Source organism: Bufo gargarizans, chromosome 2, assembly GCF_014858855.1.
Source record: "Bufo gargarizans isolate SCDJY-AF-19 chromosome 2, ASM1485885v1, whole genome shotgun sequence".
NCBI classification, from domain to species: Eukaryota; Metazoa; Chordata; class Amphibia; order Anura; family Bufonidae; genus Bufo; species Bufo gargarizans.
In genome coordinates, this window is record NC_058081.1 from 681,638,227 (window position 1) to 681,710,315 (window position 72,089).

A 72,089-nucleotide genomic window follows, 5' to 3' on the forward strand; every position below is an offset into this window, starting at 1 on the left:
CCAATTGTTCTTTTTGTATTTTCATTGGCGTATTCCAAGACACATTTTTTTATTTCAGATGATGTAGCTGTATGAGGGCTGGTTTTTGTCTGTCGAGTTGTAGCTTTCAGAGACAACATTTTGTAGTCCATGTAATTTATTGTTCAGCTTTTATCAAATGTTATTTTTGGAAGGAAAGTAAAAGACCCAGCAATTCCGCTGTTGTTCTTTGTGGGTATTTGTGCTGCTTACCCCACAGTAAAAACAACAGATTAACTTTATTCTATGGGATGATAACAAAGCAGTAATATCAAATATGTAGAATATTTGTCATATTTTAGTACTTTTGTACAATAAATCATAACTTAAAAAAATAATTTCAGTGTTGTTGCACTCCAAGACCCAGAACTTTTTTCATTTTCCATCATGTACATGTATGAGGGCTTATTTTTGTGGGATGACTAGTTGTTTTTTTATACCATTTAGGTTTAAATTTCATACTTCAAGAGGTTGCAGCCTGGTAATTCCCCAGACATTAAAGGGTGCAGACCACGGAAGCTGGTAACGATCCTAGGAGAATATATCTGTAAAGAATAAATCAAGGCAACTGGACGTACTGTAGATTTTTTTTAAACGTTTCACTCGTTCTTCCAACGAGCTTTCTCAATTCTGAGTGATTGTACAAGAATTCTCTGGGAATAAATATGTTACTGAATCCACATCTGGTAATTATACCCAGCATGGGGTCAGAGGTCATTATACCCAGCATGGGGTCAAAGGTGTTTATTCCATTATCCTAATTGGAGTCAGTAGGTGATAAAGACTTCCCAGAAAAAGGTGTCAAGACAGCATTGTATGTGGCAGACAATAGATGTCTAACCCCCCCACCTCTATTCAAGCTTGGCTTCTCCATTTTTACGTAGATGGCCTCCTTCACGCCTCGTTTGTACCAATCGGCCTCCTTATCCAAAACACGTACTTGACTGTCTTCAAAGGTGTGACCTGTTCCTTTTAGATGTAAGTACACGGCTGAATCTTGACCAGAGGTTTTGGCTCTTCTATGCTGCGCCATACGCTGATGTAGTTGTTGTTTTGTTTCGCCGATATACAGTTCCGATATACACCCCACCACTTCAGGAGGAGAGAGCATAAAGGTGAGTAATGGCAGCACCATGCTGGATTAAACTATGAGCCCAAAAAAATAATGAGACTGTAGAAGAGTGGGGTAAGTAGAAATGACTGGGCCCCACAGGAAAAAATTTTTATCGGGTCCTCTTCTCCAGCAACTTCTTCACATCCTCCTCTTCCGGTGCAGCCTCCACTCCTGCAGCTAGTCAAGATCACTCAGACCGGGCCCGGCAGCCGCTCCGTCCATTTCCTACAACTATATACTGTAAGTCATGTCACTGTCTATAATGTCACTGTATAATACTATTGAGGAAGCCCAGCTAACAATAAAATCTTTTAGTCCTCTTCCTGAGTGGGCCCCATAGCAGCCGCTTCCCATATAGCTACACCCCTGCTGTAAAACCTTCCTCCCAAAACAGCATCAGAATCAAGCAGGAGCCTATAATACTTACAAAGTGTGGGGGTGCTCCAGTTGCTGCTCTGCAAATCTGGGAGAGAGTAGCGCAGGAGGTGGCCACCACCCTAGTGGAGCGAGAACCAAACCCGTCAGGGGGGTTAAGAATGAATAACTATCTAGACCCGTTCAGCAATGGAGCCCGATCTGACAAACCTCTCTTAGTCAGAATTACCATCTTAATATCCATGATGAAAGAAGAAGATGAGAAGGTCTGGGTGCAGCAGAGTTACATGATACAGAAGATGTCCTCTCAGAGGGGATGGAGGTTCTACCACTAGCACCTGAATCAATGTGGATCAACATCTCTTTGGCCACTATGGGGCAATCAGTAGGACTGAAGACATAGTCGAATTCCAGACACCTATTCGGAGTGCAATATATACCGCTAGGGGTTGGGCCTCAGGATCTAACAGAGAAAATCTCTGCCTTTCTGTTGTTGCATTAAGTTCTATGTTGGGAGCCCCCACCTTTCTACAATCTTCTGAAACACACTGTCGTTCAGCCACCACTCCCCCTGACCGAGTAATGATCTGCTGAGGAAGTCGGCCATCTTGTTGTCCTTCCCCCTTAGATAAAAATCTCCATGACTTGCTTCTAAAGTGAAGGAATTCTTGTTCCCCCAGGATGGTTTACATAAGACACTGCTGTGATAAATAAAAATAAATCACGCGTCTCAGAAATGTGGGCCAGATGCCTCCAGCTTCATGGCCTTCAGCTCCTTTAATTTGGAAGAGAAAGAGGGAAGTGCAAAAAATAGGGAAACTCCGGGCGCTGCACTGGTGTCTTGTAAAATGATATTAGTAAAATCCATTAAAATACAAAATGAAAACAGTCTCTGGGTAAACAACGGTAAGGAGCTTCATGTACTGGGGACCGATATATTGTTGAAGGAGTTACATGGGGGGAGCGCCCCCACTTCTCTATATCTTGTGTATTTAGAGGAGACCTGACAAGATCTCAAGTTCCAATGAACTTGCCAAATATTTGAGCTGGAATGTGGAGATGGAAGAGGCTGTCTAAAGAATTTGGGGAGCCGTCCCCATTGGACAGAATTTTCAACTAAAGGGGTATTGATTGCATCTGGGATATGAGACTGCTAGAATTGCTGAGGACCAAGACAGGGACAGAATCTGAAGTCACTTTCTCCATTCATGATTCCATACCTGTGGTGACATCTCCTGGAATGTCCTCCTCCACCTCACTCTTACACGGGGGATCGCCCATCAGCCACTCTTCTTCATCCTCCACTTTAATATCAGTCACATCTTCTCCCTGATTTGTCATCTGTAACAATTCAGGACAATACAGCAGACAGGTGGGAAATCTAACAGATCCCCAGAAGAGACCCCCACCATCTATGACCCCTCTATGACTGCAGGACCCCCCTATATAGATGTGTATAGGGCTCAGCTCCATCTACCTGAGGGAACTCTGGGAGCTTCTCCTCTGGACAGTCCTGGGAATACAGAGGACGGGGACATCTCTTTGGTGGATTTCTCCTCCTGGATCCATCTGTGCAGAAGGAAGGACACAGTGACTGAACACATGGCCTCCATGACATGTCACTGCACACACGTGTCTACACTGCACATGACGGGTCTTACCCTGTGATATAAGAGGCTGGTGCTCCTCCATCATGGCCTCTTTGTACAGGACCTTGTGTCCTTCTATATACTCCCACTCCTCCATGGAGAAATAGACAGTGACGTCCTGACACCTTATAGGAACCTGACAACACAATGACACCATCATCACCCAGACCCCTCCAGTGCCGTTACTGGAGAATTTCCCAGCATTCCCAGCAGTGTCACCTCTCCAGTCAGCAGCTCCATCATGTTGTGGGTGAGTTCTAGGATCTTCTGCTCATGCATCAGGGGGTGAGGGGGAGGCTCTGTGATGGGGTGAGGGGTCCTGCTCCGCCCTCCTGACTCCTGGAGATGGACGATGGGAGTCACACAGTCCCCCGAAGTCTTCTTCACTATTGTGTACTCCTGTGGATGGAGAGAGACACTTAGGGAATAAACCCTTCAGGGGCCATGTGCTCTCATCCGGCCCTCTCCTCCTGGTACAACGTGCCTACTTACCTCCTCATGGCTCCTACAACATGACTATTGGTCACTGGTCACATGACAGATCACTCACCATATTGAGGGCTGATCTTCAGTTTCTCCATCACTTGGAAGGTCTGGAGGCCTTTCTCCAGGACCCTGGACTCTTCCTATCACTTCCTATGATGGATTCTCCTTCCCGATGTCTGACTTGTTACAGAATACAATACAGAGGAGAGAAATCTAGAAAAGTTTACCTCTCTGCTCAGCAGGGAGATGATCTCCAAGGTGAGGTCTAATATTCTTCTGCTGATCTCCTTCCTGTCCATCCTTGGTGGTCATTCAGAAGAGGAGAGAACTGGAGGAGCTGGAGGCTTCTAGTACTGCAGGCGCCTTTATGAGAAGAGGAGAGGAAATCATCCAGGGGACAAGACCAGATGTCACCTCCAGAACCGCACTTCCTGAGCCTGGAGGGGCCCCGCTTCTCAGAGCCCCCACCACATGGATCCCAGGGGCCCCAACATGGAGATCTCTGGTGGCTCCACAGGAGATAAATGTCTGATAGATGCAGGTCCCACCTCTGGGCTGTGCTCAGCTGTGTCCAGAACTCCTAGAGAAGAGACTGGAGAGAGCTGAGCTCAGGCCGGGCCCCGCTCCATTCATTCTCCTCCTGGAGGCAGGGGCCCCTCACCAGGACAATCAGGGGCCAGCGAAATATGACAATCCCCACTATCCTCACTACTCCTCCCCATCATACTAAGCTGAGGAGCAGAGAAGGATTCCTTGTGTGTAATGGAGGAGAATCTCCAGAGGTGACATGTCTGAGCTCTCCTCACAGATCATCTTACCTGCAGGCTGAAGGAATGGCTGATACCAGAGAGAACAAGAGCCCTGACTACCGACCAGGACCTGCCCAGTGTCTGCTGCACTGCCAGAGCTGAAGGACCTGCGGTGACGTCACCGTCATGTGATCAGTGCAGGGGGCGGGGCTCAGCAGCGGGGAGAGGAGGTGGTGAAGGACCTGGGTGACGTCACCGTCATGTGATCAATACAGGGGCGGAGCTCGGGAAAAGAGAGGAGGGGTGAAAGACCTGGGGTGACGTCACTGTCATGTGATCAGTGCAGGGGGCGGGGCTCAGCAGTGGAGAGGATAAAAGTTGAAGGACCTGAGGTGATGTCACCGTGATGTGAACAGGGGGCGGGGCTCAGCAGTGGAGAGGAAAAGAGGTGGGGTGAAGGACCTGTGATGTGATCAGTGGTAAACTCCTAAGCAGAGCTCTGCCTTGTACACTAATCACATGACAATGACATCAATGCCAGGTCCTTCACCACTTTTTCTATCCATTGCTAAGCCCCCGATCACATGATGCTGACATCATCAAAGGTCCTAAAGCTAGCATAATCGCAACTGCCAAGCTCCGCCCCCTGCCCTGATCACATGACTAGCGCCACAGGTCCTTCACCACCTTTTATCTTCTCCACTGCTGAGCCCCGCCCCCTGCACTGATCACATGACGGTGACGTCACCTCAGGTCCTTCACCACCTCTTCTCTTCTCCTGAGCCCCGCCTCCTGCACTGATCACATGACGGTGACGTCACACCAGGTCCTTCAGCTCTGGCAGTGCAGCAGACACTGGGCAGGTCCTGGTCGGTAGTCAGGGCTCTTGTACTCTCTGGTATCAGCCATTCCTTCAGCCTGCAGGTAAGATGAGCTGTGAGGAGACAGTGTGGTGGAGAGCTCAGACATGTCACCTCTGGAGATTCTCCTCCATTACACACAAGGAATCCTTCTCCGCTCCTCAGCTTAGTATGATGGGGGAGGAGTAGTGGGGATAGTGGGGGTTGTCATCATTCGCTGGCCCCTGACTGTCCTGGTGAGGGGCCCCTGCCTCCAGGAGGAGAATGAATGGAGCGGGGCCCGGCCTGAGCTCATCTCTCTCTAGTCTCTTCTCTAGGAGTTCTGGACACAGCTGAGCACAGCCCAGAGGTGGGACCTGCATCTATCAGACATTCATCTCCTGTGGAGCCACCAGAGATCTCCATGTTGGGGCCCCTGGAATCCATGTGGTGGGGGCTCTGAGAAGCGGGGCCCCTCCAGGCTCAGGAAGTGCGGTTCTGGAGGTGACATCTGGTCTTGTCACCTGGATGATTTCCTCTCCTTTTCTCATAAAGGCGCCTGCAGTACTAGAAGCCTCCAGCTCCTCCAGTTCTCTCCTCTTCTCCTGAATGACCACCAAGGATGGACAGGAAGGAGATCAGCAGAAGAATATTAGACCTCACCTTGGAGATCATCTCCCTGCTGAGCGGAGAGGTAAACTTTTCTAGATTTCTCTCCTCTTTATTGTATTCTGTAACAAGTCAGACATCGGGAAGGAGAATCCATCATAGGAAGTGATAGGAAGAGTCCAGGGTCCTGGAGAACGGCCTCCAGACCTTCCAAGTGACAGAGAACCTGAAGATCAGCCCCCAATATGGTGAGTGATGTGTCATGTGACCAGTGACCAATAGTCATGTTGTAGGAGCCATGAGAAGGTAAGTAGGCACGTTGTACCAGGAGGAGAGGGCCGGAGGAGAGCACATGGCCCCTGAAGGGTTTATTCCCTAAGTGTCTCTCTCCATCTACAGGAGTACACAATAGTGAAGAAGACATCAGGGGACTGTGTGACTCCCATCATCCATCTCCAGGAGTCAGGAGGGCGGAGCAGGACCCCTCCCCCCATGACAGAGCCTCCCCCTCACCCCCTGATACATGAGCAGAAGATCCTAGAACTCACCCACAAGATGATGGAGCTGCTGACTGGAGAGGTGACACTGCTGGGAATGCTGGGAAATTCTCCAGTAACGGCACTGAAGGGGTCTGGGTGATGACGGTGTCATTGTGTTGTCAGGTTCCTATAAGGTGTCAGGACGTCACTGTCTATTTCTCCATGGAGGAGTGGGAGTATATAGAAGGACACAAGGACCTGTACAAGGAGGCCATGATGGAGGAGCACCAGCCTCTTATATCACAGGGTAAGAGCCGTCATGTGCAGTGTATATACGTGTGTGCAGTGACATGTAATGGAGGAGCACCAGCCTCTTATATCACAAGGTAAGACCCATCATGTGCAGTGTATACACGTGTGTGCAGTGACATGTAATTGAAGAGCACCAGCCTCTTATATCACAGGGTAAGAGCCGTCATGTGCAGTGTATACACGTGTGTGCAGTGACATGTAATGGAGGAGCACCAGCCTCTTATATCACAAGGTAAGAGCCGTCATGTGCAGTGTATACACGTGTGTGCAGTGACATGTAATGGAGGAGCACCAGCTTCTTATATCACAAGGTAAGAGCCGTCATGTGCAGTGTATACACGTGTGTGCAGTGACATGTAATGGAGGAGCACCAGCCTCTTATATCACAAGGTAAGAGCCGTCATGTGCATTGTATACACGTGTGTGCAGTGACATGTAATGGAGGAGCACCAGCCACTTATATCACAAGGTAAGACCCGTCATGTGCAGTGTATACATGTGTGTGCAGTGACATGTAATGGAGGAGCACCAGCCTCTTATATCACAAGGTAAGACCCGTCATGTGCAGTGTATACACGTGTGTGCAGTGACATGTTATGGAGGAGCACCAGCCTCTTATATCACAAGGTAAGACCCGTCATGTGCAGTGTATACACGTGTGTGCAGTGACATGTTATGGAGGAGCACCAGCCTCTTATATCACAGGGTAAGAGCCGTCATGTGCAGTGTATACACGTGTGTGCAGGGACATGTAATGGAGGAGCACCGGCCTCTTATATCACAAGGTAAGAGCCGTCATGTGCAGTGTATACACGTGTGTGCAGTGACATGTAATGGAGGAGCACCAGCCTCCCTATATCACAAGGTAAGAGCCGTCATGTGCAGTGTATACACGTGTGTGCAGTGACATGTAATGGAGGAGCAACAGCCTCTTATATCACAGGGTAAGAGCCGTCATGTGCAGTGTATACACGTGTGTGCAGTGACATGTAATGGAGGAGCACCAGCCTCCCTATATCACAAGGTAAAAGCCGTCATGTGCAGTGTATACACGTGTGTGCAGTGACATGTAATGGAGGAGCACCAGCCTCTTATATCACAAGGTAAGAGCCGTCATGTGCAGTGTGTGCAGTGACATGTAATGGAGGAGCACCAACCTCTTATATCACAAGGTAAGATCCGTCATGTGCAGTGTATACACGTTTGTGCAGTGACATGTAATGGAGGAGCACCAGCCTCTTATATCACAAGGTAAGAACCGTCATGTGCAGTGTATACACGTGTATGCAGTGACATGTAATGGAGGAGCACCAACCTCTTATATCACAAGGTAAGAGCCGTCATGTGCAGTGTATACACGTGTGTGCAGTGACATATTACGGAGGAGCACCAGCTTTTTATATAACAAGGTAAGAGCCGTCATGTGCAGTGTATACACGTGTGTGCAGTGACATGTAATGGAGGAGCACCAGCCCCTTTATCACAAGGGTAGAGCCGTCATGTGCAGTGTATACACGTGTGTGCAGTGACATATAGCGGAGAAGCACCAGCCTCTTATATCACAGGGTAAGACCCATTATGTGCAGTCTATACACTTGTGTGCAGTGACATGTAATAGAGGAGCACCAGCCTCTTATATCACAAGGTAAGACCCGTCATGTGCATTGTATACACGTGTGTGCAGTGACATGTAATGGAGGAGCACCAGCCTCTTATATCACAAGGTAAGAACCGTCATGTGCAGTGTATACACGTGTGTGCAGTGACATGTAATGGCGGAGCACCAGCCTCTTATATCACAAGGTAAGAACCGTCATGTGCAGTGTATACACGTGTGTGCAGTGAGATTTAATGGAGGAGCACCAGCCTCTTATATCACAAGGTAAGACCCGTCATGTGCAGTGTATACACGTGTGTGCAGTGACATGTAATGGAGGAGCACCAGCCTCTTATATCACAAGGTAAGAGCCGTCATGTGCAGTGTATACACGTGTGTGCAGTGACATGTAATGGAGAAGCACCAGCCTCTTATATCACAAGGTAAGAATCGTCATGTGCAGTGTATACACGTGTGTGCAGTGAGATGTAATGGAGAAGCACCAGCCTCTTATATCACAAGGTAAGAGCCGTCATGTGCAGTGTATACACGTGTGTGCAGTGAGATGTAATGGAGGAGCACCAGTCTCTTATATCACAAGGTAAGAACCGTCATGTGCAGTGTATACACGTGTGTGCAGTGAGATTTAATGGAGGAGCACCAGCCTCTTATATCACAAGGTAAGACCCGTCATGTGCAGTGTATACACGTGTGTGCAGTGACATGTAATGGAGGAGCACCAGCGTCTTATATCACAAGGTAAGAGCCGTCATGTGCAGTGTATACACGTGTGTGCAGTGACATGTAATGGAGAAGCACCAGCCTCTTATATCACAAGGTAAGAGCCGTCATGTGCAGTGTATACACGTGTGTGCAGTGAGATGTAATGGAGAAGCACCAGCCTCTTATATCACAAGGTAAGACCCGTCATGTGCAGTGTGTGCAGTGACATGTAATGGAGGAGCACCAGCGTCTTATATCACAAGGTAAGAGCCGTCATGTGCAGTGTATACACGTGTGTGCAGTGACATGTAATGGAGAAGCACCAGCCTCTTATATCACAAGGTAAGAGCCGTCATGTGCAGTGTATACACGTGTGTGCAGTGACATGTAATGGAGGAGCACCAGCCTCTTATATCACAGGGTAAGAGCCGTCATGTGCAGTGTATACACGTGTGTGCAGTGACATGTAATAGAGGAGCACCAGTCACTTATATCACAGGGTAAGAGCCGTCATGTGCAGTGTATACACGTGTGTGCAGTGACATGTAATGGAGGAGCACCAGCCTCTTATATCACAAGGTTAGAGCCGTCATGTGCAGTGTATACACGTGTGTGCAGTGATATGTAATGGAGGACCACCAGCTTCTTATATCACAAGGTAAGAGCCGTCATGTGCAGTGTATACACGTGTGTGTGCAGTGATATGTAATGGAGGACCACCAGCTTCTTATATCACAAGGTAAGACCCGTCATGTGCAGTGTATACACGTGTGTGCAGTGACATGTAATGGAGGAGCACCAGCCTCTTATATCACAAGGTAAGAGCCGTCATGTGCAGTGTGTGCAGTGACATGTAATGGAGGAGCACCAACCTCTTATATCACAAGGTAAGATCCGTCATGTGCAGTGTATACACGTGTGTGCAGTGACATGTAATGGAGGAGCACCAGCCTCTTATATCACAAGGTAAGAGCCGTCATGTGCAGTGTGTACACGTGTGTGCAGTGACATGTAATGGAGGAGCACCAGCCTCTTGTGCCATCAGCTCTCCCCCATTGTGCCGTCAGCTCCCCCCCCCCTTGTGCCTGTCAGCTATCACCCCCCCTTGTGCCTTCAGCTCTCCCCCCCCTTGTGCCGTCAGCTCTCCCCCCCTTGTGCCGTCAGCTCTCCCCCCCCTTGTGCAGTCAGCTCTACCCCCCTTTGTGCCGTCAGCTCCCCCCCTTGTGCCTTCAGCTCTCCCCCCCCTTGTGCCATCAGCTTTTCCCCCCTTGTGCCATCAGCCTTTCCCCCCTTGTGCCATCAGCTTTTCCCCCCTTGTGCCATAGTCTCTGCTGCCATGCTCCTCCTGACACCCGGATTGCACAGAGTCATTGGTTGCTATGATGCTGTGCACTCCGGGCGCCCGGCCTTAGTCGCGCCCAACTTACCTTTCCAGCGCCTGACGTCACACAGCGCGTCAGGTCACGGCGTGCGTACGCCAGGAGGTCAGTGCAGCGCGGGCGTGCTGTGCAGTGTCCGGAGGCCCCTGCTGGAAAGATGAGTATTCCAAGCACACCGGAAGACCACGGAGCGGGAGTAATAGCAAGCACTTCACTCCCGCTCCGTGGTCACATGATACAAAAGAATCTTCAATGCACAAAATTTGCATCGAGGATTTTTTTGTGTCAAATTACTCGATTTAATCGAGTAATCGTTTCAGCCCTAATCTAATCCTATCCTGTGTGATACAGCCTGCTGAGCGGTGTATCTAATCCCATCACTGACCGTCCACAGGCTCTTCCCTTACTATCTCCAGAGTGTGATAAACAGCTGGAATCAGCAAGCGTATCCAAACACATCTGTATCTAATCCCATCTTCTATGATACTGCCTGCTGAGCGGTGTATCTAATCCCATCTTCTATGATACTGCCTGCTGAGCAGTGTATCTAATCCCATCTTCTATGATACTGCCTGATGAGCGGTGTATCTAATCCCATCTTCTATGATACTGCCTGCTGAGCGGTGTATCTAATCCCATTTTGTACGATACAGCAAGCTGAGTGGTGTATCTATGCCTGTCTTGTATGATCCTGCCTGCTGAGCTAAACCTTTATGCACACGACCGTATCCATTGTGCGATCCACATTTTTTGCAGTCCCATTGAGTTCTATGGATTTGAGGTCCTCATTTTGAGGACCAGAATAGGACATGTTCTGTCTTTGCTGAAGCTGACATACGGCTGTAGAGACACTGCTGTCGTCCTGTGCTCTCCACATCCGTGTGTCAGTTCTGTGACAGATAGAACATGTCCCATTCTGGTTCTCATAATGCAGATCTAAAACCCATAGAACTCAATGGGACTGCAAAAAAATGTGAATTGCACACGGACAGTAACCTTATTTAGTGGATCCGCGACTTGCAGACTGCAAAACAGATACGGTTCTGTGCACGAGCCCTATCACTTATAATGCGCGCCCATAAGAGTGACGTCGACAGTGCCCCCATAGGAGTGACGTCGACAGTGCCCCCATAGGAGTGACGTCGACAGTGCCCCCATAGGAGTGACGTCGACAGTGCCCCCATAGGAGTGACGTCGACAGTGCCCCCATAGGAGTGACGTCGACAGTGCCCCCATAGGAGTGACGTCGACAGTGCCCCCATAGGAGTGACGTCGACAGTGCCCCCATAGGAGTGACGTCGACAGTGCCCCCATAGGAGTGACGTCGACAGTGCCCCCTATAACTGTGACGTCGACAGTGCCCCCTATAACTGTGACGTCGACAGTGCCCCCTATAACTGTGACGTCGACAGTGCCCCCTATAACTGTGACGTCGACAGTGCCCCCTATAACTGTGACGTCGACAGTGCCCCCTATAACTGTGACGTCGACAGTGCCCCCTATAACTGTGACGTCGACAGTGCCCCCTATAACTGTGACGTCGACAGTGCCCCCTATAACTGTGACGTCGACAGTGCCCCCTATAACTGACGTCGACAGTGCCCCACATAACTGTGACAGTGCCCCCCATAACTGTGACGTCGGCAGTGCCCCCCATTACTGTGACGTCGACAGTGCCCCCATAACTGTGACGTCGAACAGTGCCCCCCATAACTGTGACGTCGACAGTTGCCCCCCATAACTGTGACGTCGACAGTGCCCCCCTGTGACGTCGACAGTGCACCCCCATAACTGTGACGTCGACAGTGCCCCCCATAACTGTGACGTCGACAGTGCCCCCCCGAACGCTGTGACGTCGACAGTGCCCCCCGAAGCTAGTGAGTCGACAGTGCCCCCCCGAAGCTGTGACGTCGACAGTGCCCCCCATAGCTGTGACGTCGACAGTGCCCCCAATAGCTGTGACGTCGACAGTGCCCCCCATAGCTGTGACGTCGACAGTGCCCCCATAGCTGTGACGTCGACAGTGCCCCCCATAGCTGTGACGTCGACAGTGCCCCCCATAGCTGTGACGTCGACAGTGCCCCCCATAGCTGTGACGTCGACAGTGCCCCCCATAGCTGTGACGTCGACAGTGCCCCCCATAGCTGTGACGTCGACAGTGCCCCCCCATAGCTGTGACGTCGACAGTGCCCCCCATAGCTGTGACGTCGACAGTGCCCCCATAGCTGTGACGTCGACAGTGCCCCCCATAGCTGTGACGTCGACAAGTGCCCCCCATAGCTTGTGACTCGACAGTGCCCCCCATAACTGTGACGTCGACAGTGCCCCCATAACTGTGACGTCGACAGTGCCCCCCATAACTGTGACGTCGACAGTGCCCCCCCATAACTGTGACGTCGACAGTGCCCCCCATAACTGTGACGTCGACAGTGCCCCCCATAACTGTGACGTCGACAGTGCCCCCATAGGAGTGACGTCGACAGTGCCCCCATAACTGTGACGTCGACAGTGCCCCCCCATAACTGTGACGTCGACAGTGCCCCCATAGGAGTGACGTCGACAGTGCCCCCATAACTGTGACGTCGACAGTGCCCCCCATAACTGTGATGTCGACAGTGCCCCCCATAACTGTGACGTCGACAGTTGCCCCCCATAGGAGTGACGTCGACAGTGCCCCCATAGGAGTGACGTCGACAGTGCCCCCCATAACTGTGACGTCGACAGTGCCCCCATAACTGTGACGTCGACAGTGCCCCCATAACTGTGACGTCGACAGTGCCCCCATAACTGTGACGTCGACAGTGCCCCCCATAACTGTGACGTCGACAGTGCCCCCCATAACTGTGACGTCGACAGTGCCCCCCCATAACTGTGACGTCGACAGTGCCCCCCCATAACTGACGTCGACAGTGCCCCCCATAACTGTGACGTCGACAGTGCCCCCCCATAACTGTGACGTCGACAGTGCCCCCCATAACTGTGACGTCGACAGTGCCCCCCATAACTGTGACGTCGACAGTGCCCCCCATAACTGTGACGTCGACAGTGCCCCCCATAACTGTGACGTCGACAGTGCCCCCCCATAACTGTGACATCCACAGTGCCTCCATGTCACGGTAGGTAAGATAAGGGAAGGAAACAGAACACGACAAGGCAAACAAAACAACTGACTAGGCCCCAAATGCTAGGGAACAAAGGGGTAACCTCCTAGCAATCCCTAAAACACTTTCCCTAAGCTGCTATGCCCATGTGCATATCTCGATGGTAGATATGCACATGCCCACGTACCTAAGACTATGACGCACTGAACCAAACCCTCAGTTGTAGGGAAGAGGGAAAGAGACACCCAGCTCCTTCAACAACCGAAGGAGCTAGCGTCACCCTAGAGGCTTAGTAAAAACAGACACAGAAGGAAAAAAGGGAAAAGGACTTATCTAGAGATGTGTTGGAGAAGACTATCCACCAAACTTCCAAAGCTCACACGAGGCAGAACTATAACCCGCAAAGGCTATAGGGAGAGGGAGGAATAAATAGCCTCACCAATTACCTAAAGAACAACACCTGGGAGGAGGTGGGATTCAGTTCAAACCCACAACAAAACAAACTGTCAGATCGAGTCACGTGCAGCAACTCTGACAGATCTCCTCAGAACACCCACAGGGCAGGGCGTGACAGTACCCCCCCCCCCCCTCTATGGGTGACCCCTGGACACCCAGGTCCAACTTTATCCGGGTGTGCCCTGTGAAAGACATTGATAAGGCGGCTAGCATTAACATCAGTAGCCGGAACCCACATTCTCTACTCGGGACCGTATCCCCTCCAATGCACCAGGTACTGAAGGGAACCCGGAAGAACACTTGAGTTGAGAATTCAAGAGATCTGAAACTCCAGATTACCATCAATCAAAACAGGAGGAGGAGGCAAAGGAGATGGTTCCACATATTTTTTCAACAAGGACCTGTGAAACACATCATGAATCTTCCAGGCCTGCGGAAGTTCCAGACAAAACACCACCGGATTGACAATGGCTGAGATTTTATAAGGGCCAATAAATCTTGGACCCAATTTCCAAGAGGGTTATTTCAGCTTAATGTTTTTAGTAGACAACCATGCCAAATCACCCACACACAGGTCCGGACCAGTCATACGTCTCTTGTCAGCCACCCGTTTATATCTTTCACCCATTTTTTTCAAATTAACTTGAATCTTCCGCCAGATAGAGGACAAAGAGGAAGATAATCTCTCCTCTTCTGGTATCCCAGAAGATTTGGTCCCAGAAAAAGTACTAAACTGAGGGTGAAAACCATATGCGGCAAAAAATGGTGACTTATCAGTTTACTCCTGCCCACGGTTATTCAAGGCAAACCCAGCTAAAGACAAGAACGAGGACCACTCATCCTGATTCTCAGCAACAAAACACCTCAAGTAGCTCTCCAGGTTTTGGTTAGTGCGCTCAGTTTAACCATTCGACTGAGGATGAAAAGCCGAAGGGAAAGACAACTGAATACCCAGACGAGAACAAAACGCCGTCCAAAACCTGGAAACAAATCGGACACCACATCAGAGGGAATGCCGTGTAATTTCACAATGTTATCAATAAAAACCTGAGCGAGAGTTTTCGCATTGGGCAAACCTGATAATAGTACAAAATTAGCCATCTTGCGGTCCTTTACCATCAAAAAGTTTTCCCAGAGGAACTCGGCAAATCAGTAATGAAGTCCCAGGACAAATGCGTCCAAGGACGAGATGGTATGGACAAAGGAAGAAGAGATCTGCACAGGTTTTACAAGCTGCTACATAACCCTCAACGCTTTTACGCAACCCTGGCCACCAGAATCTCCGGGAAATAAGATCTACAGTGGATCTACTTCCAGGATGTCCCGCAAGGACAGTATCATGATGTTCCTTGAACACCTTGTATCGCAGTTCAGAAGGAACAAACAACTTGCCTGGAGGACAAGAATCAAGTGCCTCTTCCGTCTCCAGGTCGGGGTAAAGAGCGGAAACCACCACCCCATCAGCCAAAATTGGAGCAGGATCCTCCAAATCCCCCCTCCCCCTGGAAAGCTACGTGACAACGCATCCGTTTTGACGTTTTTAATCCCAGGGCGATAGGTTACCACAAAATTAAAACCTGGTAAAAAACAATGACCATCTAGCCTGCCCAGGATTTAAACGCTTTGCAGATTGCAGGTAGGCCAGATTCTTATGGTCAGTAAATACCGTAATCGGATGAGTAGCCCCTTCTAGCCAATGACGCCACTCTTCAAAGGCCAATTTGATGGCAAACAACTCTCTATTCCCAACATCATAATTTTTTTCGGCGGCCGAGAGTTTCTTGGAGAAAAAAGCACACGGGCGCCATTTGCTAGGAGAGGGACCCTGCGACAAGACTGCTCCGACTCCCACTTCTGACGCGTCAACCTCCACAATGAAGGGTTGAGACACATCAGGTTGCATCAGAATGGGAGCAGAAGCAAAACATTTCTTAATAGCAGGAAAAGCCTGTAATACCAGACAGAGACGTCAGCACCCTTCCTAGTCATATCTGTCAAAGGATTGACAATGGTGGAATAATTCAGGATGAATTTTCTGTAGTAATTAGTAAATCCTAAAAAACGCATCAGGGCTTTCTGATTCTCCGGCCGATCCCTATCCAGTACCGCACGCACCTTTTCGGGATCTATACGAAAAGGCAGGCAGAAAGCAAGTACCCCAAAAATGGCAGCTCCTGAACCGCAAACACACATTTTTCCAACTTATCATACAATTTATTCTCCCGAAGGATCAATAATACTTGTCTCAAATGATCCTGATGAGTCTTCATATCGGGTGAGTAAATTAGTATGTCATCGAGGTAAATAACAACGAACCTCCCCACCAAATGATGAAAAATTTCATTGTTAAAGCGCTGAAAGACTGCTGGAGCATTAGTTAAACCAAAGGGCATGACTAGGTTCTCAAAGTGACCCTCGGGGGTATTGAAGGCCATTTTCCATTCATCTCCTTCCCTGATTGTGATCGGATTATAAACTCCACTTAAGTCCAACTCAGAAAACACCTTGGCACAGTCTGATCAAATAGATCCGGAATCACGGGAAGGGGATAAGGATCACGGACAGTAATGAGATTCAGTTCCTGGAAATCTAGGCACGGTCTAAGGGATCAATCCTTCTTTACGAAAAAGAAGCCAGCGGCCATAGGAGACTTAGATGGTCTAATATGTCCCTTTGCCAAACTCTCGGCAATATACTCCCGCATAGCTACTCATTCGGGTTGAGAAAGATTATATAACCGAGATTTTGTCAATTTTGCTCCGGGGATAAGATTGACCGGACAATTATGCTCTCGGTGAGGGGGCAACTCCTGAACTCCACCCTCCGAGAATGTGTCTGAAAAATCGGAAAGAAACTGAGGCAACACCTTAGTGGACACCCCCGAAGTAGAGGCACTAAGACAGTTGTTCATACAAAATTCACTCCAATTACTGATTTGTCTTGTTTGCCAGTCAATGGTAGGGTTATGTTTTATCAACCATGGTAAACCCAGAACCATCGGTGCAGGTAAACCTTTCATAACAAAGTAAGAAATGAACTCAACATGAGACTCGCCCACCCTCAAATGAATATCCTGAACAATATGAGTTAGACATATTTGCGAGAGGGGGGCGGAATCTATAACAAACACTGGTATCGCTTTGCTTAATGCGCTAGTTTTAAAACCATGACTCTGAAGAAATTGAAAATCAATAAGATTAACACCTGCGCCACTGTCAACAAATACCTTTAACTCAAAATTTCCAGAGTCTAGCGCCACCATGGCAGGCAGGAGGAATTGGGTACTGCAGGTAGGATACGAATATGCCTGCTCTGACTCCGCATTCACACTACCAAGAGTAAGGGAGTTTTTTTTTCCTTTGGAGGAATCCCCTATTTGTTTTTCATTACCACTTTAATAAAAGGGCACACATTAACTAAATGACCTTCTTTACCACAGAAGTAACACAGTCTATTCAGCTTCCTAAAATTCCTATTACCAGAGCAAGAAGTAACCTGAACCAATTGCATAGGCTCCTCTCCAGCCTCTAATTCAAGTGTCATAGTGCCCCGAGGGACCGGAGGGACTGATTCCCCACCAGACAGCACCCCCTGTCCGAGGGGAACCTTGCACCTCTCCCTAAGATGTCTATTAATCCGTACGGCCAAAGACATGGACGCCTCCAAAGAATCAGGTTTTTCATGAAATGCAAGGGCATCTCTCAGATAGCCCCTGACACAACTGACTACGGAGTTCAGGATCATTCGATTCCGAGTCAGTCGTCCATCTTCTAAATTCAGCACAATACGACTCAGCAGTACGTTCTCCCTGGCACAAGCTGCGCAACTTAGTTTCAGCCATAGAGACCCATTCTGGGTCATCATAAATCAGGCCCAGGGCTCCGAAAAATTCATCCACCGACCGGAGGGACTGTGAACTGGTCGGCAGAGAAAAAGCCCTGAGCGTTACCTTTTAGCAGAGAAATAATAATCCCTATTCTTTGGTTTTTGTCTCCAGATGAAATCAGATGAAAATACAATTTACAGGACTCCCTGAACCGAACAAAGTTATCACTTCCCCTGGAAAACCTATCAGGGAGAGCGACCTTAGGTTCCAGGCAGACCTGGTTCCCCCGGCGGCGCCAGATGCCAAAGTATTCTGACACGGTGCAACTGAATTGCGGAGGTCAGCTACCTCCAAAGACAATCTCTGCATGCGATCAAAGAATCAATAGTTTCCATTTTGCAAACAGCAAGGGAAAAAATGATGGTACGGCGGGTTATAATGTCACGGTAGGTAAGATAAGGGAAGGAAACGGAACATGGCAAAGCAAACAAAATAACTGACTAGGCCCTAAATGCTAGGGAACAAAGGGGTCACTTCCTAGCAATCCCTAAAACACTTTCCCTAAACTGCTATGTCCATGTGCATAACTCGATGTTAAATATGCAGATGCCCACGTATCTAGGACTATAACACACTGAACCAAACCCTTAGCTGTAGAGAAGAAGGAAAGAGACACCTAGCTCCTTTAACAACCGAAGGAGCTAGCGTCACCCTAGAGGCCTAGTAAAAACAGACACAGAAGGAAAAAGCGGAAAAGGACTTATCTAGAGATGTGTTGGAGAAGATGATCCACCAAACTTCCAGAGCTCACACAAGGCAGAACTATAACCCGCAAAGGCTATAGGGAGAGGGAGGAATAAATAGCCTCACTAATTATCCACATTTCCCTAGTGACATCCAGTGCCATCCAAAGTGCCCCATGTTCTATTCACAGTGCCCAATGTTCTACCACAGTGCCCCAGTGAAATCCAGTGCCCCAAAGTGCCATCCTCATTGCCCCAAAGTGCCAGATCCACAGCATAGCAATCTATGCTGTCACTCCTGCACAGCGCTTACTTCGTGCTGTGCAGGACCTGTTGTCACGACGGGGCGTGGGGGAAACCCCCCGCCGTGCAATGGCAGCTAGCCAGGTAGCAGGGAACAGGGAGCAAGTCACCTCCTAATGCAACCCTAGTTTCTCCCTAGACTCCTAGCGCATGAGCCGCCTCAGATGGTAAGGGGGCTCATGCTCACCGACCTAGGACCCTGGAAATCCCTGCTGTGCCCTAATCCTGAAGACGGAGCAGAGACCACCCATTCATCCTTCATCACGGATGAATGGTGTCTCCTGAAGCCCAGCAACTGACCACCAACTAGACAGGGCCACAGCCGAACGACAGGTAAGTACATAAGACAAGTAAGTACATAAGGTAGCAGAGCTCCTACACAGACTGACAAAATCAAACTGACCACAGGCTCCAACACACCAACATGTAGGGAGGCCTGAGGTCACACCCACCACACCTAGCAAACACACCTTAACCCTGTGCAGACCAAAGCAGGGAAAAGGAAACATCCTTAAAGGGAAAGCGCACACACGTACATATCAACAAGTTGCCACAAGCAACCAGCATGCGCGGCAAAAGTGTCATGGCACACACCAAAGGCCGTGACACCTGTACACTGCAGAGAGCGGCTGGCAATCCTGTGCATGCGCACTAGCATTCAGCATAGTGCACTTGCGTGGTGAGTGAAGATGGGATCCCTGTATCCATCCAGGAGGACAGGGAGTCTGAAAGCCGGACTGTCCTGCCTAAAACCGGACCTCTAGCCACCCTAGGGGCAGGCTGCTGTGGAGATCACAGTTAAGGGGACTGTCCACTATGAGGTCAGTGTTAAGGGGCGAGGTGTTGTAGAGGTCACTGTTAAGGGGCCGGTTATTGTGGAAATCACTTAACGAGACGGATTACTGTAGAGGTCACTAATAAAGGGGCTGCCGCTGTGGAGGTCACTGTTAAAGGGGACGGGGTGCTGTGGAGGTCACTGTTATAGTGGATACTGTCGATATCTTTTAACGACACACACAAACATTAAATGAAATCAATAAAATATACCCTTGCGAAGCCGCATCCTGCTAGTAATAATAATATATCGCACTCCCTGATGGCACAAGTGGTGAGGAGCAGAACATTGATCACTAAACCTAGAAGTGAAGGAGCTGAGAGAAGAGTCTGATCTATAGACAGATCTACAGGAGGCCATGTGTTCAGTCACTGTGTGCTTGTGTCTCCACAGATGAATCCAGGAAGAGAAATCCAACAGAGAGATGTCCCCGTCCTCTGTATTCCCAGGACTGTCCAGAGGAGAAGGTCCCAGAGAACCCTCAGGTAGATGGAGCTGAGCCCTATACACATCTATATAGGGGGGTCCTGCAGTCATAGAGGGGTCATAGATTGTGGGGGTCTCTTCTGTGGATCTGTTAGATTTCCCACCTGTCTGCTGTATTGTCCTGAATTGTTACAGATGACAAATCAGGGGGAAGATCTGACTGATATTAAAGAGGAGGATGAAGAAGAGCGGATGATGGGCGATCCCCCGTGTAAGAGTGAGGTGGAGGAGGACATTCTAGAAGATGTCACCACAGGTATGGAATCATGAATGGGGAAAGTAACGTCAGATTCTATCCTTGGTGCCTTCAGGACAGGAGAAGAATCTGATCACTGGCTGCTCTTTTATTGGAGATGTCCCCATCCCATCATGAAGTGTTCCCCTTATCCAGCTGACTGTGATCTCTGATCAGATTCTTCTCTGATCCCGGCTGCTCCTGCTTTTGTGTCTGTGTTATCATGATGGATACATGTATCTCATTGTGCAGGAAAGGGTTAGACATTATTTTGGGATAATGTGTCCTGGTGCTCCTCTAATATGTGACATAAATAATACTGTGTGCGGCGGATACATAACATCCGCTAACATAAAATCTCCACAGCAGATACAGGGGACAGATCCGCTATTTATTATGTTCACAGGATATTCTCTTATCTAAGTACCACTTAACTAGTTTCACCTTCCCTCTCTCTGGCCATCAGCAGCCCACGATGTGATCGCAGTGTCCAGGACAATGGCTCCGGGGGCCTAACAGACCCCAAGGCCTGCCATTAGTGTCAGGGGCCACAATGCTGTGGAGACCTACGTCATTTGAAGTATTATACAGGCCATTGAAGATCCCAGCTTCCAGAGCCGTAGGAGGCAAAAAAAAAAAGAAATCTCTTTTTATATTTTTGTTTTATACATATTTGATCCTGGCGCAATCATAACCACTCATAGAATAACGATAATTATTAAAACTGGACGACGAATGGTGTAAATTTTTTTAAAAATGCCTGATTTATTTATAATTATCAATTCCTAATCTGAAAAATCCTAATTAGTTAATAAATGACATACACCAAAATAAAGAATGTTTTGGAATGCCACAACACAAAAATATATATTTTTTAATGAGATATGTTTTTATTGTATAAAAGGTGACAAGTATTATACTGGTTCCATAACGGGACATTCATACAAACCCATAGAATAACGTTAACGCTGTGTGTACCGCACATTATATGCAGCCCCTCATACAGCCACATGGACAGAAAAAAGTTGTGCGTCTTGGAAAAATGTGAAAATACAAAAAGAACGATTGGTCATCAATGACAACCAGGCCTGGTCATTAGGAGCAGTAATGGCCAGTTCGCAGTGTTCACCGACGAACACATGCGATCTGCCTTCTTCTCTCCCAAGTCCGGTGAGGCAGAGGTAAGTCCTTACCTGTGCCTGCGCCGCGAGCTGGTCTGAAACACATGCAGTCACCGGGAGCAGGCAGTTCCGAGAACAGCCTTAATTGGGCTGTTCTCGGAACTGCCTGCTCCCGGTGACCGCATGTGTTTCAGAGCGGCTCGCAGCACAGGTCAGGACTTACCTCTGCCTCGCCGGACTTGGGAGAGAAGATGGCAGATCGCATGTGTTCGTCGGCGAACACTGCGAACTGGCCATCACTGATTAGGAGGTTAAAGGTTGTGTTTGTGTTTTTGGCTTCCTGTCGGTGGACTCCAGTCATCAGCGCCATGATTATCAGGAAGCTCCGATGTCACATGTGATTATTGTGCAGACACAGACGTCTCAGTGATGATTCTCTGCACTCACAGGACACTTCATTAGCTCCACCTTCTTAATTCTTGATAGGACCCTGGTTCCCCTTAGAACTTCCTGAATTCTTAGTGTAATGGACCCAACAAGGTGCTGGAGACCTTTATTACAGGTCTGATTGATGACCTCACTCTGTCTGTTCCACTACATCCTACAGATGTCTATAAAATGAACATTTACTCACCAACATTCTGGTTTGCTGGAGTCCGTAGGCTGCACACACCAAAGGGACTAGAAAGCAGTACTCAATGGAGGGAGCTCATCAAACGTCATCCCTTCTGCTGCTCGCATGTCTAGCCGGTAATGCCTCATGAAGGTAGATGACGAGGAACAGGTCGTAGCCTTATAGATTTGATCTAACAGAGCTTGTGCGAATTCTGCCCAGGAAGATGCCATCAATCTTGTTGAATGAGCATTTAGTCACAAGGGACATTGTAATCCTGATAGCTAGTAGGCAATCTCTATGGTTCACTTAATCCATCTTGCCAGAGTCGCTCTGCTGGCCTTCTTGCCCTTGTAAGGACCTTGAAATTGCAGGAATAGGTTTTCTGATCTCCTGAAAGGTGAGGCTGTTTGTAGATGGAATATTACGACTCTCCTGACATCCAGCAATGACTTTGATCTTGTGTATTTGCCTGAAGAAGTAGTAAGGACATTTCCAGGTTAATACTGGCTGTTGAGGCAACCTTTGGAAGAAACCCTGGCATGGTGCGTAGGACTCGGCAGTCCCTTAAGTCTCTCAGGTACGGTTCTCTCCAAAAAAAATGTGTCTCGCTGATGTGACCACCACCACAAACGGGGATTTAATAGACAGATGTTGAATAGAAGCCTCCTGCAACGGCTCAAACGGTGGTTTACACATGACCGATAAGACCATAGATAGATCCCAAGATGGAACTAGTGAATGAAAAGATTAATATTCTTCAGAGGCTTTAAAAATGTTTGGAGTAAAGGATTCTTGGAGAATTTCCCCTGCAGCTGTGCATTGGTCGCTGTAAGGCTACTTTCACACCAAAAATGGATCCGTTACAATAATACAACCGCATCCATCCGTTTGTATCATCTGTAACATAGCCAAGACGGCTCATGACGTCGTGAACTCCTTTGAAAGTCAATGGGAGACGGATCCGCTTTCTACTGTGCCAGATTGTGTCAGAGAAAACTGATCCATCCCCATTGACTTACATTGTGTGCCAGGACAGATCCGTTTGGCTCAGTTTCGTCAAGAGGACAGCAAAACGCTGCAGGCAGCCTCCAGTTTGAGGACCTTCTGGATTCCCATGCATTCCATTTCTTCTGTATCCACAGATTGTCAACATGAGCACCCCAGCCCCAGGAAGATGCATCCATAGTGAGGTGTCTCTGGGGATGGGGTTTCAGATCTTTGCCTTTTTGAAGGAGATTGGTTGACGTCCATCATCTGAGATCCTGACACGTTGACCAGGTAAGTATGAACTGTTCCCTGTTCAGGGAGTGATAGTTTTTGCCCCATGTGACCAGGATCCTGACTCCTGAAGTGTGACCTTGCCCAATGCACTTAATGGTCACAGACCATGTATTGAAATGGCTTGTCTAAACGACACGTTGGGAGCAGTGATCAAGTGGAAGAGTTTTTTGTGGCTCGTCGAAATCTTTTCTGGAGAGAATTTGATGGTGATTTGATGGGAGTTTAGAATGAAGCCTAAATACTTTATCCTCTGTACAGGTGATTTCTTGTAATTGATGAGGAAGGTGTGATTCTGTAATATCAGAGCAGGAGATTTTACTATTAGTAGTCAATTGTCCAGGTACGGTATGCAGGATGTCCCTTTAAGGTGTAGTGCAGCTGTTAATACCACTGCTATCTTCGATGACGATATGCATAAAGGTAGATGGGTGAACTGTAGATGTGAGTGGCAAAGACTGAATCGTTATTCTCAGGCATTCCCCATGTTTTGGAAAGATTAGAACATGGAAGTATGCATCTTGGAGATCGATTGATGCCACATAATGCTCTACTCCCAGTAATGCGATCACCAAGCGGATAGACTCCATCCTGATTTTTTTTCTTTACTATATACTTGTTCAAGTACGTAAGATCTATTACCAATCTCCACCAATCTTTTTCTGGGCTTCGGTACTGGGAAAATTTGTGAATAGACACTTGTTGGTACTGGTTCCAGAGCAAGTTATTTCATGAATTCTCCTATTAGTTGGTAAATGACTGGGTTGCTGCCTTGATTCAAGAAGAAAGGATCTTGAGGATGTTTTGTGAATTCTAGAACGTATCCCCTTTGAATTGTGGAGGTCACCCAAGCGTCTGTTTAAGTACGCCGCCAAGTTGAAGTATAGTTCTTCAATCTTGCTCCCCCTTGGGTCTGAGGCATGGTGGCATTGTTCTGAAGATTTTCTATTCTTCTTTCTGAAGTCTGATCTTTCCTTTTTATCCTGAAATCTCCTATGTCTTCCAAACCGCTGCTTATTCCGAAACCTTGGTGATCGTCTTCTCTGTGTCCAGAAGGGCTTGAATGTGTTTGAAATTGAGTTGTTTTACTGTCAGTCAATGATCTTCTCCAGTTGGGGTCGAGACAATGACGTAGGCTGGAAGGGAAGGTTACTAAAATGATATTTTGACAAAAGATGACCGGACCACTGCTTTATCCACATAGACCTTCTGGAAGCATTAGTAAGGGCTCTATCACACTTGCATTGTCCGGATCCGGCGTGTACTCCATTTGCCGGAATTACACGCCGGATCCGGAAAAACGCAAGTGAACTGAAAGCATTTGAAGGCGGATCCGTCTTCAAAATGCGTTCAGTGTTACTATGGCAGCCAGGACGCTATTAAAGTCCTGGTTGCCATAGTAGTAGTAGGGAGCGGGGGAGCAGTATACTTACAGTCCGTGCGGCTCCCGGGGCGCTCCAGAATGACGTCAGCGCCCCGGGAGCCGCACGGATGGTAAGTATACTGCTCCCCCGCTCCCCACTACACTTTACCATGGCTGCCAGGACTTTAGCGTCCCGGCAGCCATGGTAACCATTCAGAAAAAGCTAAACGTTGGATCCAACAATGCGCCGAAACGACGTTTAGCTTAATGCCGGATCCGGATCAATGCCTTTCAATGGGCATTAATTCCGGATCCGGCCTTGCGGCAAGTGTTCAGGATTTTTGGCCAGAGCAAAAAGCGCAGCATGCTGCGGTATTGTCTCCGGCCAAAAAACTTTCCGGTCCTGAACTGAAGACTTCCTGATGCATCCTGAACGGATTTCTCTCCATTCAGAATGCATTAGGATAAAACTGATCAGGGATTCTTCCGGCATAGAGCCCCGACGACGGAACTCTATGCCGGAAGACAAGAACGCAAGTGTGAAAGAGCCCTAAGAGCTAGAGAACGGGAAGCAAATCTTAGGGTCTAGTAATGCGTCACACAGGAACTCGGATGTATATTTCACTGCAGACATCTTTTAGTAATTCATTGTTTACCTGCTGGAACAACGAGGGATGTCTCACTACAGAGTCAGGAAAACTTCAGTCTGTACTGAGCGGTGTGAGATTTCAGCAGAAGTAGCTCTAAGTGGGCAGGAAAGTAATTCCTCTAGTGAGTACACGAACATCATCAGGTCGAAGATATTTTTAATTATGAATGCAGTTTGTGGTGAGGAATGTGGTCATGGAGTGAATTGATGTATTAAAGTGATTTCCAGCTGGTGCTGAAGGGAAAAATGTCTTGGCAGAGCACAGGACAAGTTGTCAGGCTTTGCAAATTCTTTATTTTTTTCAAGTCATGATTTACTGTATGTAATAAAAGTCCTGAACAGATGTAAACCAGAATTGTGGTAAAGAAAGGCTTATAAGGTTGGAATCACACATGCAGTGTTTTGGTAGTGTTTTAGCCAAAGCCAGGAGTGGATTCATAGTGAATGCTTCCTGATGGATCCTCTTCCACTCCCATAGGAATGTTATAAGTTTCTATTTTTTATGGTTTGAGAAAAGTCACAGATTCCAATTTTTATCTTAACAGAAAATCCCAGTAAGAATTCTGAGGGAAACGCCATGCTGTCACTAAATAATAAAGCAGAAGATGAAGATATCCTGCAGCAGTCTTCAGGGGAAAACCTCATTAACCTTAATGTACATCCAGGACTTCACAGTACAAATCTGTCATATAATCCTCCTAATCATGAGGAACCTTCTCCTGACCAATCACAGATTGTTACCCCAAATACAAGTCAGAAAGGGGGTAAAATAGGTGACAAAGAGATCACAAAAAGCTTGGGTCTTTCTACATATAGAAGAATTCATACAGGAGAGAAGCCATTCTCCTGTTCAGTATGTGGGAAGTGCTTTACAAAGAAGTCAAGTCTTGCTTCACACGAGAGACGTCACAGAGGAGAGAGACCATATATATGTTCAGAATGTGGGAAATGTTTTAAATATAAATCACATCTTGTTACACATGCTATAAGTCACACAGTAGAGAAGCCATATTCATGTCCAGAATGTGGGAAATCTTTTAAGTATAAATCACATCTTGTTGCACATGAGAGAATTCACACAGGAGAGAATCCATATTCATGTTCAGAATGTGGGAAATGTTTTCAGAAAAAATCAGATCTTGTTATTCATGAGAGAATTCACACAGGAGAGAAGCCATATTCATGTTCAGAATGTGAGAAATGTTTTACCTGTAAAACAAATCTTGTTACACATCAGAGAACTCACACAGGAGAGAAGCCGTATTCATGTTCAGAATGTGGGAGATGTTTTACACAGAAAGCATTTGTTATTATACATGAAAGAAGTCATAGAGGAGAGAAGCCATATTCATGTTCAGAATGTGGTAAATGTTTTACAAGTAAATCATATTTTGTTAAACATGAAAGACGTCACACAGGAGAGAAGCCGTATTCATGTTCAGAATGTGGGAAATGTTTTACACAGAAATCAACTCTTGTTACACATGAGAGAAGTCACACAGGAGAGAAGCCGTATTCCTGTTCAGAATGTGGGAAATCTTTTTCACAAAAATCAGCTCTTGTTACACATCAGAGACGTCACACAGGAGAGAAGCCATATTCATGTTCAGAATGTGGAAAATATTTTGCACAGAAATCAAATCTTGGCAGACATCAGATAGTTCATATGTGAAACCATTTTCACATATTTTAACATATCAGGTTATCATTCATGGACCTTAAAGAAGTTGTATCATCTTGGACATTGGGGACTGATATGCCCCCAATGTCCGATAGGTCAGACCCACCTCTGGGAGTCACACCTATCTTTAGAACAGAGCCTGCAAAGTACAGAAGGATGCAGTGCAAATGCCTGGCCACCCTCCATTCGTTTCTATAGGACTGCCAAAAATAGCCAAGCAGCTCTCTCTGCTATTTTGTGAAGTCCCACTGAAATGAATAGGAAGAGAACCTTGCAAGTGTGGCCACTGCTCTATTCATTTGTATGGGGTTTATGGAGCAGTGCTCAGCTATTTTCTGTCCGTCCCATACAAATGATTGGAGGGTGGCCTACACTTTGCAGACTCTGTTCAAAGAATATGACCCCAATGTCCAAGATGATACAACCCCTTTAAACAGTCAATAACCAAGTTTATTTTTTGGTTGAAACTATCAAAGACTTGAGCAGGATCCAAGGAGGAAATGTATTGTAGATATAAAGCCTTATGCGAACGACTGTAGTTTCGGTCCGCATCAGATCCACATTTTTTGTAGATCAGATGCGGACCCATTCATTTTAATGGGGTCGCAAAACATGCTGACAGCACACTGTGTGTTGTCCACATCCATATGTCTGTTCCAGGCCCCGGAAAAAATTTAGAACATGTCCTATTGTCCATTTTGAGGATGTAAAACGCACACGGTCGGTAGTCGTTTGCAGACCGCAAAAACTGATATGGTCGTGTGCATGAGGCCTAAGGAAGAGAAGAAGAGCCTTGTTTACCCCCAGAGCAGTGAAGATGAATTTTCCCCATGAACCTTGCTTCTTATTCACACCTCCACCCACACTGCTGGAGACCCAGGGTGACATGGAGAGAAGTAATGACGCTCCATGTAATTGTTTTATAATGTACAGTACAGACCAAAAGTTTGGACACACCTTCTCATTCAAAGAGTTTTCTTTATTTTCATGACTATGAAAATTGTAGATTCACACTGAAGGCATCAAAACTATGAATTAACACATGTGGAATTATATACATAACAAAAAAGTGTGAAACATCTGAAAATATGTCATATTCTAGGTTCTTCAAAGTAGCCACCTTTTGCTTTGATTACTGCTTTGCACACTCTTGGCATTCTCTTGATGAGCTTCAAGAGGTAGTCACCTGAAATGGTTTTCACTTCACAGGTGTGCCCTGTCAGGTTTAATAAGTGGGATTTCTTGCCTTATAAATGGGGTTGGGACCATCAGTTGCGTTGTGGAGAAGTCAGGTGGATACACAGCTGATAGTCCTACTGAATAGACTGTTAGAATTTGTATTATGGCAAGAAAAAAGCAGCTAAGTAAAGAAAAACGAGTGGCCATCATTACTTTAAGAAATGAAGGTCAGTCAGTCCGAAGAATTGGGAAAACTTTGAAAGTGTCCCCAAGTGCAGTCACAAAAACCATCAAGCGCTACAAAGAAACTGGCTCACATGCGGACCGCCCCAGGAAAGGAAGACCAAGAGTCACCTCTGCTGCGGAGGATAAGTTCACCCGAGTCACCAGCCTCAGAAATCACAGGTTAACAGCAGCTCAGATTAGAGACCAGGTCAATGCCACACAGAGTTCTAGCAGCAGACACATCTCTAGAACAACTGCTAAGAGGAGACTGTGTGAATCAGGCCTTCATGGTAGAATATCTGCTATGAAACTACTGCTAAGGACAGGCAACAAGCAGAAGAGACTTGTTTGGGCTAAAGAACACAACCACCGTGAAGCATGGAGGAGGAGGTGTGATGGTGTGGGGGTGCTTTGCTGGTGACACTGTTGGGGATTTATTCAAAATTGAAGGCATACTGAACCAGCATGGCTACCACAGCATCTTGCAGCGGCATGCTATTCCATCCGGTTTGCGTTTAGTTGGACCATCATTTATTTTTCAACAGGACAATGACCCCAAACACACCTCCAGGCTGTGTAAGGGCTATTTGACCATGAAGGAGAGTGATGGGGTGCTGCGCCAGATGACCTGGCCTCCACAGTCACCGGACCTGAACCCAATCGAGATGGTTTGGGGTGAGCTGGACCGCAGAGTGAAGGCAAAAGGGCCAACAAGTGCTAAGCATCTCTGGGAACTCCTTCAAGACTGTTGGAAGACCATTTCAGGTGACTACCTCTTGAAGCTCATCAAGAGAATGCCAAGAGTGTGCAAAGCAGTAATCAAAGCAAAAGGTGGCTACTTTGAAGAACCTAGAATATGACATATTTTCAGTTGTTTCACACTTTTTTGTTATGTATATAATTCCACATGTGATAATTCATAGTTTTGATGCCTTCAGTGTGAATCTACAATTTTCATAGTCATGAAAATAAAGAAAACTCTTTGAATGAGAAGGTGTGTCCAAACTTTTGGTCTGTACTGTCTGTGGACAGATTAATATCTTCATCTTCATCAAGTTTTTAAAGGGATTGTTTGTCCTGAGCGTGGCCGGACCTGTGGAGGGAATCATACTTACCTAATCCGTGGCGCTGGATTTAAAACTAGAATAAAATCTTATATTTATGCCTGGACAGAATCATTATTGTTCCCTTTATCTCTGTATGATGTGTATATATCTTGTATATATTTTAGGTTGTGATCAAGGTGAAATATAAGACCTTTCACTTCATCTGATCTTTGTATGTGCTGTGGTTTCACCCCGTACATTGTTCCTAACAGACCATTTCTTTTTAGCTCATATTTTGCATTAGTCAGTTGAAAAACCATCGAGACATGCTCTATTTTGATCCTTGATGTGGACCAGAGGCATCCATTGAAGTCTATGGGCCCCAAGAAAACCACTGACCATTGGTAGGCTCCTTAGCGGAGCAGTGTCCGTGGAATACAGATGACATACGGGGGGGAAATTTGACTCAGACCAAACATGGATTCTTCAGAGACAAACCACTGACCATTTTGTCACAGATATCATCACGGACATGTGAATAAGGCCTAACCCTCCTGTGCGGAGACAGTAATATTGGTGGCATGATTTAGCTGACCGAGTGATCTTCATTTGGTCAGTGAATTGTAATAAACAATCCCTTTGGGATTTAACTCTGTAGTGGTGGTAAAAATGGGAACGATTGTAGTCAGAGACCGCGACAGAAGTGCAGACAGAGCTTTGCCTCTTTTTTTATTTTTTGGACAACATGTCCAGCCTTTAGAATCAGGCCCAAAACCCTAATGAGCCACTACTTGGCTGAGCGCTAACTAAAGTTTCCTGGACTACAGAAGTGTCTTCTTACCAACCACTCCAACAAAATCACATTAATGTGTTACTTCACATCAAGAGCAAATGTCCACCTTGAGGCTAGAAGAGCATTTTTCCCTTCACCCATGACAGCACCAGAGATGGATACACCCCACAGCTGGACAGGAAGCCCCAGAGAAATTTAAAAAGGGAACACCCGCTTCCTTCTTCATTGCGGTTTTCTGTACCCCGGACAGAGGAGCTAGGTGCATGCTGCATCTGGGACTATGAAACAAGGCACATCTTACAGGGGTTCTACAGGAAAATATGTAAATATTACTTTATTATAAATCTATTCCCAAGTACCTTTCATTAGTTATAATGGCTCGCTTTGCCTGGGGAGCAATCATCAGGAGAAATAAAATGGCCGCTGTCCTATTAGTGCATGCAGAACCTGTGCTCATCACACAGGACAAGTCACTTCTGAACTCTGAGCCAAAAAGCTGCCTCATCCTCCTCTCTGCTCTGCTTCTCAGGGATTATGATCCTGAATACAGATGATAAAACCGTCTGCTAAATCTTTGTAGGAATTGAGTTCATAGGAAGACATGAAGGACAGAGAGAACGGACAGGAAAGACTGTGGTAAAGTGCTGCTGCTCAATACCTCCACCTTTTCTCTCTACTATATGTCTCCTCATGAAATCCATTCCCACAGGATCATAATCCCTGACAAGTAGAGCAGAGAGGAGGATGCGGCAGCTCAGTGTTGTGAAGTAATTTGTTTTATTTCCCCTGATGATTGCTCCTCAGGCAAAGCGAGCCATTATAACTAATGAAAGGTATTTGGGAATATATTTATAATAAAGTAATATTTAAGTATTTTCTTCATTCTCAGAGAACCCCTTTAATGATGGATTGAAGTCTGGTTATGCAGCATATATCTAAGTGTTTGCTTTGGCATTTAGTTTCCTTTGAGGCTCTGTTTGTGTTGTGTGGATGGTGTGAATCTGTTTGGTCTTGTCCCTGTTTCTTGCGTGAGTTTGTTGCCCTTGGCATGTTGTAAACTTTTAAGCTTGGTACTCATTGCCTGGTGGCTTTGGGATCTGGTCTCTTAGCCTCATGGCTCCGTGGCCTGGTGGGCTGACTCTTGGCTTCAGGGCCTGGTGGGCTGCCTCCTGGCTTTGGGGCCTGATGGGCTGACTCATGGCTTCAGGGCCTGGGGGCCTGACTCATGGCTTCGGGGCCTGGCGGGCCGACTCATGGCTTCGGGGCCTGGCGGGCTGACTCATGGCTTCGGGGCTTGGCGGGCTGACTCATGGCTTCGGGGCTTGGCGGGCTGACTCATGGCTTCGGGGCCTGGCGGGCTGACTCATGGCTCCGGGGCCTGGTGGGCTGACTCATGGCTCCGTGGCCTAGCGGGCTGACTCATGGCTCTGTGGCCTGGCGGGCTGACTCATGGCTCCGTTGCCTGGCGGGCTGACTCATGGCTCCGTGGCCTGGCGGGCTGACTCATGGCTTCGGGGCCTGGCGGGCTGACTCATGGCTTTGGGACCTGGCAGGCTGACTCATGGCTTTGAGGCCTGGCGGGCTGACTCATGGCTTTGAGGCCTGGCGGGCTGACTCATGGCTTTGGGGCCTGGTGGCCTGACTCATGGCTTCGGGGCCTGGCGGGCCGACTCATGGCTTCGGGGCCTGGCGGGCTGACTCATGGCTTCGGGGCTTGGCGGGCTGACTCATGGCTTCGGGGCCTGGCGGGCTGACTCATGGCTTCGGGGCCTGGCGGGCTGACTCATGGCTCCGGGGCCTGGCGGGCTGACTCATGGCTCCGTGGCCTGGCGGGCTGACTCATGGCTCTGTGGCCTGGTGGGCTGACTCATGGCTCCTTGACCTGGCAGGCTGACTCATGGCTTTGAGGCCTGGCGGGCTGACTCATGGCTTTGAGGCCTGGCGGGCTGACTCATGGCATTTGCTGAAGTCAGACAACACTCTCTTCAAAGAAATAACGCCACTCCTCCAAGACCATCTTGATAGTCAGTAGTTCTCTGTCACATAGACTCAATACGTTCAGGAGAAGAAAAGGCCTTGGAAAAAAACCTATATGACATCATCCTGCCCGAAGAGAGGCCTTTTGGATCAGAACCCCCCACGCTCCTGTTGAAAACATGGATCTGCCTGGTGGCATCTGGCCAATGAGGGACCGGAGAAGAGGAAAATCTGACACAGACACACTGCTGAATCAGATTCTCTCTCCTTTATTCCACACACGTATACATTTTCCTAACAATACAGATAATCACAGATAAATCTGGCACACCGCCAAGGGGGTGGAAATCGAAACGAGTGATTTGATTCTTTATAAAAGGCAATACTTCCGCCCCATACTAGCAGAATTCTAATAATTAAAAAGTTTCTGCAGCATCTTATCTCAATGTTGCTCATTCTCCAGCAGTACATCCCTAAACTGAGAAGGAACATATTTCTCTCTTGTATGTCAGACTCTGATAAGGGAGCGAGGGAGCTGCTTACCTTGGCCTTGCAGCTAGGAACTTCTGATCTGTATACACAGAGACTCCCTACGTCCTGCCAGCCGGCTCAGTAATTTTCCACATAGGTACAAGATGAAAGAAATACTCATACAAAATGGATTCTCATCCCTCACACACCCCGAAGGAAAATAAGTCCAGAGAGTCAGGGTTTGCAGTAAACCAGTGTGCTTCTTTACTGGAGGAATTCAGGTGCAGAACAATACAGACGAGGCACATGGCCGGCTTCTCCAGTCTGCTCCCTGGCAGAAGGGTTTGATGCTGAGGAAAGGCCTGAGCTAGCTGTCCCTCTCTCAGAAGGTTGGTACTCTGGCCAAAGGCTGGAGGCCCACGGACTGTGGCTCAGTAGTCCAGCTGGCTTCTTGGTCACAGGGCTGGTGACCCATGGACGGTGGCTCAGCGTTCCCCATTTCAGCACCAGATGTTCTGTTCCGCAAGGTTCAGAATGCAAACGGACGTCATCTGTATTTTTTGCGGATCGCATAATACCTGCGATCTTATGCATGAGCCGTAATGCTGCTCACAGCGGGGCACTGCACCCACATCCGCACACCGCAGCCCGGGGACGGACACCGGAATATTCCACTGGGTCCCATATCCAAATGCCAGCAAGTGCAGAAGCAGCTCCTGGAGAAAGGATTCCAGATCCGGAGTTGCGGAATAACATCCGATTTTATTGGATACGGAAATACAAAGATACTCGGTGTCACCGGCTGTAATACCGGACTGCGCATCTCCGAGCTGCTGCCTTCATCAGGTCCAAGTTACTGATAATGACCCCCGATCTCACTGCATTTCCGTATTCCAATAGAATCGGATGTTATTCCGCAACGCCGGATCTGGAATCCGGGACATTTCTCAAGGAGCTTCTGCATTTGCTGGCATAAAGACTATTATTATAAGAAATAACTACAACTCTCATCATGCCTTACCTGTTATATCACAGTTCTACTACTCCTAGCATGCCCAATCCATTACTATAGGTCAGCAAACTTCAGCACTCCAGCTGTTGTGAAACTACAACTCCCAGCATGCATACTTGCTCTGCTCTTCTCAAAACTCTCATAGAACATGACAAATCCACAACTCCCAGCATGTCTAGGTTGTTACTGCAGTACAACGGCTATCATGTCCACGCTGGAAGCATAACGTGCCAGAGAACTACAACTCCCAGCAAACCCAGACAATAGGACAGAAAACACTAAAATCATCTCTCCTCGAAGCCCCGCCCCGTCACGCACTGATCACATGACAGTGACATCTTCATAGGTCCTTCACTACCTCTTCTCTCCAGTGTTGACCTCCACCCCCTACTGATCACATGACGGTGACGTCACCACAGGTCCTTCACCTCTCAGCTTCTCAACTGCTGAGCCCCGCCCCCTGCACTGATCACATGACGGTGACGTCACACCAGGTCCTTCAGCACCTCTTCTCTTCTCCCCTGCTGAGCCCCGCCCCCTGTACTGATCACATGACAGTGACGTCACCCCAGGTCCTTCACCACCTCTTCTCTTCTGCCCTGCTGAGCCCCGCCCCCTGTACTGATCACATGACGATGACGTCACCCCAGGTCCTTCACCACCTCCTCTCCCCACTGCTTAGCCCCGCCCCCTGCACTGATCACATGACGGTGACGTCACCGCAGGTCCTTCAGCTCTGGCAGTGCAGCAGATACTGGGCAGGTCCTGGTCGGTAGTCAGGGCTCTTGTTCTCTCTGGTATCAGCCATTCCTCCAGCCTGCAGGTAAGATGAGCTGTGAGGAGACAGTGTGGTGGAGAGCTCAGACATGTCACCTCTGGAGAGTCTCCTCCATTACACACAAGGAATCCTTCTCCGCTCCTCAGCTTAGTATGATGGGGGAGGAGTAGTGGGGATAGTGGGGGTTGTCATCATTCGCTGGCCCCTGGCTGTCCTGGTGAGGGGCCCCTTCCTCCAGGAGGAGAATGAATGGAGCGGGGCCCGGCCTGAGCTCAGCTCTCTCCAGTCTCTTCTCTAGGAGTTCTGGACACAGCTGAGCACAGCCCAGAGGTGGGACCTGCATCTATCAGACATTTATCTCCTGTGGAGCCACCAGAGATCTCCATGTTGGGGCCCCTGGAATCCATGTGGTGGGGGCTCTGAGAAGCGGGGCCCCTCCAGGCTCAGGAAGTGCGGTTCTGGAGGTGACATCTGGTCTTGTCCCCTGGATGATTTCCTCTCCTCTTCTCATAAAGGCGCCTGCAGTACTAGAAGCCTCCAGCTCCTCCAGTTCTCTCCTCTTCTCCTGAATGACCACCAAGGATGGACAGGAAGGAGATCAGCAGAAGAATATTAGACCTCACCTTGGAGATCATCTCCCTGCTGAGCGGAGAGGTAAACTTTTCTAGATTTCTCTCCTCTGTATTGTATTCTGTAACAAGTCAGACATCGGGGAGGAGAATCCATCATAGGAAGTGATAGGAAGAGTCCAGGGTCCTGGAGAACGGCCTCCAGACCTTCCAAGTGACGGAGAACCTGAAGATCAGCCCCCAGTATGGTGAGTGATGTGTCATGTGACCAGTGACCAATAGTCATGTTGTAGGAGCCATGAGGAGGTAAGTAGGCACGTTGTACCAGGAGGAGAGGGCCGGAGGAGAGCACATGGCCCCTGAAGGGTTTATTCCCTAAGTGTCTCTCTCCATCCACAGGAGTACACAATAGTGAAGAAGACATCGGGGGACTGTGTGACTCCCATCATCCATCTCCAGGAGTCAGGAGGGCGGAGCAGGACCCCTCCCCCCATCACAGAGCCTCCCCCTCATCCCCTGATACATGAGCAGAAGATCCTAGAGCTCTCCCACAAGATGATGGAGCTGCTGACTGGAGAGGTGACACTGCTGGGAATGCTGGGAAATTCTCCAGTAACAGTACTGGAGGGGTCTGGGTGATGACGGTGTCATTGTGTTGTCAGGTTCCTATAAGGTGTCAGGATGTCACTGTCTATTTCTCCATGGAGGAGTGGGAGTATATAGAAGGACACAAGGACCTGTACAAGGAGGCCATGATGGAGGAGCACCAGCCTCTTATATCACAGGGTAAGAGCCGTCATGTGCAGTGTATACACGTGTGTGCAGTGACATGTAATGGAGGAGCACCAGCCTCTTATATCACAAGGTAAGAGCCGCCATGTGCAGTGTATACACGTGTGCGCAGTGACATGTAATGGAGGAGCACCAGCCTCTTATATTACAAGGTAAGAGCCGTCATGTGCAGTGTATACACGTGTGTGCAGTGACATGTAATGGAGGAGCACCAGCCTCTTATATCACAAGGTAAGAGCCGTCATGTGCAGTGTGTACACGTGTGTGCAGTGACATGTAATGGAGGAGCACCAGCCTCTTATATCACAAGGTAAGAGCCGTCATGTGCAGTGTGTACACGTGTGTGCAGTGACATGTAATGGAGGAGCACCAGCCTCTTATATCACAAGGTAAGACCCGTCATGTGCAGTGTGTACACGTGTGTGCAGTGACATGTAATGGAGGAGCACCAGCCTCTTATATCACAAGGTAAGACCCGTCATGTGCAGTGTATACACGTGTGTGCAGTGACATGTAATGGAGGAGCACCAGCCTTTTATATCACAGGGTAAGACCCGTCATGTGCAGTGTATACACGTGTGTGCAGTGACATGTAATGGAGGAGCACCAGCCTCTTATATCACAGGGTAAGAGCCGTCATGTGCAGTGTATACATGTGTGTGCAGTGACATGTAATGGAGGAGCACCAGCCTCTTATATCACAGGGTAAGAGCCGTCATGTGCAGTGTATACACGTGTGTGCAGTGACATGTAATGGAGGAGCACCAGCCTTTTATATCACAGGGTAAGACCCGTCATGTGCAGTGTATACACGTGTGTGCAGTGACATGTAATGGAGGAGCACCAGCCTCTTATATCACAAGGTAAGAGCCGTCATGTGCAGTGTATACACGTGTGTGCAGTGACATGTAATGGAGGAGCACCAGCCTCTTATATCACAAGGTAAGAGCCGCCATGTGCAGTGTATACACGTGTGTGCAGTGACATGTAATGGAGGAGCACCAGCCTCTTATATCACAAGGTAAGAGCCGTCATGTGCAGTGTATACACGTGTGTGCAGTGACATGTAATGGAGGAGCACCAGCCTCTTATATCACAAGGTAAGAGCCGTCATGTGCAGTGTATACACGTGTGTGCAGTGACATGTAATGGAGGAGCACCAGCCTCTTATATCACAGGGTAAGAGCCGTCATGTGCAGTGTGTACACTGTGTGCAGTGACATGTAATGGAGGCCATGTGTTCAGTCACTGTGTGCTTGTGTCTCCACAGATGGATCCAGGAGGAGAAATCCACCAGAGAGATGTCCCCGTCCTCTGTGTTCTCAGGACTGTCCAGAGGAGAAGCTCCCAGAGAACCCTCAGGTAGAAGGAGCTGAGCCCTATACACATCTATATAGGGGGGTCCTGCAGCCATAGAGGGGTCATAGATGGTGGGGGTCTCTTCTGTGGATCTGTTAGATTTCCCACCTGTCTGCTGTATTGTCCTGAATTGTTACAGATGACAAATCAGGGGGAAGATCTGACTGATATTAAAGTGGAGGATGAAGAAGAGCGGATGATGGGCGATCCCCCGTGTAAGAGTGAGGTGGAGGAGGACATTCCAGGAGATGTCACCACAGGTAAGGAGTAAGAAGCCTCTGACTTCACTTTCTAGACTTATTAAAGGGCAGGAAGAGGTTAATTCACAATCTGCAGGCTGGTAAGGCTACTTTCACTCTCGCGTTTGGTGCGGATCCGTTTGTATTATCTTTAACATAGCCAAGACGGATCCGTTTTCGATTGTACAAAAGAAAGAGCCACTGAGGAAGGAGACAGGAGAGTCTTCGAAACGCGTCTGGCGTATAAGTTCAGATATATTTGGTCTGGTACGACAAATAACCGGCAATTGGATATCCAGCATCGCTCTCCCAGCTGAGGCCAAAGAAAGCGCTTTCAAGTAAAAAAAACAGAAAGTACGGCAGTGAGTGGCGAGCTACTGGAAGCAGCGGGAAGCCAGCTGAGCCACATTACCTGTAAACGGTACCGGCGGAAACACGAGGGACGCCAAATACCTACAAGGAGCTCCACCACGAGCCGACTCTGGGACCGTTAAAGAGGAACTACGATATACAGCAGAGCTCGTTTTACCAGTCTTGAGCCCCTTTTACACGGGCGAGTATTTCGCGCGGATGCGATGTGGGAGTTGAACGCATTGCACCCGCACTGAATCCCGACCCATTCATTTCTATGGGGCTGTTCACATGAGCGGTGTGTTGCGTGAAAATCGCAGCATGCTCTATATGGTGCGTTTTTCACGTAATGCAAGCCCCATAGAAATGAATAGGGTTGCGTAGAAATCGCAAGCATCCACAAGCAAGTGCGGATGCGGTGCGATTATCACGCACGGTTGCTAGGTGATAATCGGGATGGGGACCCGATCATTATTATTTTCCCTTATAACATGGTTATAAGGGAAAATAATAGTATTCTGAATACAGAATACATAGTACAATAGTGCTGGAGGGGTTAAAAATAAATAAATAAAAAATAATTTAACTCGCCTTAGTCCACTTGATCGCGTAGCCGGCATCTCTCCTGTCTCCTTTGCTGAACAGGACCTGTGGTGACGTCACTCCGTTCATCACATGGTCCATCACATGATCTTTTACCATGGTGATGGATCATGTGATGACTGGAGTGACGTCACCACAGGTCCTGTTCAGCAAAGGAGACAGAAGACAGACAGAAGAGATGCCGGCTACGCGATCAAGGGGACTAAGGTGAGTTAAATTATTTTTCATTTTATTTTTTTAACCCCTCCAGCATGTCTCTGATGATGACGAAACACAGGTGCCAACTGCTGCGTCTTTCTGCAGTGTGCAGACTGAACAGGAGGTCAGAGATCAAGACTGGGTGGAAGACGATGCAGGGGACGGTGAGGTCCTAGACCCCACATGGAATGAAGGTCGTGCCACTGACTTTCACAGTTCGGAGGAAGAGGCAGTGGTGAGACCGAGCCAACAGCGTAGCAAAAGAGGGAGCAGTGGGCAAAAGCAGAACACCCGCCGCCAAGAGACTCAGCCTGCTACTGACCGCCGCCATCTGGGACCGAGCACCCCAAAGGCAGCTTCAAGGAGTTCCCTGGCATGGCACTTCTTCAAACAATGTGCTGACGACAAGACCCGAGTGGTTTGCACGCTGGGCCATCAGAGCCTGAAGCGAGGCATTAACGTTCTGAACCTTAGCACAACCTGCATGACCAGGCACCTGCATGCAAAGCATGAACTGCAGTGGAGTAAACACCTTAAAACCAAGGAAGTCACTCAGGCTCCCCCTGCTACCTCTTCTGCTGCTGCCGCCTCGGCCTATTCTGCTGCTGCCGCCTCGGCCTCTTCTGCTGCTGCCGCCTCGGCCTCTTCTGCTGCTGCCGCCTCGGCCTCTTCCTCCGCCTCTGGAGGAACGTTGGCACCTGCCGCCCAGCAAACAGGGGATGTACCACCAACACCACCACCTCCGTCACCAAGCATCTCAACCATGTCACACGGCAGCGTTCAGCTCTCCATCTCACAAACATTTGAGAGAAAGCGTAAATTCCCACCTAGCCACCCTCGATCCCTGGCCCTGAATGCCAGCATTTCTAAACTACTGGCCTATGAAATGCTGTCATTCAGGCTGGTGGACACAGACAGCTTCAAACAGCTCATGTCGCTTGCTGTCCCACAGTATGTTGTTCCCAGCCGCCACTACTTCTCCAAGAGAGCCGTGCCTTCCCTGCACAACCAAGTATCCGATAAAATCAAGTGTGCACTGCGCAACGCCATCTGTGGCAAGGTCCACCTAACCACAGATACGTGGACCAGTAAGCACGGCCAGGGATGCTATATCTCCCTAACTGCACACTGGGTAAATGTAGTGGCGGCTGGGCCCCAGGCGGAGAGCTGTTTGGCGCACGTCCTTCCGCCGCCAAGGATCGCAGGGCAACATTCTTTGCCTCCTGTTGCCACCTCCTCCTTCTCGGCTTCCTCCTCCTCTTCTTCCACCTGCTCATCCAGTCAGCCACACACCTTCACCACCAACTTTAGCACAGCCCGGGGTAAACGTCAGCAGGCCATTCTGAAACTCATATGTTTGGGGGACAGGCCCCACACCGCACAGGAGTTGTGGCGGGGTATAGAACAACAGACCGACGAGTGGTTGCTGCCAGTGAGCCTCAAGCCCGGCCTGGTGGTGTGTGATAATGGGCGGAATCTCGTTGCAACTCTGGGACTAGCCGGTTTGACGCACATCCCTTGCCTGGCGCATGTGCTGAATTTGGTGGTGCAGAAGTTCATTCACAACTACCCCGACATGTCAGAGCTGCTGCATAAAGTGCGGGCCGTCTGTTCGCGCTTCCGGCGTTCACATCCTGCCGCTGCTCGCCTGTCTGCGCTACAGCGTAACTTCGGCCTTCCCGCTCACCGCCTCATATGCGACGTGCCCACAAGGTGGAACTCCACCTTGCACATGCTGGACAGACTGTGCGAGCAGCAGCAGGCCATAGTGGAGTTTCAGCTGCAGCACGCACGGGTCAGTCGCACTACAGAACAGCACCACTTCACCACCAATGACTGGGCCTCCATGCGAGACCTGTGTGCCCTGTTGCGCTGTTTCGAGTACTCCACCAACATGGCCACTGGCGATGACGCCGTTATCAGCGTTACAATACCACTTCTATGTCTTCTTGAGAAAACACTTAGGGCGATGATGGAAGAGGAGGTGGCCCAGGAGGAGGAAGAGGGGTCATTTTTAGCACTTTCAGGCCAGTCTCTTCGAAGTGACTCAGAGGGAGGTTTTTTGCAACAGCAGAGGCCAGGTACAAATGTGGCCAGACAGGGCCCACTACTGGAGGATGAGGAGGAGGTGGAGGAGGATGAGGATGAAGCATGGTCACAGCGGGGTGGCACCCAACGCAGCTCGGGCCCATCACTGGTGCGTGGCTGGGGGGAAAGGCAGGACGATGACGATATGCCTCCCACAGAGGACAGCTTGTCCTTACCCCTGGGCAGCCTGGCACACATGAGCGACTACATGCTGCAGTGCCTGCGCAACGACAGCAGAGTTGCCCACATTTTAACGTGTGCGGACTACTGGGTTGCCACCCTGCTGGATCCACGGTACAAAGACAATGTGCCCACCTTACTTCCTGCACTGGAGCGTGATAGGAAGATGCGCGAGTACAAGCGCACGTTGGTAGACGCGCTACTGAGAGCATTCCCAAATGTCACAGGGGAACAAGTGGAAGCCCAAGGCAGAGGAGGAGCAAGAGGTCGCCAAGGCAGCTGTGTCACGGCCAGCTCCTCTGAGGGCAGGGTTAGCATGGCAGAGATGTGGAAAAGTTTTGTCAACACGCCACAGCTAACTGCACCACCACCTGATACGCAACGTGTTAGCAGGAGGCAACATTTCACTAACATGGTGGAACAGTACGTGTGCACACCCCTCCACGTACTGACTGATGGTTCGGCCCCATTCAACTTCTGGGTCTCTAAATTGTCCACGTGGCCAGAGCTAGCCTTTTATGCCTTGGAGGTGCTGGCCTGCCCGGCGGCCAGCGTTTTGTCTGAACGTGTATTCAGCACGGCAGGGGGCGTCATTACAGACAAACGCAGCCGCCTGTCTACAGCCAATGTGGACAAGCTGACGTTCATAAAAATGAACCAGGCATGGATCCCACAGGACCTGTCCGTCCCTTGTCCAGATTAGACATTAACTACCTCCCCATAACCATATATTATTGGACTCCAGGGCACTTCCTCATTCAATCCTATTTTTATTTTCATTTTACCATTATATTGCGAGGCTACCCAAAGTTGAATGAACCTCTCCTCTGTCTGGGTGCCGGGGCCTAAATATATGCCAATGGACTGTTCCAATGTTGGGTGATGTGAAGCATGATTCTCTGCTATGACATGAAGCCTGAATCTCTGCTATGACATGCAGACTAATTCTCTGCTGACATGAAGACAGATTCTCTGTTACGGGACCTCTCTCCTCTGCCTGGGTGCTGGGCCTAAATATATGACAATGGACTGTTGCAGTGGTGGCTGACGTGAAGCCTGATTCTCTGCTATGACATGCAGACTGATTCTCTGCTGACATGAAGCCAGCAGGTGCGATCCTTCTTTCCTTACCCGGTATAACTATCCAGCAGGTGCGGTCCTTCTCTCCTTACCCGGTATAACTTACCCGGTATAACTATCCAGCAGGTGTGGTCCCGCTCTCCTTACCCGGTATAATTATCCAGCAGGTGCGGTCCTTCTTTCCTTACCCGGTATAACTATCCAGCAGGTGCGGTCCTTCTCTCCTTACCCGGTATAACTATCCAGCAGGTGCGGTCCTTCCCTCCTTATCCGGTATAACTATCCAGCAGGTGCGGTCCTTCTCTCCTTACCCGGTATAACTTACCCGGTATAACTATCCAGCAGGTGTGGTCCCGCTCTCCTTACCCGGTATAACTATCCAGCAGGTGCGGTCCTTCTCTCCTTACCCGGTATAACTTACCCGGTATAACTATCCAGCAGGTGTGGTCCCGCTCTCCTTACCCGGTATAATTATCCAGCAGGTGCGGTCCTCCTCTCCTTACCCGGTATAACTATCCAGCAGGTGCGGTGCTTCTCTCCTTACCCGGTATAACTATCCAGAAGGTGCGGTCCCGCTCTCTTTACCCGGTATAACTATCCAGCAGGTGCGGTCCTTCTCTCCTTATCCAGTATAACTATCCAGCAGGTGCGGTCCTTCTCTCCTTACCCGGTATAACTATCCAGCAGGTGCGGTCCTTCTCTCATTACCCGGTATAACTATCCAGCAGGTGCGGTCCTTCTCTCCTTACCCGGTATAACTATCCAGAAGGTGCGGCCCTGCTCTCCTTACCTGGTATAGCTATCCAGCAGGTGCGGTCCTTCTCTCATTACCCGGTATAACTATCCAGCAGGTGCGGTCCTCCTCTCCTTACCCGGTATAACTATCCAGCAGGTGCAGTCCTCCTCTCCTTACCCGGTATAACTATCCAGCAGGTGCGGTCCTTCCCTCCTTATCCAGTATAACTATCCACCAGGTGCGGTCCCGCTTTCCTTACCTGGTATAACTATCCAGCAGGTGCGGTCCTTCTCTCCTTACCCGGTATAACTATCCAGCAGGTGCGGTCTGTGACGAACTGCGACCGCCACGGCCACAATACGTCACGAAACCGTCACAGCGCCCCTAGTGGTCAATCCGCAAACAGGCCTCCCAGCCACTTTCAGCACACCGACAGTCTAACTTGAGTCCGTACAGTCGATAGGCTGAAAGCGCAGGGATTGGACCGCCGATTGACCGCCAGTAAGCGTGTGAGCGACCGGACCGGAACCACACACAGGGTAGTTTAACTGCCACCACCTTGCAATTTATGGGAGCAAGGAACCCACTATCTAGATAACACAACCGAGTAGCTTTCCCTTCGGAGAGGCTAGTGTAAGTTTTTGCAGTGTTTGAAAACAGGCATATGGCTAGAGAAATGACTTGGAGGTCATTTATTATATATCTATATACAATACAAATTATCACGATGCACAGTAATTATTAACACAATAATAAAGGAAAGTATAGTCCAATAAACAAAAGGGAGAAAAGGAAGAAAATACTTAGTTTCCGCAGAAAAGATGTCCGTTGGTGAAATAGTCCGTTGCAGGGTTAAAGTCCAAGAAACCTTTGTCCAGTGTAATAATCCGAATATGCCTACAGCCCATGGGTTCTCTGGCTGAGGCCCTCTTCAGGTGTTGTTAAAAGTGGAGAACTCCTTTAGCAGATTCTAGGTCTTTGTTATAAAGGGTCCCAGAATCAAGGCGGGGAATTGAGAGTCCGCCTGCTGGGCAGGCTGTATTCCTGAGATGAATGCCAGTTCTGAAATATGGTATGTGCCATATCGTGGGATGTCTCCGCTGTACACAAGTAACAAGCACATATTCACATTCTCCACAAAATATGGAGTCCAGGGATACCAAATATGACTATTATACCTGGTTCTATGATGGGGTAACACCATAACTTTACTTGGGCACCTCCTAGAGTTATGTTTGTCATATGTACATGTCCAGTGAATTCTGAGTGACACGATGATGTAATTTTTTCGTCCGTAAGATGCATGGTCTCTCTTAAAAAGGTAAAAATCATATCTCAGATTCATGTGTCAATCTAGGAACCTTGGTGCCGGCCTGTCTGCAGCAAGCTAGCTTACAAGCCCCTTATGGCAGCAACACCAAATGGCTCCCCCCAGGTGCAGTCTTCACACCTAGCTGTGATATCTCTGCAGAAAGGGAAGTTCTTTTGTCAACCTAAGGAAGCCAGCTGTAATTGTGTTATCTGCTGGGCATATATTGACTGACTTGAACAAAAGGACTATTTTGTTCTCTGGGTACACAGGAGGAGACGCTCTGAGTAACCAAATTGAAAGGTTCTGGGGCCTAGGGAAATAAATATTGTTTAATAGACCTACTGATCAATAAGGGAGAGTAATATTGATAATATTGGGAGGACAGTTTAATATTCTCGCGGATCATCCGTGACACGGTCCTCCTCTCCTTACCCGGTATAACTATCCAGCAGGTGCGGTCCTCCTCTCCTTACCCGGTATAACTATCCAGCAGGTGCGGTCCTCCTTTCCTTACCCGGTATAACTATCCAGCAGGTGCGGTCCCGCTCTCCTTACCCGGTATAACTATCCAGCAGGTGCGGTCTTCCTTTCCTTACCCGGTATAACTATCCAGCAGGTGCGGTCCTTCTTTCCTTACCCGGTATAACTATCCAGCAGGTGTGGTCCCGCTCTCCTTACCCGGTATAACTATCCAGCAGGTGCGGTCCTTCTCTCCTTACCCAGTATAACTATCCAGGAGGTGCGGTCCCGCTCTCCTTACCCGGTATAACTATCCAGCAGGTGCAGTCCCGCTCTCCTTACCCGGTATAACTATCCAGCAGGTGCGGTCCCGCTCTCCTTACCCGGTATAACTATCCAGCAGGTGCGGTCCTCCTCTCCTTACCCGGTATAACTATCCAGCAGGTGCGGTCCTTCTCTCCTTACCCGGTATAACTATCCAGCAGATGCGGTCCTTCTCTCCTTACCCGGTATAACTATTCAGCAGGTGCGGTCCTTCCTTATCCGGTATAACTATCCAGAAGGTGCGGTCCTGCTCTCCTTACCCGGTATAACTATCCAGCAGGTGCGGTCCTTCTCTCCTTACCCAGTATAACTATCCAGGAGGTGCGGTCCCGCTCTCCTTACCCAATATAACTATCCAGCAGGTGCGGTCCCGCTCTCCTTACCCGGTATAACTATCCAGCAGGTGCGGTCCCGCTCTCCTTACCCGGTATAACTATCCAGCAGGTGCGGTCCCGCTCTCCTTACCCGGTATAACTATCCAGCAGGTGCGGTCCTTCTCTCCTTATCCGGTATAACTGTGGCGAAACCAACCTCGCCACGGTGTTTTGGAGGGGGCTGTTTGCCAGCCTCCTGCCCTGGGATTATGGTCCCTTAAGTTATTGGGTCCTGCCATGTTCTGTACCCATATTTGGGAAAGGACGCGTGGAGCGCGTGCTCGCTCCCTGATGGCCGCCCGGACCGTGGGTCCCCAACCTCTGCCCTTTTTAGATATTGACATGTTAAGTTAGATGCTCTGTGTGTCTGCGAGTCCCGCTTCCCTCTTAGCAAGTGAGATCTCCATTCGATTTGTTTTATCCCCATAAGTATGGGTATTTGTATGAAATTGGTACTAATTATGCTTATAAATCAGAAATTTACGGACTTTAGGATTTATAATACTACTAAGGTTATATGGATATTTATATTTTGTATCACAAATAAAATAAATTATTATAAAAAAAAAAAAAAAAAAAGTTGTTGGGTCTTAAGGCACTTGGGACTGAGCCCTCTGTCCCTGGATTGCATCATTTGCATAACTTGCTTGGATTTTACTATTCCCATGGTGAGAACAATGGATGAAGCACATGGTGAGAACAATAGATAGCGGACATTTTAACTCACAGACACTGTTCTGACTTTTCAACACGGTGCTATCTTGCCTGTATTTGGTGCACAGAGACATCATTCAGTAGTTTGAAACTACCAAACAGGGGACACATTTATTAGTGACTATTTTCTGTATAACTTGTATATTTTCGGTGTAACTGGCATAAAACTGTATCTTCCAAACTACTGAACGGATGTGGGTGAATTTTGGATATGTGGTTCACCCAGAACCCCCGGTTCCGAGGATATATTGGTTATGGGGTTATTGCATGTTTTGGGGTTCCTGTGATATATTTTTATAAAACTGTATTTCTCTGCCTTTGATAAATATATTCGCCATTGTGTTCAATAATCATCACCGGCAGAGGGGAGGATTTTGTGTGGGTGTGTTTCTATTGTCCCATTGTGTGTTTAAATGGTGATGTCTGTCCTGTTGTCTCCACCTGTGTATTGGCGATTTCCCTTTGTCCTGAGAGATAATTGGATTACTTCTCGGTTGTCTCCAGGACAGAGAGGAGGAAACCATGATGCATTGTGGGGATGTGTTGTATCTGTCCTGTATTTGCAACAACTGTAATAAAAACCAGGCTGGGTGTGCCAGCACGTCAGACCACTGCTTGACCCTCAACACGGAGCCTTGTCTCGTTATTGGGGGGATTCCCTGTATGCTGTTAGAGACTGATTGCCAGGAGTGTAAGCTGATTGTATGCTTTTCCTGTTCGTCTGCTAGCAGCTATTCGCGAGGTTCCAGTTTGGAGTGCTATTTTGTATCCAGTTCGGGAGTTTGGTGTTCTGCAGTAGCTGTGCCTGTCTCTCAGAAAGGGGCATATCGCCTAAATGGATTTTAACCCCTTGTCTGCTGAAACGGTCCATTACAATAACTATCCACCAGGTGCGGTCCCGCTCTCCTTACCCGGTACAACTATTCAGCAGGTGCGGTCCTTCCTTCCTTATCCGGTATAACTATCTAGAAGGTTCGGCCCTGCTCTCCTTACCTGGTATAACTATCCAGCAGGTGCGGTCCCGCTCTCCTTACCCGGTATAACTATCCAGCAGGTGCGGTCCTTCTCTCCTTACCCGGTATAACTATCCAGCAGGTGCGGTCCCGCTCTCCTTACCTGGTATAACTATCCAGCAGGTGCGGTCCTTCTCTCCTTACCCGGTATAACTATGCAGCAGGTGCGGTCCCGCTCTCCTTACCCGGTATAACTATCCAGCAGGTGTGGTCCCCGCTCTCCTTACCCGGTATAACTATCCAGCAGGTGCGGTCCCGCTCTCCTTACCCGGTATAACTATCCAGCAGGTGCGGTACTTCTCTCCTTACCTGGTATAACTATCCAGCAGGTGCGGTCCCGCTCTCCTTACCCGGTATAACTATCCAGCAGGTGCGGTCCCGCTCTCCTTACCCGGTATAACTATCCAGCAGGTGCGGTCCTTCTCTCCTTCCCCGGTATAACTATCCAGCAGTTGCGGTCCTTCTCTCCTTACCCGGTATAACTATCCAGCAGGTGCGGTCCTTCTCTCCTTACCCGGTATAACTATCCAGCAGGTGCGGTCCTTCTCTCCTTACCCGGTATAACTATCCAGCAGGTGCGGTCCCGCTCTCCTTACCCGGTATAACTATCCAGCAGGTGCGGTCCTTCTCTCCTTACCCGGTATAACTATCCAGCAGGTGCGGTCCCGCTCTCCTTACCCGGTATAACTATCCAGCAGGTGCGGTCCTTCTCTCCTTACCCGGTATAACTATCCAGCAGGTGCGGTCCTTCTCTCCTTACCCGGTATAACTATCCAGCAGGTGCGGTCCCGCTCTCCTTACCCGGTATAACTATCCAGCAGGTGCGGTCCCGCTCTCCTTACCCGGTATAACTATCCAGCAGGTGCGGTCCCGCTCTCCTTACCCGGTATAACTATCCAGCAGGTGCGGTCCCGCTCTCCTTACCCGGTATAACTATCCAGCAGGTGCGGTCCCGCTCTCCTTACCCGGTATAACTATCCAGCAGGTGCGGTCCCGCTCTCCTTACCCGGTATAACTATCCAGCAGGTGCGGTCCTTCTCTCCTTACCTGGTATAAAACAAGAGTTTATTGTACAAAACTACAAGGTTCCTACAGCTACACGGACCAAAACTGATAATAATGGAAGCAAAAAAATAATTGACTTTTTACGTAGTAAATTGTGTTGAGTTAATTTTTTAGCGTTACGATTATTCTCTGGGTCCGTACGATTACAGCTCCAAATATATATATATACAGGTCCTTCTAAAAAAATTTGCATATTGTGATAAAGTTCATTATTTTCTGTAATGTACTGATAAACATTAGACTTTCATATATTTTCGATTCATTACACACCAACTGAAGTAGTTCAAGCCTTTTATTGTTTTAATATTGATGATTTTGGCCACAGCTCATGAAAACCCAAATTTCCTATCTAAAAAAATTAGCATATTTCATCCAATAAAAGAAAAGTGTTTTTAATACAAAAAAAGTCAACCTTCAAATAATTATGTTCAGTTATGCACTCAATACTTGGTCGGGAATCCTTTTGCAGAAATGACTGCTTCAATGCGGCGTGGCATGGAGGCAATCAGCCTGTGGCACTGCTGAGGAGTTATGGAGGCCCAGGATGCTTCAATGCGGCGTGGCATGGAGGCAATCAGCCTGTGGCACTGCTGAGCTGTTATGGAGGCCCAGGATGCTTCAATGCGGCGTGGCATGGAGGCAATCAGCCTGTGGCACTGCTGAGCTGTTATGGAGGCCCAGGATGCTTCAATGCGGCGTGGCATGGAGGCAATCAGCCTGTGGCACTGCTGAGGTGTTATGGAGGCCCAGGATGCTTCAATGCGGCGTGGCCTGGAGGCAATCAGCCTGTGGCACTGCTGAGGTGTTATGGAGGCCCAGGAGGCTTCAATGCGGCGTGGCATGGAGGCAATCAGCCTGTGGCACTGCTGAGGTGTTATGGAGGCCCAGGATGCTTCAATGCGGCGTGGCATGGAGGCAATCAGCCTGTGGCACTGCTGAGGAGTTATGGAGGCCCAGGATGCTTCAATGCGGCGTGGCATGGAGGCAATCAGCCTGTGGCACTGCTGAGCTGTTATGGAGGCCCAGGATGCTTCAATGCGGCGTGGCATGGAGGCAATCAGCCTGTGGCACTGCTGAGCTGTTATGGAGGCCCAGGATGCTTCAATGCGGCGTGGCATGGAGGCAATCAGCCTGTGGCACTGCTGAGGTGTTATGGAGGCCCAGGATGCTTCAATGCGGCGTGGCCTGGAGGCAATCAGCCTGTGGCACTGCTGAGGTGTTATGGAGGCCCAGGAGGCTTCAATGCGGCGTGGCATGGAGGCAATCAGCCTGTGGCACTGCTGAGGTGTTATGGAGGCCCAGGATGCTTCGATAGCGGCCTTAAGCTCATCCAGAGTGTTGGGTCTTGCGTCTCTCAACTTTCTATTCCCAATATCCCACAGATTCTCTATGGGGTTCAGGTCAGGAGAGTTGGCAGGCCAATTGAGCACAGTAATACCATGGTCAGTAAACCATTTACCAGTGGTTTTGGCACTGTGAGCAGGTGCCAGGTCGTGCTGAAAAATGACATCTTCATCTCCATAAAGCTTTTCAGCAGATGGAAGCATGAAGTGCTCCACAATCTCCTGATAGCGGCTGCATTGACCCTGCCCTTGATAAAACACAGTGGACCAACACCAGCAGCTGACATGGCACCCCAGACCATCACTGACTGTGGGTACTTGACACTGGACTTCAGGCATTTTGGCATTTCCCTCTCCCCAGTCTTCCTCCAGACTCTGGCACCTTGATTTCCGAATGACATGCAAAATTTGCTTTCATCCGAAAAAAGTACTTTGGACCACTGAGCAACAGTCCAGTGCTGCTTCTCTGTAGCCCAGCTCAGGCGCTTCTGCCGCTGTTTCTGGTTCAAAAGTGGCTTGACCTGGGGAATGCGGCACCTGTAGCCCATTTCCTGCACACGCCTGTACACGGGGGCTCTGGATGTTTCTACTCCAGACTCAGTCCACTGCTTCCGCAGGTCCCCCAAGGTCTGGAATCGGTCCTTCTCCACAATCTTCCTCAGGGTCCGGTCACCTCTTCTCGTTGTGCAGCGTTTTCTGCCACACTTTTTCCTTCCCACAGACTTCCCACTGAGGTGCCTTGATACAGCACTCTGGGAACAGCCTATTCCTTCAGACACTTCTTTCTGTGTCTTACCCTCTTGCTTGAGGGTGTCAGTGATGGCCTTCTGGACAGCAGTCCGGTCGGCAGTCTTACCCATGATTGCGGTTTTGAGTAATGAACCAGGCTGGGAGTTTTTAAAAGCCTCAGGAATCGTTTGCAGGTGTTTAGAGTTAATTAGTTGATTCAGATGATTAGGTTAATAGCTCGTTTAGAGAACCTTTTCATGATATGCTAATTTTTTTACATAGGAATTTTGGGTTTTCATGAGCTGTATGCCAAAATCATCAATATTAAAACAATAAAAGGCTTGAACTACTTCAGTTGTGTGTAATGAATCTAAAATATATGAAAGTCTAATGTTTATCAGTACATTACAGAAAATAATGAACTTTATCACAATATGCTAATTTTTTTAGAAGGACCTGTACACTGTGTTCCTATGCTGTCACAGGCAGACTCTCCATAAGAACTAATGGGCGGCTGCCCTGTTGCACTCCTGAGTACAGAGGCTGCCGCACACTGCATCCAGCTCCCCCGATCCCTGCTGGGGGAGCCAGAGCATGTCCGGGAGCACACACTCCTCATTTTTAACTTTTCAGATGCTGTGGTCACATTTGACCACGGCATCTGAGGGGTTAAATGTATGCAATTAATGTTATAGTTGATTGCATACATTAGTCCCGGGTATCTGATGTTAAAAACACTCTTTTTTCCCAATGATTGCGCACATCCGATGAGTGCCCTGCTGGGGAGCACCTCACCCCCTGAGCTGAATGGTGAAGCAGGGCGCAGTCCACTAAAGTCCATCTAAATCAACTGCCAAACACCCCTTCAACCCTCTGCTCTTCTGTAAAGGGGACACATGCCCCGGTTGCCCCCCCCCCCCCTTACTTCCACCCTCTTTTCCAGGAGATCCATTATGACAGCACCACAGGAACAGAACTCTATTAATACGCTCCGGGAGGTGGAGGTACAGCAGCCTGAAGGACAAACGTCCAAAGAATAGTCTCAGTCGGCCAGATCATCCTGTCTGAGAGGGAATATAATATTTAAATCAACTTTAAAGGGGTTGTCCGGGATTGGGGACATGGGTCTACATGTACAATGGTCCCATAAATATTACATTCATGCCTGTCCTTCCCTTACCAGACATTTCTGATGGCCCTTTTTCACTTCACAAATTTTCAGCCGGAAGTGCAGTTTCTATCACAGTCAGTGACGTACCGGGTCCCTTTCTGCATAGCGAAGCCTCTCCTTCCGCTTCACAAGGAGCCCGGTGACGTCACCGTCAGCCTCTAATTATTCCAAGCGCATGGAGGGGCAGTAACTATGCGGCAACAGAAGCACTAAGCCACGCCCCCTCACGACGCGAAGCCACACCCATAGCAGCGCTAAGCCATGCCCCTCACCGAGCAGGGCGCATTCTTAGTAAGGAAGGAGGCGTTTAGCTGCGCTGGGACCCAGAAAGCATTGAGGCAGGAAGTTACTTCACACATAAACAGAAAGGTAAACAATCAGTGGGGGACTGTAGGAGCCCTGCTGAAGTGTAAAAATACCTAAAGACATCTGGGGGGACCTTCAAACCGCTATTAATAGTGATTTAACTGGTTTTAAAAAAAAATCTTGATCCCTGACAACCCCTTTAAGCTTGGCGTTATCAGCACCACTTAAAGGGGTAGTCCCATCTTGGACATTGGGGTCATATCACCTCTGAGACCTGCACCTATCCTTAGAACGGAGCCTTCATTCCTATGGGAGCGCCGATAATAGTTAAGCACCTTCTCGGCTATTTCCGTAAGCCCTGTAGAAGTGAATGGAGCTGTGGCCTACCCCTTTATTTCAGGGGGACTTGCAAAAATAGCTGAGTGCATCACTCGGCTGTTTTCGGCACAGCCTAGGTTTGTGCCTAAAGGCTGTAGACACCCAAAACATGCAAATTGTTAGGAAGAACGCTGCTTTGAACTGCTATTATGCAATAGCGAATTATAAATGCATTAAACAGTAGGCTTTTTCTTGTGTTTTAACATGCTTTTGGTACATTTTTGGTCCTTTTAAAAAAAAAAAATTAAAGGCTGCATTCTCTAGGTATGGCAGATTTTTATGTGTTTTCTCAAAGACTTTTCTAGAAACTAAAAAACATTTAAAAAAATACTTGACCAAAAATACTACCAAATAAATATTTTACAACACCTGAAAAATGTCAGAAGAAAAAGTGTCTCCAAAGGAAGTCTTAGGGCTCCTTCTGATGAGCGTGTCCTGTGCGGAAATCACGCTCCGTGTGTGAGCGTGATTCCCCGTTATGGACACTGCTTGTTTTGCAGGAGCACCAGGCATTATAATGATTTATAATACTGTGTGTCTCTGCATAAAGCTGTTAGCATAATCCTGTAGAAGTAAGGTCATGCGGAGGCACATATCATTATAAAGCAGTATAACTACATGCTCTCCTGCAAAATGAGCAGTGTCCATAACGGGGAATCACGCTCACACAGGACACGTTTGTCTGAATCGGGCCTTAGGCTGGAATCACAAATATAGATCTCGTGGCAATATTTTTAGCCAAGAGTGGCTTGAAAAAAATGGCTCATCCTCATCTTCCTGCTGGAACCAGTTCTGACCTCAACCTGTATCAGAAACTTCACGTGTTTGCAGCCTAATAAGAATGTTATACATATGTCTGCTTTGTGTTTTTTGGGGGGAAAATAAATCTGATTATTTTTTTTTTTATCCTAACAGAAAATCCCAGTAGGAATTCTGAGGGGAATATGTTATCACTAAATTATAAAGCAGAAGATGAAGATATCATGCAGAGCACTCTAGTAGAAAATCGCATTACCCTTAAAGTACATCAAGGACTTCACGGTACAGATCTGTCATATAATCCTCCTAATCATGAGGAACCTTCTCCTGACCAATCACAGATTGTTACCATAAGTGCAGGTCAGAAAGAGGGTGAAAGATTTCAGTGTCGTACTGGGGAGAAACGATACTCCTGTTCAGAATGTGGAAAGTGCTTTACAGATAAATCAAGTCATATTGTACACGAGAGAATACACAAGGGAGAGAAACCATTTTCATGTTCAGAATGTGGTAAATGCTTTACAGATAAATCAAGTCTGGTTAGACATAAAAGAATTCACACGGGAGAGAAACCATATTCATGTTCACGATGTGGAAAATGTTTCACAAATAAATCACATCTTGTTAAACATGAGAGAATTCACACAGGAGAGAAGCCGTATTCATGTTTGCGATGTGGAAGATCCTTTACAGATAAATCATATCTTGTTATACATGAGAGAATTCACAAAGGAGAGAAACCATTTTCATGTACACTATGTGAGAAGTGCTTTACAGATAAATCAAGTCTTGTAAGACATGAGAGAAATCACACAGGAGAGAAACCATATTCATGTTCAGAATGTGGAAAATGCTTTATAAATAAATCAAATCTGGTTACTCATGCTAGAAGTCACACAGGAGAGAAACCGTATTCATGTTCAGAATGTGGGAAATGTTTTGCAGATAAATCAAATCTTGTTACACATGAGAGAAGTCACACAGGAGAGAAACCATATTCATGTTCAGAATGTGGAAAGTGTTTTGTTACAAAAGCGAAATTGAGGGATCATCAAAGAATTCACACAGGTGAAAAGCCATATTCATGTCCAGAATGTGCAAAATGTTTTACAGAGAAATCAAGTCTTATTAGACACGAGAGACGTCACACAGGAGAGAAGCCATATTCATGTTCAGAATGTGGGAAATGTTTTATTACTAAAACCATACTTGGAGCTCATCAGAGAAGTCACACAAGAAACAAGCCATTTTGATGTTTATTATGTGGCAAATGTATTACAAGGAAATAAACTTTTGTCAGAGAATTTACACAGAGAGGCAACCATATTGTTTGGATTGTGGAAAATGCTATAAGAGCAAAAAATGAATTAGCACATTCGGTTATTCACGGACATTATAGCCAATGAGAAGGTTTCTTTTTTTGGGTAGAATTATCCTGGATCTCTCAGATGACCAAATTATATTTTTATGAGGTCAAATTTTAATGAGATCCATGGAGGAAAAGCACTGTGAATATAAGGAAGAGAAGAAGAGCCTTGTTTACTAGATAAAGCTGGGTTCACATGTGCACTGTGTACTCTGGTAGTCTGTTCTGGTAGAGGAAAACACTGCCAGAATTCACCGTATCACTGTAAGGGGATCTGGCAGTAATCTGGCCGCTTTCTGGCATACATGCCAACTTTCGCGAGCCCCAAAAATGTTGCATGTAGGTTTTTCTTGTTCGGCTAAAAGCTGTCATGTACACTGGATACAGTGACTGCATCACAGTGGTGTAGCTCACAATGCAGATGTGAGCCCGGCCTTAGGTGTCCTCATGAACTTTGCTTCTTATCACTGTATTCACACCTCCACCCACTCTGTGGGAAAGTCCAGAGTGACATGGGGAGAAGTAACGATGCTCCATGTCATTGTTTTATAATGTATGTGAACATATTATTATTTCATCTTCTTTCAAACATTACTAAACAATAAAGGTGATGGATCTGGAGAACAACACTTACAAATTGACTTTCAGAACCATGCTATTCACCCTCCTTCCTGACCAGTACATGTATCTTCGAAATCTGTAACTTTTTTATTTGGTTATTTAAATAATTTTTGTGCCTTTTCTTGTGTGATACATTGGGCTTTATTTTAATTTTATTACATCCAAGAAAATGTAAAAAAAAGGAATAAATAATGGCTTCTCCACATTTTTATTTATTTTTAATGGCACAAAGTGCAACTAATTTCATTTTTAAAGGGGTTCTGCCGAGTTTTCAAGTTATCCCCATCCACGTGATAGAGAATAATAATAATTTTTTATTTTTTTTGATTTGCATGTTAAGATTCCTTAGGTTTTTATTAGGGATCGACCGATATTGATTTTTTAGAGCCGATACCGATAATCTGTCAATTTTCAGGCTAATAGCCGATAATTTATACAGATTTTTTTATAGCTCATAATATATAATATATTAGTTGGTAGTCACTGAGGTGGTGGAAATTTGCATTTGGCACTAGTATATTATAAATGTAAACTATAAATTAATAAGCCCTTAGTTAGTAGTCAATTTATAATTTACATTTCTAATATACTAGTGCCAAATGCCAATTTCCACACCATCCCCCGCTCCTCACTGACTTTAGCAACCCCTATCAGACCTCAGATCAGCCCTTTATTAACCCCTATCAGACCTCGGATCAGACCTTTATTAACCCCTATCAGACCTCAGATCAGACCATTATTAACCCCTATCAGACCTCAGATCAAACCATTATTAACCCCTATCAGACCTTAGATCAGACCATTATTAACCCCTATCAGACCTCAGATCAGACCATTATTAACCCCTACCAGACCTCAGATCAGACCATTATTAACCCCTATCAGACCTCAGATCAGACCTTTCCTAATCCCTATCAGACCTCAGATCAGACTTTTTATTAACCCCTATCAGACCAGACCATTATTAACCCCTATCAGACCTCAGATCAGACCTTTATTAATCCCTATCAGACCGCAGATCACACCTTTATTAACCCCTATAAAAAAAACTCCTCACCTCTCCTGTGCCGCGGCTCCTCTTCATCTCTGAGTCCGGCGTCTCGCTCCCCTGTGTTCTCCAGCCCGCGGGGTCAGGACAGTGCAGCGCGGGCCCCATCAAAGAAGAATAGGGAGGGTGACTATCGGAAGCACTTGCTGCGCTTCTTTCCCGCTCCCGGCACCCGATGCATACTAGTATTCGCTTTATACGCATTATCAGTATATCGGCAAGGTTAGATGCCGATACCGATAATGTATAAAATCCTGAATATCGGCCGACAATCGTTCGATCCCTAGTTTTTATGTGATTGTGGTTGGAGATGTAGGCTGTGTTCACATTATGTTTTTGTCCTATGTTTAGTATAAATATTGGGAAGCAAAAGCATGGTACACTGCGCTTTCCCATACTGCAGGGTTCAACAGAAAAAGTGTATGTTAAGGCGCATGATACACCGACATTAGTGCTTTATTTTACATATGTAAAAAAGGTATAGAATTTAAATAATCCCAAACATTTCCCATTCCCTCAACTGAAATGGTTGTAATGGGATTTGTTCTATTGGACATATGGACATACAACTTTTCTTAAACGCTCTGTTACATGTAAAAATTAGTCATCTTTCACCAATGCTTGTTTATTTCTGCATGGTCAGTCTGCGCTCTGCGTCCGATGTACTGAGCCCTACGGGTACCTTCCAATACATAAATCACACGCGATAAACACATTAATGTTGGAAGGGTTGTTCAACCACAAAACCAGTTTTAGTGAGAGGCGGGGAAATGGACAGAAAAGAATTTACCCATCACATCCAGGGCAGAGACTTCCATCCCCAGCTAAGCAGAAGTCAAAAGGATTTTGTAATGGTGGTCTGTTTAAGTCCTACTTTACTATGTTGTGTCCTAAGTTTTTCTGTTTAAGTGGGGAAAAACTGCAATGCACTTCTGTTGAGCAGCAGTTGAGTGTTTGCTCGTTGATAGGTTAAACAAGGCTTGACAGGGATATTTCATCTATGCCTAACGGACAGAACAAAATAAAGGCGCGCACAAACAGGCTCCATCCTATCTCGTAGAGGTGGTTTGTGCTTATGTATATGGGCAGCGAGTTCACCTGTTTTATTTCTATGCACAGAGCCCTTTGGAGTTTAGTTTTTTTTCTTCTATTTTGGCATCTGGTATTGCAGTTTTGGTCATCGTCCCTGGCTGTATTTTGGGCTGGGTTCGCCCACATCCTGGCTTTCATGTTGATTACCTGACAAAGTTTGCCGAGTACCATCTGTGTCCTGGATCATAGTGCAGTTGATGTCCAGCCCCTCTTCTGTGATCCCTGGTAAAACGTACAGGAAATCTAGAAACATATTGTGCATATCTGTGCTAACTCTACTGTGTTACCTGACCACACACAGTTCAGCAACTGTACAGTCCTTAACTTTTTCCATACTGAACTTTAGGTATATTTAGGAAACCCTCCCCCGATGAATTTTGCCTGAGAAATTGGTTTGTTAGTTTCTGTAGTATTTGGATTGATCTGGATTGCCCCTGAATTTAAACTGCTGTTACTTACCTTTGACCTTGTCGCTTGGATTATCATATTGCATGAACTTTGTCAGCCCTGACTTTTTTCTTGATTGACTACAAATTTGTTCTGGGTTTTAAACTTTGAACTGGTTTCTATTAATGTTCACCGTTGCCTACAAATTCAACACAATAGCCCTACCTAGAGATGAGTGAATTTATTCTAAACTAATCAGATTTGTCATGAATTTCGCAAAAATTCTTCTCTCAAACGAATCCCATGTTTTGGCAATTTTCATCAGATGAATTGAGCAAAACAGCGCTGTCAGAATTCAAGGGGAACTAACCAGGGAGGGTGAAGACTGATGATCACTTGACCCTTGGAGGGGCCCTGTCTGGTGGATCTGCCCACAATGCTTTGAAGGCCTCCTGACAGCCCGGAGGATTTTGGCTGGTCTATTAGCCTCTGTGATTGGTTTGAACCACAGTCGGTCTTATGAGCTCAGCCAGTGATGTGAGAAGGACAAGTGTGTCATTTCTCTGGTGGTCAACACCAATTACAGACACAAGGCAGCCATCGTTGTAGGGACAGTGTATGGATATATTCAGTTAGGACGATTGAATTACTAGGTAAGTCCGGTGTGATCAAAAGGGAGGGAAAGCATAGGGGCAGTGTGATGTGTGTTCCACAGTGAGGGCAGCTGCTGGAGCTGTTCAGGACTCATGTCATGTACTGCAGGTACTAAAAATTCTGCACAAAGATCTTTTTTTCTGTGCATGAACCAGACTTTTTTCCCCCCAAAAAACCTCATTGATGCAGTTCCTTGGGTGAAGGCCCATCTTAAGTCCCTTCAAGCCTTCCTGCCCAGATCATGGAACTAGATTCTTATCTGGAACATACAGTTTGACTGCCAGCTTTCACAATAAGAAATAACTTGGTGGCTGTTGGGAGAGCATTACTTCTCAGGAGAATCCTTTGTGTCTCCTGAGGGGTGAGGTGCCCTTCTTCAGGGTAGTGGACCAAGGGAACATGGTATTAGCAAGAAATACATCTGTTCTCAGTTGTCAAAATAGTAAAGGCAATTAGGCCTCTTTCACACGATTGAGTTTTCCGTTTGGATGCGAGGTGTGAACTGAACCCATAGCACCCGTAAACAAATGTGTCTGTGTACATGAGGGTTGTTTTTCACGCATCTTTTCTGCGTTGTGTGAGAACCGCAGCATGTTCTATATTTTGCGTTTTTCATGCATTGCATCCCTCTGAATTCTTCTTTAATTCTCATTTTATTCAGAACTGATCCTGACCAGACACAGGATATTGATAACCAGGGAATTCTGCTTTCTAACTGTCTGTAGCACACCCTACATGGACTTTATACATCAGTATTATGTCGTTTATATGGGAATCCAGCAGTTAAATAAGACAGTAAATCACTTACAGACAAGCTGCAGTCTCTTTGCCTCTGCAGCCGCCCCTCCACCGTCCTCTGTACATAGACATCTATGTTATCTGGTCCTCCAGTGACAATGCAGCATCTTCACTGAAGAGGGATCTGAGCAGTCGATGGAGTTATTGAAGGGAGGAAACGAGTCCTATAAGGTGATTTACATTTCTTATATTCTTCTTTACCGTTCATTTATGAAAAAAGAATAAAGCAACATTTACTACCTTAATTAACTTCTAGCTTTGGCTTAAAAATGTGTATGCGTTCCTCCAGGGGTGCACAAAGCCTTTCTGCTGCCTGAAGCGAAAACTGAAACAGCGTCCCAACCCCCCACTGCCAATTTCTAAGCTAACCTCTTCCCTCCAGTCCTATTGTTAAAGACATACTTGGAAAACATTACATACATAGCTACAAAACATACTGGGCAATACAGCGCCACATTTTGTGCCCACTGTGCTTCCCAATACTACACTGCAGAAACAGATAGTCCCCCTTCCACTGCCCCTCTCTTGCCCCTACCTCGTGCTGCCTGAGGCAATCGCCTCACCTCGCCTCATTGGTGGTGCACCCCTGCATGCCTCAAGGGAATGTTGACACACAGATTTGTTACAGGAATGTCAGTGAATTACGTGAATATGGCGTGCAGAATTTATGTGCATGCTGCAGAACCAACCCCACTAAGATGTATCGAACAATTTCTGCTACAAATCTGCCATGTGTAAATATAACTAGAATCCAGCGCTACCCAACTACAGGAAGTCAGCTACAGATTATAGACCGCTGAAGAAGGCCCTGATAGGCCGAAACGTCCGGTCGCCATATCGATTTGTACATGCCTGCCTTATATACCCTGTAATTGCACTGGATCATGATGATCATATGATGACATAAGGTTAAAATATAACCTAACGGCAAAGAAAAATACTGTGTCCTGCAATTTTCTACTGCTAAATATAACTTACTAATGAGGAAAATAATCATATCCACAAATATGCTCTAAGCAGTGTGTGAATTAAAGGGGTTGTCTGGGGTCAGGGCTGAACCTAGACATAACCCCTTCTTCACCCATTCAGACAGTATGAGTGGAGGGCTTTATCTTTAGCTCCGGTGATGTACCGGGCTTTTTGTGGACATGCTAGGCAGAGGCTTCCACCTAGCAGTGAGCATGGTGACGTCACCGACACTAATCGCCAGTCTTTAGTTTTGTCCTAGCCTGTAAAACAGACTAGGGCATCGCTAAAGACAGCCCTTTAGTGCCGGTGACGTCCCCGGGAACACTGCTAGGCAGAAGCCTCCGCGTAGCATATTGTGGGGAAAGTAAACAAAATGGCCCTTGTCCTGCTCGATGCAACGCAGGGCAAGGGGGGAACATAAAATGCTCTGATGCTCCCCTCATATGGGCTGAATGAGTGAAGATGAGGTTATGTCCGGGTTCAGCTCTGAACCCCTTTAAAAGAAAGGTATCTAGATCTCCTATCATGGAATTTTATGTATTTCAAATACAATACAATTATAGATGTGTACACAGCAGTGAAGTAGAAACAGCCCACACAAGATGGCCACTCTTCTGTGTTACAGGCATGTGATAGTCACATATATCACACATACAGCATATACGTGTGCAGGGGCGGATTGGCCATAGACCTTACAGGGAAATTTTCTGGTGGGCCGGTGCCCAGGGCGCCGCCTGAGCCCTCCTCACATCTAGCCAGTGGAAGTTTTTGGGGATGTAGTTGTGTCACACTCACCGCCCCTGAGCTTCACCTCAGCAGGCCACACCTGAGAGTGATGCCAAGAGCACCCCTAGTGGTGAGAACAGTAGGATGAGAAAGGTATCTCTACATTTTGCATGGCTGGACAATCCAGTCTTAATGTACAACCCACACGAGACCCCAAAATGAATACACACTCACAGACCTGACCCCAGAATTAATGCAGATTCCCAGACCAAACCCTAAAATACAGACCCCCAAATTAATACAGACCCCCCAGATGAGACCCCAAACGTAATGCATACCCCAAATCAGTCCCCCAACTCATATCCCAGATTAAACCCCAAATGAGTCCCTACATTCTAAAAGACCCCAGATAAGATCCAACATTTGATTAGCGAACTCAGACCGCAAATTTAAGGGTTGTCTTCTTCTTGACGTGTTGACAGTGAAAATCATCAGAGGACAAACCACCTGCAACCATTGCTAGAAGAACACAGGCTGGTGGGGGCAGCAATATGGTCTAGGGAAGGTTTTCCTGGCATGTTCTGGGGCCAGTCCTCCATGTGAAAGGCGCTCTTAACCGATTTGGGTATGAATCCATCCTTGCAGATCACATACACTCATACATACTGATTTTCTTCCCTGGGGTGGATGGAATCTTCCAGCAAGACAATGTGACATGTCACATGGCTAGAAATGTCCAATTTTGGTTGGTAAAGCATGACCAAGACTTCCAAGTACTACCCTTGCCCCACAATTTCCCAGACCTGAACCCAATTGAGCATCTGTGGAACCACCCCAATGGTTGTGTTCATATCTATGGATCCTCTATCCACTGTCGGACCACCTCAATGGTCATGTTTACTCTATGGATCCTCCCCTACCCCTTCTCCAGCAGCTGTGGGACCACCTTGATGGTCGTGTTTGCTCTATGGATTCCCCCCATGTCCCCTCCAGCAGCTATGGGATGCACTTCAGTCAGCATAGCTCCAGCCACCTGTGATAACTAACCAGGACCTTATTGTGTCACTCCCGTCTAGCTGCTGTCCATAAGGACGTATTACAGTAAAAAAAAAAATATATATATATATACATATATATATTCCAGAATGAACTATTCACAAAATTAAATAAAATGGAACAAGAAATTATTGAGAAAAAAACCAAAAAATTTTCTATAACATCTAGAAAACAAACAAATATCCAAAGACCCCCCACAGTTAAAAATGGAGATTGTATAACAAGAGCTAGTGATATTATAAAAACAACTAAAAATCCCTTTAACACCATTAACAATCCAACGGTGGGGGACAAAAATAAAAAGAATGGAGTAGAAAATTCATCGTCTTTTTTAGTAGGAAGTCAGGGATCCAAAAATCAGGATCGAATAAAATACAACTCCAGACCCAATCACCAGTATTTGAAACAACCACAGAAAGGGGCCCATTCACAAATACGATATCAGAAGAACACACCAGACAAACAAATATCAAAATCAACCATTCCTTGGTCGTTTTCCCTATCCAAGGAAACACATTTTCCAGCAGTTTCACACAAGGAGTTAGAAGTAGAAACACAGAAGATAGATGTAGTATCAAATATGAGACCAAGGATTTTTTCAGCACAAGCACAAATACACAATGTGTTCACACCGGTGAACACGGTCACAAGAAAAAGAGAACACGAAGGAGTAGAAATAAACGAAGGGCCGAAGTTAAAAATGGGCAAAGCACAGGAGACAATATAATTAATCTGAGCACGAAAGAATTAACTCAATCACAGAAGTCACTACTATCAAAAGGCTTGAAATTTGCCCCTAGTTCCCAGCTGAGCAAATTTGACTGTTATATTGGTATTGAAAAATACATAAAAAAACTATGCTGTAAAAAATATTTTATGAAGAACAATTTTGATCAATTAAATCAAGTACCATCAGAATACCAACATGTTGATGTTAAGTTAAAATCCTAAAATGTATCCAAAACAAGAATTAAGCAATGAAATGATTACGTTTAGAGGGGCAGTAGAGGCAGACCTCAGAAAACTTAATCCAAAACAGAAAAGTGACATAAACCTTTCCAAACAAGAAATACAGGCGATAAAAGAACTGCAGGCAGATCTAGAGATCACAATACGCCCAGCCGATAAAGGAGGGGCGATTGTGATCCTAGATACCTGAATCATATAAAAAAGAATGTCTTAGACAACTGTCTGATGCTACAACATATACACAACTAAGTGAGGACCCTATAAACATATATTTTAAAAAACTATCACTGTTATGTAACAGAGCTAAAGAACAAGGCATTCTAAATGTAACAGAGTGCAATTTCATCTTAGGCACCCCGAAAAGACTGCCTATGTTCTACTGTATCCCCAAGATACATAAGGACTCGGTCAATCCTCCTGGAAGGCCGATTGTCTCTGGCATAGGATCGCTGACATCTAATCTGTCTCAATATTTAGACAGGTTTCTGCAGCCCTATGTCAGAGACATACCTTCGTATCTTGGGGATACTTCAACAGTCGTGGCCCTCTTGGAAAATATGTATTGTCACCCAGATTGGATACTTGCCACGCTAGACGTGAGCTCTTTATATACGAGCATTAATCATAGGCAGGGTATACAAGCAATATCGAAAATTCTGTCCCAAAAAAACAATCTGGTAATAGAACAATTACAGTTTATATTGGATGGTATTGGTTTTCGTGCTAAGGCATAACTATTTTCAGTTTGAGTCTAATTATTATTTGCAAACGACTGGCACCGCCATGGGTACCAGGTTCGCCCCGAGTTATGCCAATTTATTTATGGCAGCATGGGAACAGGACACCATCTCCCCCAAACTCGGGGCGGACCTGGTCCTATGGCGGCGCTACATCGATGATGTTTTATTAATATGGAGAGGCTCATATGCCTCACTAATGCAGTTCATACAAGAAATTAATAGTAATGAACTCAACCTGAAATTTACGGCAAATATTAATTTACAAGCTGTTGAGTTCCTGGACTTGCACATATGCAAAAAACAGGAAACATTGGTCTGCAGTACGTTTCAAAAAGATGTAGCCAAAAATAGTTTCATTTTGAGCACGAGCTGCCACCTCCCAAGGTGGCTCCTAAATGTCCCTTACTCCCAATTTAGACGTTTAAAACGAAACTGCACAGAAAAAGAACAGTTTGAGGCAGAGGCAGAACACCTGAAAACACAATTTCTAGCTAAAAAATATTCCAATGGCCTGTTGGAGGATGCAATTAAAAAAGTGAGACAATTGGATAGAACCACCTTTTTTAAATCTGAGGCAATGTCTAAAAATACTAGTGATAAAGAACAAACTGCAAAAATGATTCTCCCATTCAACAAAGACTATTGGATGGTGAACAACATCATATATAAACATTGGCACCATCTAAAGAATGATAAAATCTTGGGCTCTACACTCCCGGCTCTTCCCCCAATTGTCTACACCCGGGCTCCCAATCTAGGGCTGCAAGTAGCCCCTACAATAAGAAAAAAGAACATAGAACCAATGATAACTCCATGGTCCAATCTGAAAGGGTTTTTCAGGTGTGGTTGCTGCCATAATTGCAAACAGACCCACTTTGAGAGAAATCTGAGAACTATATCTTCAACATCTAATGATTTCAAGTGGGAGATTAAAGAAATTTTATCGTGTAATAGTAAGGCAGTTATCTATGTTATACAATGCCCATGCCCAAAACAGTACATAGGACGGACCAAAAGAGTGTTCAAAACTAGGATCGCAGAACATATTAACAACATTAAAAAACAATCAGAAACACACCCCCTGTCAAAACATTTTAAATTACATCATGCAGGAGATCCCAGTAAATTGAGGTACTGTGCTATCCAGTCAGTTAAATCAGACTGGAGAGGAGGGGACTTCGTGGCAAAAATGTCGAGACAAGAATCAAAGAAGATCTTTGAGTTTGGGTCCCTGATGCCACAGGGACTGAATTCAGAGATCGAAATTTTTGGTTTCCTATAGGAGAGGGTGGTAGGACCACATGGTTAGTCGGTGTTGGGCTGTGTGGCGACACGCCGACTTTCCCTGCGTTCCTCCCCCCCTCTCCCTACAACGCAGACCAGTCCAGGACCTTTAAACTCAAGATCCAGCTATAAAGTTGTCAACACCATACCATCATTGCCTATCCATGTCTGATTTTCTATTGTATTTTATTTTTATATTTATTTATTTTATTTTTATTTTTTATATTTTTTTTTTTTTATTTTTTTTTCTATTTCGATTTTTATATTTTTTATATTTTTCTATTTTTATTTCTATTTTATTTTATGTTTTCATTTTATTTTCATTTTCAATGTGTATATTTATCTATTTCTATACCCATTTTATATGTTTATTTGATATAATATATATATGTTGCCCACAAAGTATGACACATGTGTGTCAAAAATCCTCCGTTTGGATCCATGACAATATCAGGCTGCAAGTGGTAAATTCCCTGCAGCCAATCAATTAAGAATCCAGACCAGATATTCCATCAAACCTAAAAAGGGGATATAAAGACATGTCCAGTCTGTACACAGGTAGCATTTCACATTTGCCTACTGAGGAAGGAACTACGGTTCTGAAACGCGTCTAGGATAAATTAGTGTGAACAGGACCCAGCCAGTGGTGCGCTATTTCTGTCTAAGCACACAAAAAAGGATCCGTGCTATTTACCACTTAGAACCACCCAAGAAAAACCTATGCGGCAACGGCAGCGACTTAATCTCTAAAGAGGACTGATTGAATTACCACCTAAACAGTCCCTGTGAAGGGGAGTCGAATCTCGTACCGGTATAGTTCTGCTATATCCCGCTACTCCGACAGGCGCAGGTGGATGTCATCACCGACCAAGTAGAGCCATCTACAGGTCAGGTCACGTGAGACGCCGAGAAGGAGAAGCGGTGCTTGTACCTCGTGGCAGGAGGTAGCTAGCAGACACCGCTACGAGAACAGGTACAAAGTACCCTCTGGATACTATAAGAACATTCCGTGGGCCGCAGGGTGGATATCTACTTACCGATTGGTATGTTGAACATTTAGCAAGTTATTCTATAACCATCTGAACATTGTTAAAGTACGGATCCAATGCGCTACTGACCGATACCACACAGCATAATCAAGTGGTCCTATTACCCCTTTGGAGTACTCCTGCTAGTTGGGTATATGCGTGAGCTCCGCATTCAAAATACCCATATATTTATGCTATTCTGATATACTTCTAAGATATGTCTTCTATTTAGTGGGCAATTAATTTTATGAATTTTATTATTTTACAATTACAACAGTAAATAATTGCGATTTTTATTAAGTGTAATAAATGCAAAAATACTGTGAGCCAGTCTAATTGTGTTTCAATCTATATATATATACACACTGCACTGTTGCAGTTATTTCTGGTGAAAGCGTATATGGGCGTATTTCAGAACTACAAGAAAAGTATATACACACTGCACTCTTTGATTGTTTTTTGGTCAAAGTGTATAGTGGCCTATTTCAGTCCAAACTGCACTGTTGAAGTTATTTCTGGTGAAAGCGTATAGGGGCATATTTCAGTCCAACAAGAAAAATATATATACGCATTTCACTTCTGCATTTATTTCTGGTGAAAGCGTATAGGGGCATATTACAGTAAAAAAAGAAAAATATATACACACTACACTGTTGTAGTTATTTCTGGTGAAAGTGTATAGGGGCGTAGTTCAGTAAAACAAGAAAAAATATTGTTAGTTCACTTCTGCAGTTATTTCTGGTGAAAGCTTATAAGGACGTATTACAGTAAAAAAATAAAAAATAAATATATATATATATATATATATACACACTGCATTGTTGCAATTATTTCCGGTGAAAGCGTATAGGGGCTTATTTCAGTCCAACAAGAAAAATATATACACATTTCACTTCTGCAGTTATTTATGGTGATAGCGTATAGGGGAGTATTACAGTAAAAAAAGGAAAATATGTACGCACTGCACTGTTTCAGTTATTTCTGGTGAAAGCGTATTACAGTAGAACAAGGACGTATTACAGAACAAGGACGTATTACAGTAGAACAAGAAAAAATAGTCTCGGTTCACTTCTGCAGTTATTTCTGTTGAAAGCGTATTGGGGCGAATTTCAGTTAAAAAAGACAAATATATACATACTGCACTGTTGCAGATATTTCTGGTAAAAGCGTATATTTTAGAACTTCAAGAAAAATATATACGCACTGCACTCTTTGATTGTTTTCTGGTCAAAGCATATAGTGGCCTATTTCAGTCCAAACTACACTGTTGCAGTTATTTCTGGTGAAAGTGTGTAGGGGCGAATTTCAGTAAAAAAAAGAAAAATATGTACGCATTGCACTGTTGCAGTTATTTCTGGTGAAAGCGTATAGGGGTGTATTTCAGTCCAACAAGAAAAATATATACGCATTTCACTTCTGCAGTTATTTCTGTTGAAAGCGTATTGGGGAGTATTACAGTAAAAAAAACTAAAATATGTACGCACTGCACTGTTGCAGTTATTTCTGGTGAAAGCGTATAGGGACGTATTACAGTAAAAATATATATATATATACGCACTGCACTGTTGCAGTTATTTCTGGTGAAAGCGTATAGGGGCATATTTCAGTCCAACAATAAAAATGTATATGCATTTCACTTCTGCAGTTATTTCTGTTGAAAGCCTATAGGGGAATATGACAGTGAAAAAACTAAAATATGTACGCACTGCACTGTTAAATTTATTTATGGTGAAAGCGTATAGGGGCTCTAAGGCAGTGACAGGCCTCATGGCTGCTAGGGGAGAATTTTCCATGTCTTCACTGGCAATCATCAGATCTGAGGCAGCACCAGGTGCCACAATCAGTCTGGGATAAGAGCCGAGGCCAGACTGTCAGTCAAGAGGACAGAGTCTTTGTGCAGAGTCCTGCTGGAGGCTCTGTACAAGTGGTCACAGGGCTAGATGCTAGTCAGAACCTTTAGGGGACGCCGTAATGCCTGGGCTCAAGGGTCACAAGGCCACAGTCAGGAGGACTGCTGGGCCACAATCCCCCAAAGGGACTCGTATTTGGACTGACATTGTTACAGCCTGGGGGGCTGGTGTACAAGCGGCTGAGGAAGCCAGACCAGACACAGTGTCTAAACACCACTGGTATAGGTGAGTCAGGAATTAAGTAAAATGTTTAGTTAGAGCCCAGCCGGGCGAGTGTTTATTGTTTTGTATTATTTGTGCTGTGTCTGAAGACTGTCCAATAAATGCACTATTTGGACATGCAATACGGTTGTTCGTGGTAAGTCTGAGAGAATGACCCCCGAAAAAGAGCTGATCCCTTACATTTGGTGGAGGATGCGGGCAATAACAACAGCAGGTTGCTAGGGGCAACGACCTGACGGAAAAGAGCAGGTGCTGCTAAATGTTGCCAAGGAATTGCTGTGTTGCTGTGCAGTGATTTAAAGGGCAAGAAGCCTGCTAGTTCGCTGGAGCAGGTGCTGCTGGAAAACTCCTGGTGTTAATCTGGACTTTTTTTTTCTGAGGTGCAAGCTGTGCAGGGATTTAAAGGACCAGAAGCAAAGTAAAAGAAACTGACCTGTCCAATGGCTGCAAAATGGTGGAGCTTGTGGGAAAAGTCCTGTGAGATGGTCATTGGTGGGATCCCGCTGGGGGTTATACTAGACTCCCGCCAGCAAGTGTCTCGGGTCCTGCCCGAAATTCTGGACTTTGTGACAAGAGGGCCAGAGACAACAACTAAGGTATTGCTCACCTTTATAACTGACTATGGCTCCGTGCAGTGGGAGCTGTTAAAGTGCGAGACCCTGGGGCCAGAATTTGTGCTGGGCAAGGATTTTCCCTTATTTTGGCACATTTGGTATGGCGAGAATAAGTCGCGTTCTGCAATGGGAGTTTCGGTGGAAAAGCAAATATATGCCGTTGCCAAGGGCAGCCATAGGTAACACAAGAAGATGGAGAACAGTGTGGTTCTCCGGAGTTCCTATATTACCTGCGACTGTGCACAGAGTCCTAAAGAGTGTGGCTGGAGTGACCGTCCAGGAAAGGTCGGGATTCCAGGCCATGCTGTTTCCAGTGGCAACGGTTGCAAAGGTGTCTGCGGGTGTTCGGGACACCAGGAATCAAGAGAAGGTTGGTGATCTCGGTAGAGATGTCCTGGGAATATCTTGGTCTCCTGAGACTACCAAATCCACGATGTCAGGCGGTAAGAATGTTCCCGTGTTTATTGGTTTGGTAGACCCCGTGACAGTGAGCCGGCAACAGTTGCTACCTGCTGGGCCGGTAGGTGATGAGTCACAGAGGAAAGGAACTGTTGCAAGGGGATGTGACTTTGTGGAAAAAGCAGCGTCTGAACAGGCGGGTAAGCCTGTTGCGGTTTCTCGCTCGCAGGAATCTGCGGGGAAGGGGGGGGAGGTTATTGCATTGACCAAAATGCCGGTGACCAAGGCTAGGCTTGGGGTGGCGAAAATTAGAAACCCTATACTAGCCTGGGTAAGTGGTACCACGATAGTGAAAACTGAGACTGGTATAGTGATAAATATGCTGGACAGACATGCGATTAAAATGGACTGTCAGGTAGTCTTAACCGGACATGAGACTATGGTGACAGTTAGGACTGAAATGTCAATTAGAACCAATGGTGCCAAGTTGTCTACATTGCCTAATGAAAATGTGAAGTTATGTAAACTATGTGATAATGATGACACCCCTTTTCCTTTGCAGGCTGTGATCAGGAAAAACGCTACCCTTGCTGGCTTAATTGTATATGTGGTAGGGAGGTTGGTTGATGGAGAGACCACACAGCGAAGGAACACCCTGTGATAAATGTGCAGGAAAGTGAGGCAGTGCTAGAAGGTGTACCACAACTTCAAGAGGAACTTGCAGCTGGTGAGCGATCCAGACGTCATGCAGAGAAAAGACGTTTGGAAGCCAAGGTTGCTAAATTTGAGCAACAGTTGGACAATCGGATGGTGGACCTGGACCACCAGAGACAAATTGTATCTAAGTTGGAGAAGAAACAGAAGAAGTTTGACTAGCTCCTTGCTGAAGAGAAAAACACCTCGGCCCGACATGCCGAAGAACATGACCGAGTGGAGACTGATGCTCGGGAGAAGGAGACCAAGGCTCTCTCTCTGGCTAGGGCCCTTGAAGAAGTGCTTGGGTCTCAAGATAAATTGGAGAGGCTGAACAAGCAACTTAGAGCAAAGATGGAGGATCGCATGAGCTCAAAGGATGACGTTGGGAAGAACGTTTATGAGTTGGAGAAGTCTAAGCGTACTCTGGAGCAGCAGGTGTAAGAAATGAAGACTCAGCTTGAAGAGTTAGAGGCAAGAGCTTCTCGAGAATTCAGGTTGGCTCAAACAAAGGAAAATGAGAAACCTGAAGAGGAGAGTCCTCTAAAAGAGGCCAAGAAGTCTAAGCCAGAGCCTGGTAAGAATGGGTCTGGAGATAGTCACACTGCGCTGCCGGCCAAGGCGGAGAAGATGGAAGATGGTTCTGAGAAACCAATTAATGCGGCTGATATGGATGCTAAATCCAAGAGACTCGTGATACTGAGTAGCCAGAACCTGGTCATTAAAGACAAAACCTCTGCCGTAAATGCCTTCCAGAAAGCCTACGGTCTGCTGGGGAAGAAATATGAGGAGATGGGTGACCAGTATGCGGATCCTGTCTGCTACTATGGGCTAGCTCTCCTGAATCCTGCCCGAAAGGAGAACAATATTCTGGGTGAGCCTATGGAGAAAATACCAGAAGAAGATAAGTCTGGCAAAGACCCCGTTGTCCGTAGTGCCTCCTGCCTCGATGAGAAAGAGGGGGAGGAGTTAAGAGGGCAAGTATATGGTGCCATGTACGACAAGGCTGTCAAAGAGACTGGAGACTCCAAGAAGACAAAGACTGAAGAAGTTAAGGCCGATGTGTTGGTGGACATGAAGTCCCCAGGTGTTGCAGAGACCAAAGTTAAGACAAAGGGAGCGGCAGACGAAGTGGAAAAAGCCACTAAAGAAGGTCTCTTAAACTGCTACCAAAGCTGGGAAAACCACTGCTGGAAAGAAGGAAGAAGTGAACCAGATGTGTAACACTCCAGAGTTGTGTTACTACACGCCTCTACCCCGCTACTATCTCCTAAGAGCCTTTACCTTGTCATCTGATATGATTTTACTCATGTCTTCACAACTGTGCATTTAAAATTATGTTAAATATAAACTTCCTTGTAATTTTCCATGTTCACCAGCAGGTGGCAGCAATGGATTGGTAAGGAACTAGTTACAGTTAAGTATATATAGGCTGGAATGGATTATTTCAGCTTAGCTCCCCATCTGTGGAGGTGTGGACTGTTCCCACATCCTGCAGTATGGGAGGGGAAGGAAGTTAGGTCAGTGTGCCAGACACCCCTGTTGGGGAAGGCTGTGTGATAGAGTTCAGGAGATCCCCTGAATATGGAAGAAAGCCAGGATCTTGTCTCGGCTGAGACATTGATCACCTTCCTAGTCTGAGCCCTTCAGCCTCAGCTGGATGACAAGAAAGCAGACAAACTCCAGAGTTCCAGGACGAAAGCATTCCCTGAGAGTCTATCTGTGAGTAAAGTCCAGAGACCTAGGAGAATCCATTCCTCCTCAGCTAGTCTGTCCCCACAAAGAAGAAGATAAAGTTGTTACGGGACGCCGACGAGGTGCTCGCTCTCCTCAGCACCATCGCGTCCCGCCTCTGTGCAGGAGCGAGGACGCGGCCGGCGTCCTCAGTTCCCCTGGCAACCAGGGGAGGCCTGAGCACCGAGCTGGGCACTTGGTGCTCAGCTGTATTCAGCAGCTTGGATCATGTGGCGCTGGCCATGTCAGATGACCCCAGCTAGCCAGTATTTAACAGGCAGCCTGCTGGCCACAGGTTGCCTGTTAATTAGGTTCATTTGCTATTCTGTTACCTGGCATACTTACCTGTTCCTGTGTTCCATGACGATCCTCTGCCCGCTCCTCCTGTACTGCGCTGCTCTCTTGGTATTCCGACCCCGGCTTCCACCTGACGATTCTCTGCGGACTCCTGTGGTTCTTTCTTACTCTCCTGGTATTTGACCCCGGCTTCTCCTGACTATTCTCTGCCTACTCCATTTGTACTTCGTTGCTCTCTTGGTATTGAATCGGTCCGTTCACTATCCGTTGTTTGTCTTGTGAGTCCTCCCAGCACATATTCTAAGCTAGGGAATGCCGTCCAGTTGTCCCCTGTCATCAGGACTTGTGAGGCAAGTAGGCAGGGCCAGGGGTGAGGGTGGAGCGCAGTGGTCACTATCCTCCCCCCTGCGTGTGTGTGTACGTGACCGTTACAAAAGCGAAGTGCAGACGACAGTTACAGAGCTACTAAGCAGACGTCTTATCCTGCAAGTGCAATGAGCAGGATACGGGGTATACACGCTGACGCTAAATTATGCATAATTTAGCTAAGATTGATAGAGCAGAAGATTCATTCCTGCCAACCATTGACAAAACCTGCTGGGACCTAAGATCAAAGCTGTACATTGCTTGGATAAAAGTTATCTTCAGTAAATAAAAGTTTGAACTTCATCTAAAGGTCTGGACATCAATTTCTGCTGCAAAATTCCTCTATTACTCCTACTATCACTACACTCAATTTATTGCAAGGGAGCCAGGAGTCCAGCCATACCCAGGTAGGAGACACCGTTGACACCATTATCATCACCATACAGAGACATTATAGGCAATCACACCACT

At 46.9% G+C, this 72,089-nt stretch overlaps 1 protein-coding gene across 1 annotated transcript; it reads left to right on the top strand.

The window, feature by feature from the left end:
- Positions 1–20,278: 20,278 nt before the first annotated feature.
- Positions 20,279–54,829, top strand: LOC122926304 (zinc finger protein 585A-like). The gene is made up of 4 exons (XM_044277677.1): positions 20,279–20,335; positions 25,887–27,001; positions 37,426–37,483; positions 52,802–54,829. The coding sequence occupies exons 2-4, from the start codon at positions 25,919–25,921 to the stop codon at positions 53,896–53,898; spliced, it is 2,238 nt and encodes a 745-aa protein (XP_044133612.1). The 5' UTR covers positions 20,279–20,335; positions 25,887–25,918; the 3' UTR covers positions 53,899–54,829.
- Positions 54,830–72,089: the final 17,260 nt, after the last annotated feature.

Excerpts from the sequence above, each read along its gene's own strand:
- LOC122926304 (XM_044277677.1), top strand. The coding sequence starts at position 25,919 with ATGCTGTCACTAAATAATAAAGCAGAAGATGAAGATATCCTGCAGCAG. Across the intron at positions 27,002-37,425 it reads ATCTTGGCAGACATCAGATA|GGCGATCCCCCGTGTAAGAG; the intron begins GTTCATATGTGA and ends GAGCGGATGATG. Across the intron at positions 37,484-52,801 it reads TCCAGGAGATGTCACCACAG|AAAATCCCAGTAGGAATTCT; the intron begins GTAAGGAGTAAG and ends TTATCCTAACAG.